Genomic DNA, 72089 nt, shown 5'->3' on the forward strand with positions numbered 1-72089 from the left:
TCTTTTAAGAAAGCCCAAAACCCTAATCTAAAAAAAAAAACACACCCCAAAAAGTTTAAAAAAACCTAACACTAACCCCCGACGATCCACTTACAGTTTTTGAAGTTCAGACATCCGGGCGGCGAGAACTCTTCATCCAGGTGGTGATGTCTTCATCCATAGAGACGGCAAGGTCTTCATCCATCCAGGTGGCATCTTCTATCTTCATCCAGGCGGCATCTTCTATCCTCATCCCAGTGGTGTAATTTATTTATTTTAAAGTTATTTTAATTTTAGTATAAAAGTAATGTTAGTTTAATATATAGTTTATTCTTAGTTTTTTTATTTTCACAGGTAAGTTTTTATTTATTTTAAGATAGGGATCTTGTAATTTTAATTTAAAGCTAGGGGGTTGTTAGGTTTAGGGGTTAATAGTTTAATTTAGTGTTTTGCAATGTAGGGGCTGGCGGTTTAGAGGTTAATAGGTTTATTTAGTGGCAGTGATGTGGGAGACCAGTGGTTTAGGGGTTAATAACTATATTTAGTGGTGGTGATGTCGGGGAGCGGCAGATTAGGGGTGTTTAGACGTGGGGTTTAAACGTAATTTCCCCCCCCCATAAATATGAATGGGACTGTGTTACTGAGCTTTTCATTCCGCGATCACAGGTGTTAGTTTTTTTTCTAACACTCTCTCCCCATTGATTTCTATAGGGGAAAGCGTGCACGAGCACGTCAAAGCAGCGCTTGTATTTTGTGTGTTAATGAGCTTAACGCAACCATATTGTATGCAGAACTTGTAATCTAGGTATAAATTAGCTGATCCCATTGAAAATAATGGTAATGAATCCGAATTTAATATTCATCTGAACTGAATATCTGCATGTACAAAATTCTGATAAACCAAAGGTTTTCAAAAATCTTAAACAAATCTTTTAGACAAAATGATTTTATTTTTTTTGCCCATGCACATCTAGTGCTCACTTACCACAATATAAAATAATATAAAAATGAGGAGATTAACCAAAATAATACCCATAAACAAGAAAGAACAAAGAAGACTAGACAAAAAGAGCCCAAAAAGGGAACAAGAGTGATGACCCAGACTGTTCCTCCAATCAGGTTAAGCAACTGTCTGCCAGGTAGCTTTGCATTGATAAGAGCAAAAAGGTGCTGCATGGTGGGGTATCTTTTTCTTCTTTATGCATCAAAGAAATAAGGATCAAAACAACTCACAAGTGTGAATTGACTATAGGATTTAAAACTCATGTGCTGGACTCTCACAGTCCCACCAGCTAAAGAGAACCTCCAGTAAACAACTTGCTCATCAGATGCAAAGGAACACAAGAAAGTGATATGTTTCTATGCTGTATATTTAAGCTGTTTAGACTTATTGCTGTGCATAGAAACCTGATATATATATATATATATATATATATATATATATATATATATATATATATATATATATATATATATATATATATATACAAATTCATCAATCAAATCTCATCACATGTGCAAAAGTAAAAACTGTGTTCTTACTACTGAAATATGTTAAAAATATTTTTGCACCAATAAGCTAAAATTGTAAGGCACCTAACAGCATTTTCTGTATACTTTATGGGACAGGGAGGTGATGGGGGGCTTGCAAGCAATGACACACCTCTGTTTTTCAGCTTGAATGTGGCAGGAGAACAGGATGTGGGTATGTCATGAGCAGGGTTGGATGTAGTATGGACAGGGTTGGGTAGTGTTTGGGTGGATCCAAACAAGTCCCTGATTTTGAAGCTAACAGGAAGTGTTTATTTCCATTGTGGGTAAGTAACAGATTTAAACACTTGCATCAATGCAGTATCAGTGGTACAGCAGCAGGGGGCAGAATCCCCCTGATTACCGATCACCATTGAACGACATTATTTATTGATCTTTATATAGTGCACTGTTACTACAGTTTGATCAGGTTTCTAAATTGCAGCTGCTATATTAAAAAAAAAAATCTGCTGTCATTTGACTTTTCAATAACTCCTTACGTTGGATCTAAATCCTGGCTCCCTTGAATTCTCAATATCGTAGACAAAATGCTGTGGCCATTTCCACTACAGAGCTTTATAAACAAGAAAGTGCCAGGCAAATAAGAGTTTCAATGTATAAATATGTCTCTTTTATGATTTGTTTAAAATTAAATGTATCTAAATGATGTTATTTAAAGGTAAACTGCTTTGCTTTCTTTAAATCAACGTCATATTTAGCCCTTATGCATCACTCAGTGCCCTAGCTCTCAGAATGCACTTAACTTCTATATGCCAACATGAGGGTCTTAGTCTGCAAGTAGTTTAATCCCTAAATTCATTCATTATTGCTGCTAATTCAGTGAATGGAATACAAATACATTGCACAACTACATTAGATCAAAAGTATAAAATGCATTATAGCTTTTTGAGCTTATTTTTGCATTACTTCCTGTCCTTTTGATAAACTGAACAAACAAATAAAACACATAAAATATTAAATAAAATATAGTACAAATGTAGTGTACTTGTACTTGGTTTTCCTCTATCTAAACAAATTCTTCATTTTCTATACTACCCAGAAAGGCTGCATACTTAAGAATGCTGTATTTCTTAACCATGTAACTTGCTACAAAGTTATTGTTTAGAGCAGTGCATAAGCTCATACATAGGACCAGACTACAAAAGGCGCACAATTTTTTTTCCGCTCAAGTCCTAACTGCGTTCAATGTAAAAAATTAGAGCAGGCGGGTTAGCGCACGTACGTACGTAAGTTGAAATGAAAAATTTTGCTGTCAGCGTTTATCGATGTGTGGTGGACATGATACGCTTCATCATATCATGTTCCTCCGCAATTTAATAAATCAGCCCCTGGATCTCTGGTTAATATTATACATACGTATATATTTATGTGTTAATATGTGTATATACATCACTATATAAACATATAGCCCATCGCTGCGATACTTACCCTCTGTGCAGTGCGAGTTCTCATGCCGTGTATCCCGACTTATGAATGAGGCTCCCATTTGCTCTCATGAGCTTGCGTTCCCATTGCTTTCAACTTGTAATACCAGTGCACATTAGCGTGCGCTGGAATTACTAAGTGGAGCTCTAATATCGCTATCAAGAAAGCGATATTTAGCACTCCATATTTAATCGGGCCCATTATTAAATATTATATATTGTCATATACAGTCAGTCGATACTGCTAATTGTGCTAGTGGTAATCTGGCCCATGTTTTGCCTCAGATTTTCATCAGTAAATGACACTAGCTAAACATAATCATTTTACAAACAAATAAACATTTTTTTGTGCAGTACCACTTGTATGCTGATAATACCCAAATCTATCATTCCTCTCCTAATATCTCTCCTTCTTTATTAAACCAGATTTCTGACTGCCTCTCTGCAATTTACTCTTGGATGTCTTCACACTACCTCTAACTCAATCTGTCCAAAATTGAGCTTCTTATTCCCCCCTCTTCAAGACATCCAACACCTGACATTTCTCTGATGGTTGGAGACTCTATTCTCAACACCTCACCCCAGGTCCGCTGACTTGGGGTCACACTAGACTCAGAACTCACATTCAACCCACATATACAAGCACTTACCAAATCCAGATGTTCACACCTACACAACATTTCCAGAATTAGTCCCTTCCTTTTTAAAAAAAACCTACAAAAATACTTATTCATTCCCTCATTTTGTCATGGATTAATTATTGCAATCTACTCCTAAACGGCCTTCCAAAACACCACCTCTCCTCCCTCCAATCTATTATGAATGCTTCTGCTAGACTCATCCACCTAAGTCGCCAATCTACATCAGCTGCTCCGCTCTGCCAGTCTTTACACTGGCTCCCCATACACTCCAGAAAACAATTTAAAGTATTAACCCTAACTTACAAAGCACTCAACAGTTTAACTCCCAACTATATTTCCTCTCTCATCGTGAAATATTCCCCATCCCGTCCTCTTTGATCAACCTCTGACCTATGTCTCTCCACTCCTGTTATCTCTATGTCCCACTCCCGCCTCCAAGACTTCGCACGTGCTGCTACTGTCCTCTGGAACTCTCTACCCGCTCCATAAAACTGTCTCCAACCTTGTATAGCTTCAGACGCTCCTTGAAAACCCACCTATTCAGAGAGGCGTACCATCTCTCCTCCATCCCTCATCCGAACCAAACTAATACATGAACTGCCTGACTCACTGCTGCAACTACAACGGATGTAACAAGCTACCCCAACCTTATGTCTCTGCACCCTAAACCTGTAGACTGTGAGCTCTCCAGAGCAGGGCCCTCTTCCTCCTGTACTAGATCTGTATAGTTGTGTTATTTGTATTCTATCACAAATCTTTGTCATTGCATACACCTATCATTGTACCCAGTGCTACGGAATTTCACGCTATACAAATAAATGATAATAATAATAATAATAATCTTGAGCAGTGCACTGTTTTATTGTTGCTCTATATACCATGCATATGTACGGCAATGCCCCTTCTAAAAGAGCATCCATATCCTAAACATACATTTTAAAATGTTCTCTTTAGATGTAACTTTGTTAAACTGTAATGTCTCAGAAACAAAGGTTTCCTGATGGAAATGCAAACAAAAATGTAAAATAAAATCTATCTATCTATCTATCTATCTATCTATCTATCTATCTATCTATCTATCTGTCTGTCTGTCTGTCTGTCTGTCTGTCTGTCTGTCTGTCTGTCTGTCTGTCTGTCTGTCTGTCTGTCTGTCTGTATATCTATCTATATCTATATATTATTATTATTATTATTATTATTATTCTTTATTTCTAAAGTGCCGACAGATTCCGCAGCTCTGTCCATGGGTACCAGGTTAACAGTACAATGGAGAAACAATACGATAAAAGACAACATTTTACAGAAAAATACAGGGGGAAGTGAGGGCCCTATTCCTATGGGAACTTACAATCTAGATGGGTAGGTGGATGGCAAACAGGAGGTGGGGACTGCAGAGGTGAGAATGATATTAGTGAGGAGATAGAGGGCAATAAGCTTCCCTGAACAGAAAGGTCTTTAGGGAACGTTTAAAGGAGGAGAGGTTAGGGGCAAGTCTGAAAGCTTGAGGAAGTGCGTTCCAGAGGGTTGGTGCCGCACGAGAGAAGTCCTGTAATCTAGCATGAGAGGAGGTGATGGTAGAGGACGCAAGAAGCAGGTCGTTGTTGGATCTTAGGGGACAGGCAGGAGTATATTTGTTGATGAGTGAGGACAGGTATGGTGGGGCAGCATTGGCGAGGGCTTTGTAGGTCAGGGTGAGAATTTTGAAGTTAACTCTTTTTTGAATGGGGAGCCAGTGAAGGGACTCACAGAAAGGCGCACCCGAAACAGAGCGTCGAGAGAGGTGGATGAGCCTAGCAGATGCATTTAGGGTGGATTGGAGGGGAGAGAGGCGGGAGAGAGGGAGGCCAGTTAGTAAGTTGTTACAGTAGTCAAGTCGGGAAATTACCAGGGAGTGGATTAGCTGTTTAGTAGTTTCAGCACTCAGAAATTGACAAATTTTGTAGATATTGCGTAGGTGGTTGCGGCAGGATGAAGAGAGCAGTTGGATGTGGGGAATGAAGGACAGATTTGAGTCAAGCGTGACTCTGAGGCAGCGGAGTTGGGGTGATGGGGAGATAGTGGTGCCGCCAACACTGATAGAAGAATTAGAAACTGGAGTGGAGTAAGAGGGGGGAATTAGAAGTAGTTCGGTCTTGGACATATTTATTTTTAGGTGGTGAGAGGCCATCCAGGAGAAAATGACAGCTAAGCAGTCGCTGATGTGAGAGTTGACAGAAGGGGAGAGTGCAGGGGTGGAAAGGTAGATCTGGGTATCATCAGCATAGAGGTGATAGCTGAGGTCAAAGCTGTTAATAAGTTTACCCAGTGAAGAAGTGTAAATAGAGAAGAGTAGAGGACCCAGGACGGAGCCTGGAGGTACTCCAACAGACAGGGGCAATAGAGAGGAGGAGTCACCAGAAAAAGAGATGGAGAAAGATCTGTTAGAGAGATAAGAGTGAATCCAGGAGAGGGCAGTGTCACAGAGACCAAGAGAGCTGAGAGACCATAGGAGAAGGCGATGGTCAACAGTGTCAAAGGCATCAGATAGGTCAAGTAAGATGAGTATAGAGTAGTAGCCTTTGTTTTTAGAAGAAAGGAGATCGTTAGTAACCTTGGTGAGGGCAGTCTCAGTTGAGTGTTGGGGACGGAAGCCAGATTGCAGGGGGTCGAGCAATGAGTTGGAGGACAGGAAGTGGGTTAGGCGATTGAAAACTAGTTTTTCAAGGCGATTGAAAACTAGTTTTTCAAGGAATTTTGAAGCTAGCGGGAGCAGTGATATGGGGCAGTAGTTTGCAGGGGAGTTAGGGTCAAGGGAGGGTTTTTTGAGTTTGGGGGTGACCTCTGCATGTTTGAAGGAGGCAGGGAATGAGCCAGTGGAAAGGGATAGGTTAAATATGTGAGTAAGAGCCGGAGTGAGGGTGGAAGACAGAGAAGGTATACAATGTGAAGGAATAGGGTCAAGTGGGCAGGTAGTGATGTGTGAGGAAGACAAAAGGGAAGCCACTTCACTCTCAGTGGTTGGTAAAGGGTGCAGAGAGTGGCAGAGGGGGTGACTGGGAGCAAAGTTAGGAGATTGCAGGTTTGTGTTGGGATGTTTCCTTGGATTGCAAGTGTTTTATTGAAAAAGAAAAATAGATATTTAGATAGGTATCTATCTGCCTACCTGTCTGTCTGTCTGTCTATCATCTATCTATCTATCTATCTATCTATCTATCTATCTATCTATCTATCTATATATCTATCATCTATCTATCTATCTATCTCTCTATCTCTCTATCTATCTATCTATCTATCTATCTATCTATCTATCTATCTATCTATCTATCTCTCTATCTCTCTATCTCTCTATCTATCTATCTATCTATCTATCTATCTATCTATCTATCATCTATCTATCTATCTATCTATCTGTCTATCATCTATATCTGTCTATCTATCTATCTATCTATCTATCTATCTATCTATCATCTATCTGTCTGTCTGTCTGTCTGTCTATCTATATCTATCTATATATCTTTCTGTCTTTCTATCTATCATTTATATATATCTATCTATCATCTATCTACCTGTCTGTCTATCTATCATCTATCTATCTATCTATCTATCTATCTATCTATCTATCTATCTATCTATCTATCTATCTATCTATCTATCTATCCATCATCTATCTATCTATTATCTATAATCTATCTATCTATCTATCTATCTATCTATCTATCTATCTATCTATCTATCTATCTATCTATCTATCTATCTATCTATCTATCTATCTATCTTTCTGTCTGTCTGTCTGTCTGTCTGTCTGTCTGTCTGTCTGTCTGTCTGTCTTTCTATCTATCTATCTATCTATCTATCTATCTATCTATCTATCTATCTATCTATCTATCTATCTATCTATCTATCTATCTATCTATCTCTATCATCTATCTATCTATCTATCTATCTATCTATCTACCTGTCTGTCTATCATTTATCTATCTAACCATCATATCTCTCTCTCTCTCTCTCTCTCTCTCTCTCTCTAGCTGTCTATCATCTATCTGTATCTATATCTATCTATCTATCTATCTATCTATCTATCTATCTACCTGTCTGTCTATGTATCATCTATCTATCCATCATCTATCTATCTATTTGTCTATCATGTATCTATATATATAATAGAAATTAATATATCTATTTATCTATCCATCTACTGTACTGTGTGTATATATATATATATATATATATATATATATATATATATATATATATATATATATATATATATATATATATATAGTATATACTTTATATATCTGATTAGCTCAATCTGTTATTAGCTCCAAGATAAATAAATTAATCTGATAATAAAATTAGCTTTTTTAGTTTAAAAAACATGTCAGCCATAATATTATTACTTGTAATTACAAGATTTTTCTGCGGTCTTGCAATAACATACTAGGTAGATTTAAAAAAGTTTTGAAAGCCTTATTTGGAGGAGCAAATTCAGATCTATTACTGGAGTAGAGAAAGTCAGCCACATTCATTGGGGCCGATTTATCATGGCACGAATTGGGCCAGATACATCTGTTTCCGTGTGAGCCTTCAGGGTCGCTGGAAACAAGAGTTAAGATGCAACGGTCTTAAGACCCTGCTCCTTAACTTGTACGCCACTTCTGAGGCAGCGGACAGCAATCAACCCGATCGCATATGATCGGGTTGATTGACTCCCCCTGCTAGCGGCCGATTGGCCGCAAATCTGCAGGGGGCGGCATTGCACAAGCAGTTCACCAGAACTGCTTGTGCAATGTTAAATGCAGACAGCATATGCTGTCAGCATTCAGCAATGTCGGCGGTCATGATCGCTACAGCGGTCATGTCCGTCCGACTCTTAATAAATCGGCCCCATTATGTTAACAAATTATGCATTGTATCGCCTTTCTTATTTTTATATCAGCTGAAACCAATTAGGGACAGATATGTGCAAAGTATTTTAACTACACATAATTAAACAATTTATATTACAAACCTAAGTGTTTACAGTGACATATTTAAACATTAACAATTAAGTTGCATTGATATGTATGTGTTCCATAGTGTACTGTGCTACCCTTTAAAAACTATGTCTCACGCTTCAAATTGCCATCTAATTTGTCACCTGGTTCAGCAATAAATGACTGCAGCATCCATTTGACATGTGCCTTGACAGCCCATCTTAGCATCATTGTTATATACTATGAATTTATAGTACTATTTAGAAAAAATATATATATTTGAAGTTACAGGCAAGCTCTATCCTAAGCATGATGCTTACACAGTTTCCCTACTTGCAAAACATAAGGACAAATAGTAAAAAAAATAAGACAGTAACTTATTTATCAAGAAGAGAAAAAATGCCATGGTTCTCAGGGGAAGCATTATTGATGTTAAATCTCCTAAGGTTCACTGCACAACTGATTGCGTTCAGACATCCTGAATAATTTACCACCCTAGTGTGTTCCTTGATAAAATTGTTCCTTGTATGTTGGAGTCAAGCAAACTAAAAGCAAAACAGTTTCATGCTAGAGGGGCCTGCAATTAAATGCGGAGAATATGTTGCTAGCTCATCTCATAGAAGATGGGTTACAAGTCTTATAATTGCTGTTTAAAATAACATTGTAGGAAAGTTGTAGATTAGATGGTTATGCAAAAAACTGCAGACATGAAAAAATAATGGTACATTATATGGGAGAGTTTATTTAGCTATAAAATGCTATAGGTGCATAAAATATAGACGGCACTTAATATCCTTATACAGTCAGGGATTTCTGCTTTAAAATGGATCATAAAAAAACAATAGTTTTACAGTTTGTGGGAACTGAAAGTATTTTTCACTAAAAGAACAATTCTAGAACAAGGGGTCATAATCTCAAGTTGAAGGGTGGTAGATTCAGGAATAATTTGTGGAAGCACTTCTTTACAGAAAGGGTTGTTGATTCAAGGGGCTCCATTTATGAAAGGTAGGGCGGGCATTATTCGCCTGACCTCGCTGCAAGTGGACAGCATACGCTGTCCAAATTTAACATTGAACAAATATTGCACAAGCATTGCCGTCCCCTAATCACTGGCAGCTAATTGTCGGCTAACAGGGATCGTCAATAAACCTGATCGGATGGGGATGACTTAAATCCACCCCATTTTAGGTGGTCTTAAGACGGTTGCTACTTAACTATTGTTTCAGATGAGCCCAAAATGCTGGGGCCCTGAAGCTGCTTTCACAGCTTTATAAATGGAGCCCATGAAATAAACTTTCATTAGATACACAATGTGGAGGAGTTCATGTGTGCCTGGGATAAGCATAAGACTTTCCTACAAAAAAAAATAAGCTGATATATTAAAGGAATGGATCTATAGTTTCAATCTCCCCTCAAAATCTATGTTTATAAGTTTGTAAGGCACTTGTGTCCAAAGAAAAAGAGAAAATATGTCAAAATAATGGAAAAATGTCACCCCTACCCCAAAAATATCGCCATTTTCTTTCCTCTTAGTATTTTTGCTTATCAATGTATTTAAAGACATAGGATTTGGGAACGCACATTGCTGGCTGGAATAGGTATTATGCTCAGTTTGTCATCTAGAATACTATTCCTTATCCCTTTTTTGTGTTGTATTCAAATATTGAGTGGCCGGCAAGATAAGCACTGTAAACTGAATGTTTGTAAATCTATGTGCAGAAACATTATAGGGTACCTTTAATATATATGATAGAAGTTAGGCATTAGTCATTATTAAAAATTAGGAAACAGCAAACACTTGAAGCCGCAGAAGGTGCTTAAAGTGAAGGTAAATTTTGATGAATTAGTGCCCGCTTTTTAATAATCCTATTAAAAACAAGGGCACTTTAATTCATCAAAATTGACATTTCACTTGTTTTCTTCAAAAACTTACCTTTTAATTCTGACAGCCGCTGCAGCGCTTCCTCCGCCCCTTGGCAAGCCCTCTTCGTGGGTCCAAAATGATGAATCCGGCTTCTTCGAATCACGGCGTTGCCTCAGGCCATGATTCCCCCGGGGGGGGGGAAGCCGTGATTGGAGGAAGCCAGATTCGTCATTTCTGACATATGAAGAGGCTTCCAACGGCCGGGGGAATCGATGGAGTGGCTGTCAGGATTAAAAGGTAAGTTTTTGAAGAAAACAAGTGAAATGTCAATTTTGATGAATTAAAGTGCCCTTGTTTTTAGTAGGATTATTAAAAACTGGACACTAATTCATCGTAATTGACCTTTTTCTTTAAGTCCACAAAAATATTTGATACAACATAAATAAAATGCAGTAAAAAATTATACAATACCAACAAAATTGATACACTGTGGACCAAATGTATTCAATACTAAAGTCCCAGATAGATTTAAGTCAACTTAAGGAATTTCCTTTTCATACAATATGGGATCACCAGTAGTTAGTCTAGAAATTATAAACAAAAGGGCACCTCATAGTTTAAATTACCAGAAATACCTGTTGTAATAGTTCAATCCTAATTGGGTAACTCACATTTAGATGAACACTATCGCCTAGATTTAGAGTTCTGCGTTAGCCGTCAAAGCCAGCGTTAAGGGGTCCTAACGCTGGTTTTGGCCGCCCGCTGGTATTTAGAGTCAGTCAGGAAAGGGTCTAACGCTCACTTTCCAGCCGCGACTTTTCAATACCGCAGATCCCCTTACGCCAATTGCGTATCCTATCTTTTCAATGGGATCTTTCTAACACTGGTATTTAGAGTCTTGGCTGAAGTGAGCGTTAGAACTCTAACGACAAAACTCCAGCCGCAGAAAAAAGTCAGGAGTTAAGAGCTTTATGGGCTAACGCCGGTTCATAAAGCTCTTAACTACTGTGCTCTAAAGTACACTAACACCCATAAACTACCTATGTACCCCTAAACCGAGGTCCCCCCACATCGCCGCCACTATAATAAAAAAATTTAACCCCTAACCTGCCGACCGCACACCGCCGCCACCTACATTATCCCTATGTACCCCTATTCTGCTGCCCCTAATATCGCCGACACCTACATAAAATTTATTAACCCCTAATCTGCCCCCCAACGTCGCCGCTACCTTACCTACACTTATTAACCCCTAATCTGCCGACCGGACCTCGCCGCTACTATAATAAATGTATTAACCCCTAAAGCTAAGTCTAACCCTAACACTAACACCCCCCTAAGTTAAATATAATTTTTATCTAACGAAATAAATTAACTCTTATTAAATAAATTATTCCTATTTAAAGCTAAATACTTACCTGTAAAATAAACCCTAATATAGCTACAATATAACGAATAATTATATTGTAGCTATTTTAGGATTTATATTTATTTTACAGGCAATTTTGTATTTATTTTAACTAGGTACAATAGCTATTAAATAGTTATTAACTATTTAATAGCTACCTAGTTAAAATAATTACAAAATTACCTGTAAAATAAATCCTAACCTAATTTACAATTAAACCTAACACTACACTATCAATAAATAAATTAACTAAACTACCTACAATTACCTACAATTAAATCAACTAAACTAAATTACAAAAAAACAAACACTAAATTACAAAAAATAAAAAAAGAATACAAGAATTTTAAACTTATTACACCTACTCTAAGCCCCCTAAAAAAATAACAAAGCCCCCAAAATAAAAAAATGCCCGACACTATTCTAAAATAAAAAGTTACCAGCTCTATTACCTTACCAGCCCTTAAAAGGGCCTTTTGCGGGGCATGCCCCAAAGAAAATAGATCTTTTGCCTGTAAAAAAAACATACAATACCCCTCCCAACATTACAACCCACCACCCACATACCCCTAACCCACCCAAACCCCCCTTAAAAAACCTAACACTAAGCCCCTGAAGATCTTCCTACCTTATCTTCACCCAGCCGGGTATCACCGATCCGTCCAGAAGAGGGTCCGAAGTCTTCATCCTATCCGGGCAGAAGAGCTCCTCCAGAGGGTCCAAAGTCTTCATCCTATCCGGACAGAAGAGGACATCCGGACCGGCAGACATCTTCATCCAGGCGGCATCTTCTATCTTCATCCATCCGGTGCGGAGTGGGACCATCTTGAAGCAGCCGACGCGGAGCCATCTTTCTTCACCGATGTCCTAAGCCCGAATTAAGGTTCCTTTAAATTACGTCATCTAAGATGGCGTCCCTCGAATTCCGACTGGCTGATAGGATTCTATCAGCCAATCGGAATTAAGGTAGTGAAAATCTGATTGGCTGATTGAATCAGCGAATCAGATTGAGCTCGCATTCTATTGGCTGATCGGAACAGCCAATAGAATGCAAGCTCAATCTGATTGGCTGATTGGATCAGCCAATCGGATTGAACTTGAATCTGATTTTTTGATTCAATCAGCCAATCAGATTTTTCCTACCTTAATTCCGATTGGCTGATAGAATCCTATCAGCCAATCGGAATTTGAGGGACGCCATCTTGGATGACGTCATTTAAAGGAACCTTCATTCGGATTTAGGACATCGGTGAAGAAGGATGGCTCCACGTCGGCTGCTTCAAGATGGTCCCTCTCCGCGCCGGATGGAAGAAGATAGAAGATGCCGCCTGGATGAAGATGTCTGCCAGTCCGGATGTCCTCTTCTGCCCGGAAAGGATGAAGACTTCGGACCCTCTTCTTGATGGATCGGTGATACCCGGCTGGGTGAAAATAAGGTAGGAAGATCTTCAGGGGCTTAGTGTTAGGTTTTTTTAAGGGGGGTTTGGGTGGGTTAGATTAGGGGTATGTGGGTGGTGGGTTGTAATGTTGGGGGGGTATTGTATGTTTTTTTTACAGGCAAAAGAGCTGTTTTCTTTGGGGCATCCCCCTGCAAAAGGCCCTTTTAAGGGCTGGTAAGGTAATAGAGCTGGTAACTTTTTATTTTAGAATAGGGTAGGGCATTTTTTTATTTTGGGGGGCTTTGATATTTTTTTAGGGGGCTTAGAGTAGGTGTAATTAGTTTAAAATTCTTGTATTCTTTTTTTATTTTTTGTAATTTAGTGTTTGTTTTTTTTTGTAATTTAGTTTAGTTGATTTAATTGTAGGTAGTTTAGTTAATTTATTTATTGATAGTGTAGTGTTAGGTTTAATTGTAACTTAGGTTAGGATTTATTTTACAGGTAATTTTGTAATTATTTTAACTAGGTAGCTATTAAATAGTTAATAACTATTTAATAGCTATTGTACCTGGTTAAAATAAATACAAAGTTGCCTGTAAAATAAATATAAATCCTAAAATAGCTACAATATAATTATTCGTTATATTGTAGCTATATTAGGGTTTATTTTACAGGTAAGTATTTAGCTTTAAATAGGAATAATTTATTTAATAAGAGTTAATTTATTTTGTTAGATAAAAATTATATTTAACTTAGGGGGGTGTTAGTGTTAGGGTTAGACTTAGCTTTAGAGGTTAATACATTTATTATAGTAGCGGTGAGGTCCGGTCGGCAGAATAGGGGTTAATAAGTGTAGGTAAGGTAGCGGCGACATTGGGGGGGGGCAGATTAGGGGTTAATAAATATAATGTAGGTGTCGGCGACGTTGGGGGCAGCAGATTAGGGGTTCATAGGGATAATGCAGGTTGCGGCGGTGTACGGAGCGGAAGATTAGGGGTTAATAATATAATGCAGGGGTCAGCGATAGCGGGGGCGGCAGATTAGGGGTTAATAAGTGTAAGGTTAGGGGTGTTTAGACTCGGGGTTCATGTTAGGGTGTTAGGTGCAGACTTAGGAAGTGTTTCCCCATAGGAAACAATGGGGCTGCGTTAGGAGCTGAACGCTGCATTTTTGGAGGTGTTAGGTTTTTTTTCAGCTCAAACTGCCCCATTGTTTCCTATGGGGAAATCGTGCATGAGCATGTTTTTGAAGCTGGCCACGTCCGTAAGCAACGCTGGTATTTAGAGTTCAAGTGGCGGTAAATTATGCTCTATGCTCCCTTTTTGGAGCCTAACACAGCCCTTCAGAGAACTCTAAATACCAGCGTTGTTTAAAAGGTGCGGGGGGGAAAAACCATGAGTAGCTAATGCACCCCTTTGGCCGCAGAACTCTAAATCTAGCCGTATGTAAGTAATAGTGCTAAACAGTCAAGCTAGATGTCAACAGTCACCAGCTAACTGATACCTCCAGTATGTTTCCTCAAGTCTCTGTAGGGTCTAGTCAATCTCAACTTTCTCAGAATTCACCAGAATGTCTGTACAAAATACTGTAGACTGAGCACGAGTGGTTAAAGTACCAGGCCATAACCATTTAAAATAAAATAATCTAACTTTAAAAACTTGCTATCAAGCAACAGTTACAACTTAAAAGTATAAAAACAGAAAGGGAATGTCTGTACAAAATACTGTAGACTGAGCACGAGTGGTTAAAGTACCAGGCCATAACCATTTAAAATAAAATAATCTAACTTTAAAAACTTGCCATCAAGCAACGGTTTCAACTTAAAAGTATAAAAACAGAAAGTGTATTTTCTTATACTTTTATGTTGTAACTGTTTGGGAGGATGCATCTCTCTCTCTCTCTCGCTCTCTCTGTCACAGCCAATAGGATTTTAGCAGCTCGAATCCTATTGGCTGATTGAATTCTTTCAGCCAATAGGAATGCAGGGGACGCCATTTTGAATGACATAACTTGCATTGAAGTTCCAGTTTGCGGCGGCGACCGTATTGAAGAGGATGCTCCGTGCCAGATGTCTTCAGGATAGACCCACTCTGCACCAGATGGATGAAGATAGAAGATGCCGTCTGGATGAAGACTTCTTGCCGACTTGATGAGGACTTCTCCGGCTGGATGAAGATGGAAGAGGCCGTCCGGATGAAGACTTCTTGCCGCCTGGATGAGGACTTCTCCGGCTCCGGATGCATCCTTCAAGCGGGACTTCAATAACTCTAAGTGGAACGTCGGGGGTTAGTTTTAAGTTTATTTAAGGGTTTTTTGGGTGGGTTTTATTTGTAGATTAGGGTCTGGGCATGTAAAAGAGCGAAATGCCCTTTTAAGGGCAATGCCCATACAAATTCCCTTTTCAGGGCAATTAGGAGCTTTGGTTACTTTAGATAGGTTTTTTATTTTGGGGGGTTGGTTGGTCGAGTGGTGGGTTTTACTGTTTGGGGGGTGTTTGTATTTTTTTACAGGTAAAAGAGCTGATTTCTTTGGGCAATGCCCCATAAAAGGCCCTTTTAAGGGCCATTGGTAGTTTATTGTAGGCTAGGGTTTTTTTATTTTGTGAGGGTTTTTTTATTTTGATAGGGCTATCAGATTAGGTGAAATTCTTTTTTATTTTTGATAATGTGGTTTTTTATTTTTCGTAATTTAGTGGGGGTTTTTTTTGGTAATTTATGGCTAGATTACGAATTTTGCGTTATGAGCGGCGCAGTACTAACTTGCATGTTATTGTCACCGCTCACTTACCTACAGCACTGGTATTAAAGGTTTTCCTAAACCCGGCATTATTAGGCAAGAAGTGAGCGTAGAGAAAAATTGAGTTCCATACCGCACTCCAATACCAGTGCTGTTTAAGTCAGCGGTGAGCACGATTTCCCCATAGACATCAATGGGGAGAGCCAGCTGAAAAAAAGCCTAACACCTGCAATAAAGCAGCGTAAAGCTCCGTAACGCAGCCCCATTGATTCCTATGGGGGAATTAACTTTATGTTTACACCTAACACCCTAACATGAACCCCGAGTCTAAGCACCCCTAATCTTACACTTATTAACCCCAAATCTGCCACCCCCGACATCGCAGACAACTACATTATATTTATTAACCCCTAATCTGCTGCTCCGGACATCGCCGACACCTACATTATACTTATTAACCACTAATCTGCTGCCCCCAACATCGCCGACACCTACATTATATTTATTAACCCCTAATCTACCGCCCCCAATGTCGCCGCCACTATACTAAATTTTTTAACCCCTAAACCTAAGTCTAACCATAACCCTAACACCCTCTAACTTAAATATAATTAAAAGAAATCAAAATCAAACCTACTATCATTACCTAAAAAATTCATATTTAAAACTAAATACTTAACTGCAAAATAAACCCTAAGCTAGCTACAATATAACTTATAGTTACATTGTATCTAGCTTAGGGTTTATTTTTATTTTACAGGCAAGTAGGTATTTATTTTAACTAGGTACAATAGTTACTAAATAGTTATTAACTATTTACTAACTACCTATTATTATTATTATTATCTGGTATTTGTAGAGCGCCAACAGATTCTGCAGCACTGTAAACATAGTCGATGTACAGGATAGCTTTTGTAGGGGTCAAGTGGGTAGAGGGCCCTGCCGAGAGTTTCACTGTTGTAGTCGGCTCTTATGAAGCGATCTGTAAACAGCTGGGCCCATAGGCTTACACTCTAAGGGGTTCAAGGGGAAAGCAGTGGAGTTAGGAAAGGTTAGTGTTGGTTGTATGCATCCCTGAATAGTAGAGTTTTTAGAGAGCGCTTGAAGCTGTTAAAACTAGGGGAGAGTCTTATGGAGCGAGGCAGGGAATTCCACAAGATGGGGGCCAGTCTGGAGAAGTCATGTAAACGGGAATGTGAGGAAGTAACAAGAGAGGAGGAGAGGAGGAGATCCTGAGCTGATTGAAGGGGACGGGAGGGAGAGTATCTAGAGACAAGTTCTGAGATGTAGGGGGGAGCAGTGCAGTTGAGAGCTTTATATGTCAGGGTGAGGATTTTATGTTTAATCCTAGAGGCAAGAGGAAGCCAGTGAAGGGATTGGCAGAGAGGTGCAGCAGATGAAGAGGGACGAGTAAGGAAGATGAGCCTGGCAGAGGCATTCATAATGGATTTTAAAGGAGCTATGCGGCAGCTAGGTAGACCAGAGAGGACGGAGTTGCAGTAGTCGAGGCGGGAGAGGATGAGAGAGTGGATTAATATCTTGGTTGTATCTTGTGTAAGGAAATGTCTAATTTTAGCGATGTTTTTAAGGTGGAAGCGGCAGGCTTTAGCCAAGGACTGAATGTGAGGAGTGAAGGAAAGATCTGAGTCAAGTGAAGTGTACCTAGCTAAAATAAATACAAAGTTACCTGTAAAATAAAACCTAACCTGAGTTACACTAACACCTTACATTACACAACAATTAAATAAATTACATAAATGAAATGCAAATACCTAAATTACAAACCCCCTCCCACTAAATTACACAAAATAAAAAACAAATTATCAGATATTTAAATAATTACACCTAATCTAATAGCCCTAGCAAAATAAAAAAGCCCCCCAAAATAAAAAAAACCCTAGCCTAAACTAAACTACCAATAGCCCATAAAAGGGCCTTTTGCTGGGCATTGCCCCAAAGAAATCAGCTCTTTTACCTGTAAAACAACCCCCCAACAGTAAAACCCACCACCCACACAACCAGCCCTCCAAATAAAATCCTAACTAAAAAAACCTAAGCTCCCCATTGCCCTGAAAAGGGCATTTGGATGGGCATTGCCCTTTAAAGGGCATTTAGCTCTATTGCTTCCCAAACCCTAACCTAAAAATAAAACCCACCCAATAAAACCTTAAAAAAAAAACTAACACTAACCCCCGAAGATCCACTTACAGTTTTGAAGACCGGACATCCATCCTCAACGAAGCCGGGAGAAGTCCTCAACGAAGTGGCAAAAAGTCTTCAACGAGGCCGGGAGAAGTCTTCATCCAAGCCGGCAGAAGTGGTCCTCCATACGGGCAGAAGTCTTCATCCAGACGGCATCTTCTATCTTCATCCATCCAGCGCGGAGCGGGTCCATCTTCAAGACATCCGGCGCTGAGCATCCTCTTCAAACGAAGTCTTCTTCCCGAATGAAGGTTTTCTTTAAGTGACGTCATCCAAGATTGGCGTCCCTTGAATTCCGCTTGGCTGATAGAATTCTATCAGCCAATCGGAATTAAAGGTGAAAAAATCCTATTGGCTGATGCAATCAGCCAATAGGATTGAAGTTCAATCCTATTGACTGATCCAATCAGCCAATAGGATTGAGCTCGGATTCTATTGGCTGATTGGAAAAGCCTATTTCCTATTTTTTCACCTTTAATTCAGATTGGCTGTTAGAATTTTATCAGCCAATCAGAATTCAAGGGACACCATCTTGGATGATGTCACTTAAAGAAACATTCAATCGGGAAGAAGACTTCGTTTGAAGAGGATGCTCCGCGCCGGATGTCTTGAAGATAGACCCGCGCCGGATGGATGAAGATAGAAGATGCCGTCTGAATGAAGACTTCTGCCCATCTGGAGGACCACTTCTGCCGGCTTGGATGAAGACTTCTCCTGGCTTCATTGAGGACTTCTTGCCGCTTCGCTGAGGACTTCTCCCGGCTTCATTGAGGATGGATGTCCGGTCTTCAAAACTGTAAGTGGATCTTCGGGGGTTAGTGTTAGGTTTTTTTAAGGGTTTATTGGGTGGGTTTTATTTTTAGGTTAGGATTTGGGCACTGAAAAAGAGCAAAATGCCCTTTTAAGGGCAATGCCCATCCAAATGCCCTTTTCAGGACAATGGGGAGCTTAGGTTTTTTTAGTTAGGATTTTATTTGGGGGGTTGGTTGTGTGGGTGGTGGGTTTTACTGTTGGGGGGTGTTTGTATTTTTTTTTACAGGTAAAAGAGCTGATTTCTTTGGGGCAATGCCCAGCAAAAGGCCCTTTTAAGGGCTATTGGTAGTTTAGGCTAGGGTTTTTTTTATTTTGTGGGGGCCTTTTTTATTTTGATAGGGCTATTAGATTAGGTGTAATTAGTTTAAATATCTGATAATGTCTTTTTTTATTTTGTGTAATTTAGTGGGGGGGTTTGTAATTTAGGTAATTTTATTTTATCTAGGTAATTTATTTAATTGTAGTGTAAGGTTAGGTGTTAGTGTAACTCAGGTTAGGTTTTATTTTACAGGTAAATTTGTATTAATTTTAGCTAGGTAGTTAGTAAATAGTTAATAACTATTTAGTAATTATTCTACCTAGTTAAAATAAATACAAACTTGCCTGTAAAATAAAAATAAACCCTAAGCTAGATACAATGCAACTATTAGTTATATTGTAGCTAGCTTAGGGTTTATTTTATAGGTAAGTATTTAGTTTTAAATAGGAATAATTTAGGTAATGATAGTAATTTTTATTTAAATTTATTTTAATTATATTGAAGTTAGTGGGTGTTAGGGTTAGGGATAGACTTAGGTTTAGGGGTTAATAAATTTAGTATAGTGGTGGCGACGTTGGGGGCAGCAGATTAGGGGTTAATAACTGTAGGTAGGTGGCGGCGATGTTAGGGGTGGCAGATCAGGGGTTAATAATATTTAACTAGTGTTTGCGATGCGGGAGTGCGGCGGTTTAGGGGTTAATATGTTTATTATAGTGGCGGCGATGTCCGGAGCGGCAGATTAGGGGTAATAAGTATAATGTAGGTGTCGTGATGTCGGGGACGGCAGATTAGGGGTTAATAATATTTAACTAGTGTTTGCGATGCGGGAGTGCGGCGGTTTAGGGGTTAATATGTTTATTCTAGTGGCGGCGATGTCGGGAGCGGCAGATTAGGGGTTAATAATTTTATTATAGTGTTTGCGATGCGGAGGACCTCTGTTTAGGGGTCAATAGGTAGTTTTTGGGTGTTAGTGTACTTTTTAACACTTTAGTTATGAATTTTATGCTACAGCTTTGTAGTGTAAAACTCATAACTACTGACTTTAGAATGCATTACGTTTTGGCCTCCCAGATAAAGCTTGTAATATCGGCGCTATGGAAGTCCCATTGAAAAAAGACTTTACGCAAATTGCGTAAGTGAATTTGCGGTACGGCCAAAAAAGTGTGCGGTGCCCCTAAACCTGCAATGCTCGTAATACTAGCGGTAGTGAAAAAGCAGCGTTATGAGCCTTAAAGCTGCTTTTTTACTCATAACGCAAATACTAGCCGTTAGTTATTTTTCTTTTTGTAATGTAGTACTTTTAATAAGGTTTAATAGTATATTTAAATAATTTGAGTAGGGTTTTAAATATGTAATTTAGTTAATTTAATTGGTAGTTTAATTTAATTGTACTATAATAGTTAGGGTAGGTTAATTAATATTTTAAAATAGTTTGTTTTAATTCTACAGGTAAGTTTAAATTTATTTGAAGGGTTGTTAGGTTTAGGGGATAATAGCTTAATTTAGTTTATAGCGATGTGGGGGGCTGGCGGTGTAGGGGTTAATAGGTTTAGTTAGTGGCGGTGATGTGGGAGGCCAGATGTTTACGGGTTAATACGTTTATTTAGTGGGGGCGGTGTAGGGAAGCGCAGGAATAGGGGTTAATAACTTTATGTTGAGGCGGGGTCGGGGAGCGGCGGGATAGGGGTTAATACATTTTATGTAAGTGGGGGCGATGTCGGAGGCGGCAGATTATGGGTGTTTAGGCTCAGGGTTCATGTTTAGGTGTAAACATCACTTGTTTTCTACCATATAAATCAATGGGATATCTGGCAGCATCGAACATGAGCTTTTGCTGCTTTCAGACTCCCATTGATTTCTATGGCATCCGCGGCCTCCAGGGTGGCGGATTAAAAACCAGGTACACTGAACCGGAATAGCCGCAAGAGTACCTGTTAACTATTTGGTAAATGGGAAAAAGTGTCAGATAGAGCAGAATGTGTATTCAGAACATCTGTAATGACGTAAGCATCGATCTGCGTCGGATTGAGACTGGCGGATTGTATGTTACGTCACAAATTTCAACACTTGCCGGCCTGTAGGCTTTGATAACTAAGTCGGATTAAGCTTGCAACAATTACGCTGTGTAATTCCGGCATATTTGTGGTTGACGGCTTGATAGATAGGCCCCAAGCAATCATATACCAAAATTCTGTTAATAGCCAGAAATGTATCTAAGTTATTTTTAAATGTATCTAAGATATTGGTATTTACTACCTCCTTAGGTAATAAGTTCCAAAATTTTATTGCTCTTACAGTTAAAAAAAAGTTTACATTGCTGGAGATTAAATCTAATTTCCTCCAGCCTTAAATTGCTACCTCTTGTCACAAACAATTTTCTTGGAAGATTATAAAGTAATCATGTCACCTCTCAAGCACCTATTTTCTAGAGAAAACTGATCAAGTTTCGCTAACCTCTCCACATAGCTTAAATTCTCCATTCCCCTTATTAACTTTGTGGCCCTTCTTGTCTTTTTTTGAGATTGGTCCCAAGAACGGCACTCAATACTCAAGGTGAGGTCTTACCAGGGATTTAAATAGTGAGAGAATTATGCTTTCCTCCCTTGCATCAATGCCATTTTAAATACACGCTGGTATCTTATCAGCCTTAGAAACCGCTGTCCTGCATTGTGCACCCATCTTTAGCTTGTTATCTATAAGTACACCCAAATCCCTTTCCTCCTCTGTTTGGCTAAGTCTAGTCTCATTTACTTTTTCCTTTATATTCAAATTTTGTTAACTATCGGCTAGATTACGAGTTTTGCGGTATGAGTGAAAAAGCAGCGTTATGGCTCTTTTTTACTACCGCTGGTATTACGAGTCTTGCAGGTATAGCTGCACCGCACACTTTTTTGGCCATAATGCAACGTAACTACCGCAGCTTTCCAAAAGTCCTTTTTCAATGGGACTTCCATTGTGCCAGTATTACGAGTTTGCCTGGGAGGCTAAAAAGTGAGCAGTACACCCTATACCGTCAAGATCCATACCATAAACTGAAAGTTAATAGTTATGGGTTTTATGCTACAACGCCGTAACATAAAACTCGTAACTAAAGTTCTAAAAAGTACACTAACACCCATAAACTACCTATTAACCCCTAAACTGAGGCTCTCCCGCATCGCAAACACTAAAATAAAATTATTAACCCCTAATATGCCTCTCCGGACATCGCCGCCACTATAATAAACAATCGCCGCAACCTACATTACTGTTATTAACCCCTAATCTGCTTTCCCTAACATCGCCGCCACTATACTAAAGTTATTAACCCTTAAACCTAACCCTAAGTCTAACCCTAACACCCCTAACTTTAATATAATTAAAATAAATCTAAATACAAATTACTATCATTAACTAAATAATTCCTATTTAAAACTAAATACTTACCTATAAAATAAACCCTAAGCTAGCTACAATATAACTAATAGTTACATTGTATCTATCTTAGGTTTTATTTTTATTTCACAGGCAAGTTTGTATTTATTTTAACTAGGTACTATTTACTAACTACCTAGCTAAAATAAATACAAATTTTCCTGTAAAATAAAAACTAACTTGTCTTACACTTACACCTAACCTTACACTAAAATTAAATCAATTACATGATTTAAATACAATTAACTAAATTACAAAAAACAAGCAAACACTAAATTACACAAAATAAAAAAGAAATTATCAAATATTTAAACTAATTACATCTAATCTAATAGCCCTATCAAAATAAAAAAGACCCCCAAAATAAAAAAACCCTAGCCTACAATAAACTACCAATAGCCCTTAAAAGGGCCTTTTGCGCGGCATTTCCCCAAAGAAATCAGCTCTTTTACCTGTAAAAAAAAATACAAACAACCCCCCCAAAAAAACCCATTCTATCAGCCAATCGGAAGTAAAGGGTAAAAAATCCTATTGGCTGATGCAATCAGCCAAAAGGATTGAGCATCAATCCTATTGGCTGATCCAATCAGCCAATAGGATTGAGCTTGCTTTCTATTGGCTGTTCCAATCAGCCAATAGAATGCAAGCTCAATCCTATTGGTTGATTGCATCAGCAAATAAGAATTTTTACCCTTTAATTCCAATTGGCTGATAGAATTCTATCAGCCAATAGGAATTCAAGGGACGCCATCTTGAATGACATCCCTTAAAGGAACCTTTATTCTAGAAGAGCCGTTGATTGAAGAGGATGCTCCTCGCCGGATGTCTTGAAGATGGAGCCGCTCCGCACCTGATGGATGAAGATAGAAGATGCCGTCTGAATGAAGACTTCTGCCGGCTTGGATGAAGACTTCGGCCCGCTTGGATGAAGACTTCTGCCAGCTTCGATCAGGACTTCTGCCGCTTCGTTGAGGATGGATGTCGGGTCTTCAAAAACGGTAAGTGGATCTTCGGGGGTTAGTGTTAGGTTTTTTTAAGGGTTTATTGGGGGGGGTTTATTTTTAGATTAGGGTTTTGGCGGAAAAAAAGCTAAATGCCCTTTTAAGGGCAATGTCCATCCAAATGCCCTTTTCAGGGCAATGGGGAGCTTAGGTTTTTTAGATAGGTTTTTATTTGGGGGGGTTGGTTGTGTGGGAGGTGGGTTTTACTGTTGGGGGGTTGTTTGTATTTTTTTTTACAGGTAAAAGAGCTGATTTCTTTGGGAAAATGCCCTGCAAAAGGGCTATTGGTAGTTTATTGTAGGCTAGGTTTTTTTTTATTTTTGGGGGGGGCTTTTTATTTTTATGGGGCTATTAGATTAGGTGTAATTAGTTTAAATATTTGATCATTTCTTTTTTATTTTGTGTAATTTAGTGTTTTTTTTTGGTAATTTAGTTAATTGTATTTAATTAATGTAATTTATTTAATTGTAGTGTAAGGTTAGGTGTTAGTGTAAGACAGGTTCAGTTTTATTTTACAGGTAAATTTGTATTTATTTTAGCTAGGTAGTAGTTAGTAAATAGTTAATAACTATTTAGTAACTATTCTACCTAGTTAAAATAAATACAAACTTACCTGTGAAATAAAAATAAAACCTAAGATAGATACAATGGCTTGCATTTATCAAGCCGTCAACTGCAAATACACTGGAATTCTGCAGCGTATTTGTGGCGAGCCTGATTCGCCTTAGTTATCAAACCCTACAAACTGGCAAAAGAAGAATTTGGTGACGTAACATACGATCTGCCGGACTCAGTCCGACACAGATCGATGCTTACGTCACTATAGATGTTCCAAACACAAGTATTATGGTATTATGTGTAACATCTCATGGCTTCCCCTCACCTGACAATTGTCTACACACTGCAAAACTTCAATATAATAGTAGACAACAAATAAGACTACAGAACAAAGTAAACAATGAGACAATAAAGTAAAATGTAAAGCCACATTGACCTCTGTGATGGGAGTACTGCACCGCACACAATATTATTAAACTAAATACAGTCTAAATTGAAAAAGGGGCAGAGTTAAAATACAAGGACAGGAAAACAAAAACATAACAGTCCTTGGAAAAAACATGTCTAAAGGTGTTAGCTCACCATAGTGCTAACATTTTTGTGCTCCACTTGTAATCTATGTCAATTTAGGAAATTATTTGCATTGTGAGTTTCTATGGAGCATCCAGCTTACAGTCTTGAAATTAACCAATTAAAGCAACATTCATGATACCTATGACACCCAATTAATCGTATTTTGTAGCTAGACATACTATATATCCATTATCATAAGTTGACAACTGATAATTATATGTTCCACCTAAAGCATAATGATACATTATAGTTATTCTCAAGTAAAGCTTTTTTTCAGTATGAATTATGAATAATATCTATATTACAGATTAATTCAAAATCCTATAAGCAACATAAAAAATGTACAAGTATTTGTCTTCTGTAAAAAAATATACAATAAAAATTGTAGTAATTGTATGAGCATTAAACAAATACACTGATAGGAAATGCAAATCAAATGACGCTGTTATCAGTGAATTTTACCTTGCATATGCTTCTAGTTCTTCTGCATCACATTCAGGGGTCCATTTAACAAGCTCCGTAGGGAGCTTGTGGGCCCGTGTTTCTGGCGAGTCTTCAGACTCGCCAGAAACAGCAGTTATGAAGCAGCGGTCTAAAGACCGCTGCTCCATAACCTGTCCACCTGCTCTGAGCAGGCGGACAAGAATCGCCAGAAATCAACCCGATCGAGTATGATTAGGTTGATTGACACCCCCCTGCTGGCGGCCAATCAGGGGGCAGAGTTGCACCAGCAGCTCTTGTGAGCTGCTGGTGCAATGCTGAATACGGAGAGCATATTGCTCTCAGCATTCAGCGAGATCTTGCGGACCTGATCCGCACTGTGTAAATCAGTTTCCAAATTTTCAGATCCATTCTTATTCATTCTAACTAATCTATTCTAAACCATCGTCCCCCCACATTGCCAACACTAACTAAACCTATAAACCTCTAAAATGCTGTCCACCCACATTGCCAACACTAAATAAAACACTAACTAAACCTATTAACCCCTAAATCGCTGTCCCCCCACATCGCCAACACTAACTAAACATATTAACCTCTAAACCGCTGTGCCCCACATCGCCAACACTAAATAAAGCTACTAACTGCTAAACCGCCGTCCCCCCACATCGTCAACACTAACTAAACCTATTAACCTCTAAATCGCCATCCCCCTACATCGTCAACACAAAATAAACCTATTAACCTCTAAACCGCCGTCCCCCACACCACCAACACTAAACAAAGCTATTAACTCCTAAACTGCCTTCCCCCAACATCGCCAACACTAAATAAACCTATTAACCCCTAAACCCCCCGCCCCCCCCCACCGCCAACACTTAATAAACCTATTAACCCCTAAACAGCCGTCCCCACACATCGCCAACACTAAAAAAATTATTAACCCTTAAACCGCCACCCCCCACATCGCAACTCCCTAAATAAAAATATTAACCCCTAAATGAAATGAATCCGAATTTCCTAATCTGCACCATAACTAAAATCCCCAAAAATTCAGAAAATGAATAAATCAGTTTCCAAATTTTCAGATCCATTCTTATTTATTCTAACTAATCTATTCTAAACTGCCGTCCCCTTACATCGTCAACACTAAATAAACCTATTAACGTCAAACCACTGTCCCCTCACATCGCCAACACTAACTAAACCTATAAACCTCTAAAATGCCGTCCACCCACATTGACAACACTAAATAACACACTAACTAAACCTATTAACCTCTAAATCGCTGTCCCCCCACATCGCCAACACTAACTAAACATATTAACCTAACTAATAAAGCTACTAACCACTAAACTGCCATCCCACCACATCGTCAACACTAACTAAACCTATTAACCTCTAAATCACCGTCCCCCTACATCGCCAACAATAAATAAACCTATTAACCTCTAAACCGCCATCCCCCACATTGCCAACACTAAATAAAGCTATTAACTCCTAAACTGCCTTCCCCCAACATCGCCAACACTAAATAAACCTATTAACCCCTAAACCCTCACCCCCCATCGCCAACACTTAATAAACCTATTAACCCCTAAACCTCTGTCCCCCCATATCGCCAACACTAAAAAAACTATTAACCCTTAAACCGCCACCCCCACATCGCAACTCCCTAAATAAAAATATTAACCCCTAAATGAAATTAATCCGAATTTCCAAATCTGCACCATAACTAAAATCCCGAAAAATTATGAAAACTAATAAATCAGTTTTCGAAACCATTCTTATTCATTCTAACTAATCTATTCTAAACCGCCGTCCCCCCACATCGCCAACACTAAATAAAACACTAAATAAAGCTATTAACCCCTAAACCACCGTCCCCCTCATTTCACCAACACTAACTAAACCTATTAACCTCTAAACCGCCGTCCCCCACATCGCCAACACTAAATAAACTTATCTGTTAAATAAAAATAAAACTTAAGCTAGTTACAATATTACTATTTATTAACTACCTAGTTAAAATAAATACAAACTGACCTGTGAAATAAAAATAAAACCTAAGCTTAAACTAAAAACGTTACTTGTTTAAAAAAACAAAAACAACCCCTAACTTTACTAAATATAATAAAACCTAACATTACTAAAAAATTAAAACCTACAATTAAAAAAATAATAAACACTAAAATTACACAAAAAAAACTACCATTACAAAAAATAACTAATGAAAGTATCCAAAATAATAAAAAAGTAATCCTATTCTAATACCCCCGTTTAAAAGAAAAACACCCCAAAATAAAAAAACCTAATCTATAATAAACTACCAATAGTCCTTAAAAGGGCCTTTTGTAGGGCTTTGCCCTAAAGTTAGCTCTTTTGCCAATAAATTAAACCGAATACCCGCTAACATTACAACCCCCCACCCAATCCACCAACACCCCCAAATTAAAAAAACTGACTAAAAAAACCTTAATCTACTCATTTCCCTGAAAAGGGCATTTGTATAGGCATTGCCCTTAAAAGAACATTCAGCTTTTTTTCAGCCCATTAAAAATAAAAAAAACTCTAATCTTAAAAAAAAAAAAAAACACCCTAAAAATAAAAAAATACCTAACACTAACCCCATAATGATTTATGAAGTCTGGACATCCATCTTCTTCCCAGCAGTGAAACATCATCATCAAGGCTGCTCCATCATCATCCATTGCGGGTCCGGCATCTTCTAGTCTTCTATCTTCATGGCGGAGGCGGATCGGTCGGTGGAAGCACGTAGGCGGAGGTCCATCAGTCCGAAGTGGACGTACTTGTCATGCGATCATCCACCGCACACTGAAGATTGAATGCAAGGTACCCCTTTTATATTTGGGTACCCTTGCATTCCTTTTGGCTGAAAATTTCAAATCAGTCAATAGGATGAGAGCTGCTTAAATCCTATTGGCTGTTCAAAAAAGCCAATAGGATTTGAGCATCTCTCATTCTATTGACTGATTTAAATTTTTCAGCCAATAGGAATGAAAGGGTACCCCAATATAAAATCCCTAATCTTCAGTGTGCGGCAGAGGATCACATGAAGAGGACCTCCATGTCGGACCGATGGACCTCTGCTTCCGCACATCCACCGACCGCTCCGCCTCCCCCATGAAGATAGAAGATGCCGGACCCGCGATGGATGAAGATGGAGCCGCCTAGATGAAGATGTTTTGCCTCTGGGAAGAAGATAGATATTCGGACTTCATCAATCATAAGTACCAATTTTCTGATTAGTGTTAGGTTTTTTTTTTAGATTAGGGCTTTTTTTATTTGTAATGGGATGAAAAAGAGCTGAATGACCTCTTTAAGGGCAATACCCATACACATGCCCTTTTCAGGGCAATGGGTAGATTAGTTTTTTTTTTTAGTTAGTTTTATTTTGGGAGGTGGGGGGTTGTAATGTTAGGGGGGATTTGGTTTAATTTATTGGCAAAAGAGCGGTTAACTTAAGGGCAATGCCCTACAGAAGGCCCTTTTAAGGTCTATTGGTAGTTTATTATAGATTAGTTTTTTGGGGGGGGTTTAACAGAGGTATTAGAATAGGAATATTTTTTTTATTTTGATCAATTTATTTTGTTATTTTTTGCAATGGTAGTTTTTTTATTTTTTGTAATTTTAGTGTTTATTATTTTTGTAATTGTTGTCAAGGTATAGCTGAGTGACATTAGATTATATATATATATATATATATATATATATATATATATATATATATATATATATATATATATATATATATATATACCTATATATGATAAGATAAAATAATTAATTTATATATTAAATATTAAACTTGGACATGCTCTGACCATTGCTAGATACATTCCTTTATATTGCAAGTCTGATGTCAGAAATTGGGTGACACCACCCCCCTTGCTGATTATACATCAGAGTTCAAAGCAGACAAATGTCCTCACTCACTATGCAGATTTCACTTTGATGTATATCTAAATAACTCAATTAAAACAATTGCCCTGATACTTACCTAATTCAAGATTCCCCTGTGGATCGCAGCCTAGATGTTTGCAGTGTGGGAGAGATCTCAGGATGGACAGCGAATTTAAATATCTATCATCTAAGTGTTATTTATTCCAGACTGAGATAAATATACAAAACCCTAGACTCCTCGTCTGAGTTAAAGGTATCTAAGGAAGAAAAATCTTAACCTGTGTAATTTGAAAGCATAACTGCCAGATTACGAGTTTTGCGTTAGCCTTAAAAAGCAGCGTTGAGAGGTCTCAACGCTGCTTTTTTTCTAACTCTGGTATTACAAGTTTGGCAGGTAGAGGCTCGCCACTCACTTTTCTTCCGTGACTCGAGGCTACTGCAAATCCCCTTACATCAATTGCGTATCCTATCTTTTCTATGGGATTTGCCTAACGCCGGTATTACGAGTCTTGGAAGAAGTGAGCGGTAGACCCTCTCCTGTCCAGATTCCTACTGCATATAAAATTCAGTAGTTAAGAGTTTTATGGGCTAACGCCGGAACATAAAGCTCTTAACTAAAGTGCTACAAAGTACACTAACACCCATAAACTATCTATTAACCCCTAAACCGAGGCCCCCCCCACATCGCAAACACTATAATAAAAATTATTAACCCCTAATCTGCCGACCGGACATCGCCGCCACCTACATTATACCTATGAACCCCTAATCTGCTGCCCCTAACATCGCCAACACCTACATTATATTTATTAACCCCTAATCTGCCGCCCCCAACGTCGCCGCCACCTAACTTCAATTATTAACCCCTAATCTGCCAACTGGACATCGCCACCACTATAATAAATGCATTAACCCCTAAACCGCCATACTTCTGCCTCGCAAACACTATAAAATGTGTTATTAACCCCTAATCTGCCGTCCCTAACATTTCCGCCACCTACCTACAATTATTAACCCCTAATCTGCCGCCCCCAACGTCGCTGCTACTATATTAGATGTATTAAGCCCTAAACCTAACTCTAACCCTAACACCCCCCTAACTTAAATCTATTTTTAATAAATCTAAATGAAATTACAATAATTAAATAAATTATTCCTATTTAAAACTAAATACTTACCTATAAAATAAACCCTAAACTAGCTACAATATAACTAATAGTTACATTGTAGCTATTTTAGGATTTATTTTTATTTTACAGGCAACTTTGTATTTATTTTAACTAGGCACAATAGTTATTAAATAGTTATTAACTATTTAATAGCTACCTAGCTAAAATAAATACAAAAGTACCTGTAAAATAAATCCTAACCTAAGTTACAATTACACCTAACACTACACTATCATTAAAAAAATTACCTAAACTACCTACAATTAATTACAATTAAATACAATAAACTAAATTACGGAAACCCCCCCCCCCACTAAATTACGAACCCCCCCCCACTAAATTTCAGAATGGGGTCATCTGATGGGGCAGAAGAGGACATCCGGACCGGCATAAGTCTTCATCCTATCCGGGCAAAAGAGGACATCCGGACCGGAAGACATCTTCATCCAAGCGGCATCTTCTATCTTCATCCATCCGACGAAGATCGGCTCCATCTTCAAGACCTCCGGCGCGGAACATCTATCTCGGCCAACCACTACCCGACGAATAGCTGGTCAGCCAATAGAATGCGAGGTCAATTCTATTGGCTGATCCAATCAGCCAATCGGATTGAACTTCAATCCGATTGGCTGATTAAATCAACCAATCGGATTTTTCCTACCTTAATTCCGATTGGCTGATAGAATCCTGTATTGACATACACATGCTCATTTGAGTTAAGGTTAATTTATAGAAATATTGTGTCCATACATCTATTGAATTGCAATTAATCTAAATATATCTATAGCCTGCATTATATTTTAATATTGTATTGATAAATTTATCATAGGTGATATTCAGCTACTACATAAATATAATCAATGTGTATATAAAGATTAACTGATCAGAATTTAGGAATATTTTATATTTTTAATAATAATATTGTTTTCAAATTCATAGATATCTCAATAGTGATATTTTGGGGTACACTACAGAGATTTAACATCTTACTGGAGTATATTGACAAAATTCTGCTATATTAATTGTAGATATCGCTGACAATGATTTTATACTGCTATTAATTATTAAAATTCATAATTACAATAGGTAACACGTTGGTGGCAACTGCTGCTAATAAATACACCAACATTACTGGAGGACACTCCTGAGATGTATCAACATTGTAGTTTTTATTTTTTTGTAATGTTAGGTTTTATTATTTTTAGTAATGTTAGATATTTATTTTTTGTATTTTTTTTTAAACAAGTAATGTTCGTTTTTTTATAGTTTAGCTTAGGTTTTATTTCACAGGTAAGTTTGTATTTATTTTAACTAGGTAGTTAGTAAATAGTAATATTTAGGATTTAGGGGTTAATAGTTTTATTTATGTAGTCGCGATGTGGTGGAATGGCGGTTTAGGGGTTAATAGGTTTATTTAGTGTTGGCAATGTGGGGGGCTGGCGGTTTAGGGGTTTATAGGTTTATTTAGTGTTGGCGATGTGGGGGGATGTCGGTTTAGGGGTTAATAGGGTTAGTTAGTGTTGGCAATGTGGGGGTGGTTGTTTAGGGGTTAATAGGTTTATTTAGTGTTGGCAATGTGGGGGACGGTGGTTTAGAGATTAATAGGTTTATTTAGTGTTGATGATGTGGGGGGTGGCGGTTTAGAGGTTAAAAGGTTTTTATTTTGTTTTGGCGTGGGGGGGGACGGCAGTTTAGGGGATGATAGGTTTATTTAGTGTTGGCGATGTGGGGGTGCGGCGGTTTAGGGGTTAATAGGTTTATTTAGTGTTTTGGTGATGTGGGGGGACGACGGTTTAGAGATTAATAGGTTTATTTAGTGTTGACGATGTGTGGGCATAGCAGTTTAGAGGTTAAAACAAAGGGAAAAACCCAATAGGGGGCGCTACCAAGAAATATATGTTTCAAACCATCAATACACAGATAACAAATATGACAAAATATGGTATTGGTGTGTGTATGCACACTACTAGATACCAGAGTCCTAGGTCCTGGATGAAAGACAAGATCAAAGTCCTAGGTGCTCAAATAAGGTAGAAATATCCGTCTTCTCAAAACCAGAGGCAGCACTCGATCTTCACCCTCCAAAGGTTAATATATCTAGAATCAAACACAAGGAAAGAGGCGCCGTATGTGTGAATCTGAAACAGCCAACATCAGATAGAAAACATGTGCAGGGTACTCACAATATGAAAAGGCACTCCAATGTGCCAATAGGAGCAGGCTGGTATTCACAGCAAACCAGCTGGCTGAACACTGATAAATTCACAATCTGTACAGGGTACTCACATTCGCTACAGAATGTGAGTACCCTGTACAGATTGTGAATTTATCAGTGTACTCCTACAGATTCACACAGTGGTGTGCCTTTGTTTGCACCTAGCTCCTGTCTCCATATCGTGGGATCCAGATTCTGAGTCTCTCACTTTGGTTATCCTGGGTTGCCTGTTCAGCCAGCTGGTTTGCTGTGAATACCAGCCTGCTCCTATTGGCACATTGGAGTGCCTTTTCATATTGTGAGTACCCTGCACATGTTTTCTATCTGATGTTGGCTGTTTCAGATTCACACATACGGCGCCTCTTTCCTTGTGTTTGATTCCAGTTTAGAGGTTAATAGCTTTATTTAGTGTTGGCGATGTGGAGGACAGTGGTTTAGAGGTTAATAGATTTAGTTAATGTTGGCGATGTGGGGGACTGCGGTTTAGAGGTTAATAGGTTTTTATTTAGTTTTGGCGTGGGGGGACGGCAGTTTATGGTTTAATAGGTTTATTAAGTGTTGGCGATGTGGGGGTGGAGGTTTAGGGGTTAATAGGTTTATTTAGTGTTTTAGTGATGTGGGGGACGGCGGTTTAGAGGTTAATAGGTTTATTTAGTGTTGACAGTGTGTGAGGATGGTAGTTTGGAGGTTAATAGGTTTTTATTTAGTGTTAGCGATGAGGGGGAACAGCGGTTTAGATTATTTGGTTTCGGCATATTCATTATGTTAAGTTAAATCGCTATTTTGGATCCATTCTTTATTCATATTCATTATTCTATTCTAAACTTTAGAACAGAATAATGAATATAAATAAAGAATGGATCCGAACTAACGAATGGATCCAAAATAATGAATAGATCTGAAAAACTATTTAACTTTACATAACTAATATGCCGAAATGAAATTATTTATCTAATGAAAATGAAATAAAACAAATGTTTTCGCTGTGCACATGTCTAGTGTTTATGTTGTATTTAAAAAATAAATAAATAAAAAAACAGGTTTCATTTGTGGGATAATACAGTGAGACCTGCAAGCGTAGCTTGTTTAGAGATTATGGGCTCCATTTATTAAATTGTGCCTACAGTTTTGTAGCCTTACTGATGCAGACTTGCAGGGGAATCTCAGTTTTTCAGGTAGAGTTAAAGCATTCTGGGTGGTCTGACCAGGATGAATGACAAGCACAGCTCTCATGTGATTGGTTAATTGATAACGTGGGCATCAGATGCTCTCTGCTGCAATTCTAGACGGACAGCTATAAGGCAGCAAACCTCCTCTGCCCAGAGTTTGATAATGGGGATCTAAGATGAGACCTGTCAGAGAAACTTTATACATGTACAAGGAATTCCCTTGTCCAGCTCACTTGCAAAGGCTGCAAAACTCATTTTATAATAAAACAATAACATTTTGTATTTTTTTAATAGCAGAGCCTGAAGGTTATTACAAAAGATTTACACTTTGCTGCAATTGTATTTCAGTGGTGAAACTTGTCTTTTATAAAGGTTTAGGGAAGATCTTACGGTTTGTGATTGAGGTTGTGGTGTGTAGGGGGTTAATAGTGAAGGTGTTTATGGGATTATGGGTTTAATGGTTGATAATAAAGGATTTACTTTGTTTTTTATGGTGGTTAGGAGGTTTCTAGCAGGGAGTTTGAGATGGGGCTATATAATTTCCGGTGTATGACATTTTAGGGGTTAATAGGCTTCCAGTGAGGATCATGAGGTTTAAGGTATTAATCGGAGTGAGTTTCTGATATGGGTTGTGGTCGTTTTGAAGTTAATAGAAGAGGCTTGTGATGGTTGTGGCATTTTTTGGGTTAATAGCAGGGGGTTGTGGCAATGGGGTTTTGGATTTTAGATGGTTAATAGCAGTTGGGGAAGTTTAGTAGCAGGGTTGTAATGGGGGTCTGGTAGTTAGAGGTTAATAGTGGAGCGGGTCTGATGGTCTAGGGGTTGATTACAGTGGGGTTGAAGATTGGCTAGGAGTTTATTTCTGGAGTTAGAGAGAGTAGTGCTGGTGGGGACAGTAACTGCTTGTACAAGTAATATTAAACTTGTCACATCATCGTAAATGTTACTGTCACTCTAATGAGCATGGTCCATTATAAGTATGGGACAAAACCGTAACTTGTCATACTACCATAGATTGCACAATGCCAACAGCAAAGTAACTAGGACACCACATGCAATCAATATAACACAACTTGTAATCTAGCTCTATGGTTTTAATGGTGGCAGGAGTTTGTCATTTAATATATATTGAAAACTAAAATAATCTTCTGAAAAATATGGTGTCCGCTGATGAAACGATATATGTCTTGTGTGGATAGCACACAAAAATACATTTAATAATAACTATAAAAAGCAAAGATTTCTAAACGAAAATGTTAGCAGCTATATAAAAGGTAATGTCATATCACATCAACTTTACCATTTATTTTAATGAAAATATTGTAGTTATACAGAAAATTATACATTCCAAGACTCATATTCTAATTTGATTCACATTCATTTTTGTTGTTGTGATAAAGTACAACAAATTTGATTTCCTCAGTTAGATTTAGTTACCCAAATTATCAGTCTACTAATGTTTTCTTTTTGATGTGAATAAAAAAAATTGAGAAAGAAAAATAATCAGTAGGTAAAGAGACAGCCAAATGTGTACCGGTTATGGATACTAATTCTAGGCGCTGCGAGTGAGAAGATCATTTTTATTTTGTTCCTCTTGTATATGAGGAACATTCAGTGCTATCGGCATGGTGTATTGCATTGTAAACTAATTAAACATGCAGTGAATACGTATACCTACCAGATTACAAATATATGTATACGTGCAGAAAACACTGACAAATGTGCTGACATTAATACAAACAGATTGAAACAATCACCAATAAAAGAAGTAGACTTTTAGCAGAGCTGTTAAATTTGTATTTAAACATTTCATATAACATGGTATTTAATAGGTTTTGTGTTTGTTTTTGTTTGTTTTTTAATTTGTAGCCTTTCCAGCCCATCAGAAAATTTTATTTTCATGTGGTTTTCAGATGTCTTTATTTCAGTTTTGCCTTATGGATATTAACCCCTGTAAGGGCCAATGTTATTCCCAGTTTCCGTGCTTAAATGACACAAGCAAGCAATGTTGACAGTTTTGCTCTATATTGGTATCAATAGTCTTATTGCTCTCTTGTTAAAGGGATAGGAGAGTCAAAATGAAACTTGCATGATTCAGATAGTGCATGTAGTTTTAAGAAACACTTTTAAAATCACTTAAATTTTCAAATTTGCTTTGTTTTCTTGGTATCCCTTGTTGAAAATGAATATGCATATATTCTACACTAGTGGGAGCTAGCTGCTGATTGGTGCCTGCACACATTTGTCTCTTGTGATTGGCTAACTAGATGTGTTCAGCTAGTTGCCAGTAGTGCAATGCTGTTCTTTCAGCAAAGGATAACAAGAGAACAAAGCAAATAGAAGTAAATTGGAAAGTTGTTGGAAATGGTATGTTCTATCTGAATCATGAAATAAAATGTTGGGGTTTCCTGTCCCTTTAAGTACCCCCATGCATATTATACACATTTGTTTAACAGACAACCAGGTATTTCTATTGATACCCTACATGGGTAAACAAAACAACAAGAAATAGGAATTTAATACTGAAAAATGGGGGGAAATGGAGAAATGCATTGGTTTGCAGTTTTCTTCATAACCATTTCTGCAAAACTAATGTAGCTACAGAAAAATACCACCAAATAGATTCATAGGGGTAGAATTAACAAACAGCGGATGCTGCTTTCTACGCCCAAAGTTTAAGAAATGTAACAAAGAAGCAGCGGTCATAAAAGAGCCTTTTAGGTGGCGGACTGCAATCATCCCGATCCGATCTGAATGATTGACACCCCTGCTAGTGGCTGATTGGCTGCGAATGTGCAGGGCACATCATTGCACAAGCATTTCACAAGAAATGCTTGTGCAATATTAAAATGTTGACAGCGTATGCTCTCTGCATTTAGCGATGTCGGGCAGACATGATTCGATAAAGCACTTGTTAAATTTACCCCATTATGTTGTCCTGATTTTAGGAATATACTATGGCCCATATTTATCAAGCTCCGTACGGAGCTTGAAGGGCCATGTTTCTGGCGAGTCTTCAGACTCGCCAGAAACACAAGTTATGAAGCAGCGGTCTAAAGACCGCTGCTCCATAACCCTGTTCGCCTGCTCTGAGCAGGCGGACAGGAATCGCCGGAAATCAACCCGATTGAATACGATCGGGTTGATTGGCACCTCCCTGCTGGCGGACGATTGGCCGTGAGTCAGCAGGGGGCGGGGTTGCACCAGCAGCTCTTGTCAGCTGCTGTTGCAATGTTAAATGCTGAGAGCTCTCCGCATTAAGTGAGGTCTTGCGGACCTGATCCGCACTGTCGGATCAGGTCTGCAAGACCTATGATAAATAGGGGCCTATATGTCTATGTTTCCAAGAAATTTATAGCAAATATAGGTTAAATACTACAAAGATGTAATAATTGGTTTAACACCAAGACAAGTCATTGTTAACAAACAATGTAATTTTTGACATGTGATCACTGTGACTGGCTGTTACAGTGATCACATGACCATGGACCACTTTTTGTGCATTACTGGATTGCCTTACTTTTGAGGCATCCAAAATTAGCTGCTGAACCTCATACCAGCCTGCGCCAGGGCATGCTTTTATCTAGGCTCCATTTTCAGTATACAATTACTGTGACTGCCTGTAGCAGTGATTGAATATACAGTATCTCTCATTTTTGACAGTTACTGTACTTGGCTTCCACCAGCAGCATGACATACACACTAACAACAGCACCATCTCACGAATGAAAGCACCCTACTGACTGGCATGGGATCATAGGGAAACCTTGTCCCTGTGATCATTAGCCTAGGGTGTTCTCCATTATACTATTTGTTCTCTGCCTCACTCCTGAGTCATGCAGTACACCAACAGCACTGAGAATAGAGTGCAAACAATACAGGACACAGCCGCTGTACACGGTATGGCACTGGTCCTTAAGAGCTTAATATTAAGGTATTAAACATATGCTCTCAAATTAAAACCCATCAACAATGGTGTTCTAGTAATGAATTTGGTAAGTCTGGGTTCCAGTTTTTAGGTAGCAGCCCACACGGTACACATACTTTATCTGGTGAGATCTGAAGCAGTACAGGTATTCTGAATAAAGCAATAGAGTCAGGAAGCGCAATAACCACAAGTAACGGAGTAACAGTTATGAAGATTTTCATGTGGCTTCTGAATTCTTCTTTGATCTCCTAAAAACCCTTTAGAGCAGTTTTAAATGGTGTATCTTATGTTTTTTTCCAGGTTTTTTTAAGTTATAAGTTTTCACAAAGGCAAATTTCATTTATAAATAGCCACAATCACAGTATGATCTAATAAAAAGCTTGAAAAATTGTTTAAATTACACTTTAAACTATAAAATCTACACAACAACAATACAATCATTTTTGCAGTACATTTATGATTTAGAATATGTGCCTAAAGCTTATGAAAATGTTAATTATAAAATTACTCAAAATGAAATAAAATTGTTATTTGCGCACTCCTTGATTGTTCTAATTGGTTATAATTATAAATAAATAAAAAACAGTCAAACATACAAGGTAGCCATTATCATGAATGAATCAATTAGTAGTCAATTAGTTTGTCTCGGTTTCCATTGGCCACATACGTTTTTGCTTTTGTGGAGGTCTAACACAACCCAAGTCATTATAAAACCTAATGAAATCCTAAAAAGTAAACACTTTCAAGTTTTCATATGAAGGAAAAGCAGATTTTGCTAAAGTAAGAGGAGCATTACCCTACAACACGTAGTCAAGTCTGGCCAGTCTTGTTGTATTGTTGTGGGCTCTCGCGGCTAAATTTATTTTCTTTTCAATTGTACACTCTATAGAATGTTTTTTATGCCCTTTTGATCTTAACTGCAAAATAACTAATCAGCTATCTGGTCATGTCCTGTAAACAGATCTCATATGTAAGTTCTTCTGTAATGAGTTTGCCTTTGTAGGATTTCCTCATTCACACAAGTTCTTTAGGATATTTCTTGCTTTTGTCCCTATCACTTATATTTAAAGAAACATGGATGATTCTGATAGAACAGGACATTTTAAACAACTTTCCAGTTTATTTCTATGATCGGATTTGTTTTGTTATTTTTTTAACCTTTGTTGAAAATCATATGTACATATCCTCAGCAGCAGCAATGCACTACTGGGAACTACAGAAAAGACAGAGAGTAAACGATGGCACTACCAGTGTTGTTGCCTATAACTTAGTTATTAGTTAGTCCAGTACTACAGTATAGTGGACTATATTGTACAGATATAGACAGGCGGGTGCTGTACACAGGGAAAGACTAATTTGTGCAAGAAACCAGTGGATAACTGGAAAGTGTGTACACTGAGTGCTGCTCATGTACACACTTTCCAGTTATCCACTGGTTTCTTGCACTACTGGGAACTAGCTGCTGATTGGTGGCTACATACATTTGTCTCTTTTTCATTGAATCACCTGTGTTCAGCTAGCTCCCACTAGTGCATTGAAATAAATTTGATAATAGAAGTAAATTGGAAAGATGTTTAAAATTATTTGCTCTGTCTGAATTATGAAAAAATATGTGGGTTTCTTGTCACTTGCAGAATAAAGGCTTGAAATGAAATTTCTTCATTCCATTGATTGAAAAGCTCTGAAGAGGAGGAGAATTATTCATTTATGATGTGGAAATACATTTAATACCACTACATAGGGCTCCATTTATCATTGTTTTGTGAAATCTGACTTTTAGTTCTCCTATAAGTTCTCCGCAGCTCACCCTCGGCGAGGCGCACCTGTGCGCCAATATTTATCATAAAACAGGTCGTATTATCACGCTAATTTCCAAAATCGAGATGCGGCGCATTAAAGATAAATCTCACCGTTATTATAATTTATCATTACATCGTCACTAAAATGCACCTATTTTTGGTCTGATTATTTTTTTTATTGAAATTATGTTTTAAAATATAGATGAACGTGTTTTAGCATATTTGATTTTTTTTTTTTATATTAATGTAATAAAATGTAATTTCTTTTAATTGACCATTATTATAAACCAGGTTATCTAATGCATGGTAATGAAATCTCCAAAAACATTTTTATATTTCAAGTTAAAGAAATTAAAATATGATTTCACCAATGCTACACAATACAAAGTCAACTTTCGTTTATCTCCATTTGACTCCTATTCTAAAAACTCTAAATGGTGACACGTCTTACATTGAGCTCTAATCTTGTTAGCTTTTGACTGATAAGATTGTATAAATGTATTAAAGATAGTAATGAATAGGATGACAAATGGTTATATTCAAATCATATATTCATTTTTATTAATAACAAAAATAAATAAAATATGTTATCCTTACATTCATAAAGGTTTTAATAATATACAAAAATACGTTTACATTTTTACTCACTGCAGTGTAATAACTTATGAGTCCAGTTTCTGCTTTAAGCAGGACTTCTAAAAGTTATCTTTTGTTAAATTGTATCATCCTCAGGAACTATAACAAAGAAATAAATAAAAAAATATAATTATTGAAATGATACATGTAAATCTTTTATTGCAGTTCTAAAAGGAAACACTAACACATCGGTCTTTCAAGTATAAGCAAGAACATTACAAAAGTTCCCAAAATGCGATCAATATATACACTGATTCAAATAATTACAGTTGTGATCACGTACTCCAGTCATAATATTGTGGGGAAGCAGAGTCCTCGCCTCGTCCTGCACTTTGTCTGTGCTTCTTTTTTCATGTATAGCTGTAAATGAAAATATACTTTTAGAACCTTATATTGATTTTGTAACTCCTGAATTTCTCTCTCTCTCTCTCTCTCTCTCTCTCTCTCTCTCTCTCTCTCTCTCTCTCTCTCTCTCTTTCTCTCTCTCTCTATATATATTTAAAATATTGATGTTATTTTTTATCTCTCTCTCTCTCTCTCTCTCTATATATATATATATATATATATATATATACTGTACATAGCTATATATAATTACATATTAATATATATTAATATATAGGTATATATTATCATTAAAAAAACATATATATTATATATACTGTATGTATATATATATATATATATATATATATATATATATATATATATATATATATATATATATATATATATATATATTAAAAGATATAGAGAAACAGAGATTTAATGATATAGAATGATATAGAAATGAAAAATAATACATTATTATTTAGGTCATCTTCTATTCCCTCTTAGTTACTTTACTTAAGTTTAACACATTAATAAAATCATGAATTTTGTTTTTGATTTTTGTTTGGAATGATAATAGGTTGTATTTTCAACTGTGTTTCACCTTCTGTTCCTGATTGCACTTGCTCTTTCTTTTGTCCCTCCTCTTCATCTTGCTCCACCTCTTCCTCTTGCTCCAAATCTTCATCCTCTTGAACGACTTGTTCAATATCAATATTACTATTGTGCACTTCCGCCTCATCGGACTCATCACATGGAATTTCTTCATTGTTTATATTCTCTTCTTCTACTTAGATGAATAGTTATATAATTTTCAATTCATTTTAAATATAATATATATTTAAACCAAATTTAAATTATATAAAATATTAAAAAAATACCTGGAATGTATGGAATTTCCGGTTCTACAACATCATTAGAGTCATTATAGTTTAATGGCCTCGCCCGACAAATTGGCCTCCTATGTCTTCCTATAATAAAAAAAAAATAAAAAAATATATAAATTGATTTTATTTTATTTAGGATTGAAATTTTGATTTATTTATTTCATACCTGTTCTATCAGTCCCATCATTGTCCATGCATACCGTGGGCAGTGGGTCTGATTCCCCCCCAGAACTGGAAGAAGTGATCTCAATGGGGCAAATGTACCTGGGCGCTCTTCTTGTTTTGACTTTAAATAAAAGAAAATAGAAACACAATTTAAATTATAAATGTTATGATTTGTACTATTAAAAAATATTTCAAACATTTTCATTTAAATTCATTAACTAAATGACTTGTCTTCAAATAGAGCAAATACTTTATTGATTCAATCTTACAAGACTAATCTGTTAATCCTATTACTGTCTAAGTTTTTGGTCACATTTAGACAATTACACAATAGATTGGTTAATATGTATACGTAGTTTAATGGATACATTTTGAAGAGTGATAATAAAAATTACAAGACACAGACAGACTTAATTTTGTTATATAGTGATGTAAGGCATGTATTCTTCAATAGTAATGAAGAAATTCACTACTTTGAATATCTAAAAAGCATCAATTGAATTGATAATAACAATAACCAAAAATTGAAAAAAATGATATGTTCTTTTTATAAGAAACATCATTAATTTAGTATAATGCTTACATTTTTTCAGGTAACTCCTGATCAGAGTCTGCCGTTTAGATTGTCTCCTGTACAAATTGTTTTACCTTTTCAGGCATTGCTTTCTTGTACAATTTTGGCCAGAGACTCTCCTCACTCGACGCACCATCTCACAAATAATTCTATTTCTTCTGTCCTGCTCCAAAGTGAAAATACCCTTCCTTTTTTTAGGGAAATATTTCTCCATTGAGATTATTAATAATTCTCCTATTGAGAATTTTTTTGAACGGGGCATTTTCAATGAATCTATCTGTGCTTCCAAACTGAACTAACTAATGGATCTCATTTTTTTTTAAAACTGCACAATTTTGAGAATTAACTCATATTGTTAAATATATATTTATTCTTATTGGTTTTCACATTGACTTTACAATAAATATACATTGTTTTGTACTTCTGCTATTTCCTAAAGTGCAATGTATCTTTTTTTAGATAAAATTTAAATAAAAAGATACATTTTATAGAAATGTGCAACATTAAGGACTTTTTTTTCTAAACAATATCAAATGTAATATGTATAACTGTTACTAATGTCCAATCAAACTTTATTGATTATTCATACATTTCATAAACTTTAAAATGCACGATTATTACATATAATTAAGATTCTGTTTCTTTACAGTTACAAATGTATTTCAAAATTAATGATTTAAAAAAATAAAAAAAATATAAATCACATGACCCAAATAAAATGGAAAACACTGTTTTCTATGTTATATTAAATGAGACATAGGGATCTTTCAAGAACAAAATAAAACTGTGTACGCCCCTTTTTAACAACTAAATAGATACATTGATTTGAAAAGGTTATAAAGGAAACTTTATTTTGTGTCAAACATTAGATCTTTTTTTGCGCACTTTAATAGCTCAATTTTACAATGGCATCTGTCCAAGCTGGAAAGACCAAAAGTGGGAAAAGTATAATGTTCACGCATCGGCAGAATTGTATTTTGGTTGAATTGGTTATCGAACATTACGATTAAATTAATGGGTACCAAGCAAGAGCGTTAAACCCACGGAGAAAAAGAGCTATTTGGTCCCAAATAAGTTGATCGGTTTCTGCAGAAGGAAGTTTTCCGAAGGATGTAAGGGCTTGTCAGAAGAGGGTAACCAATATTAGAAAAACATTAAGAAAAAGGTATGCAGAGAAAAGCAATTTGCTAAAGGAACCAGTGGAGGCCCCGGATATAGGGCAGAATTAACAGACTTCGAACAGCTGCTTTATGCACGGATCAGTGATGCTGTTGTGGTTCGCCTGGATGTTCCCTCGGGCACTATGGATTTTAGAGGTCAGTTAATAATTTTGTTATTTTACCATTTATTTATTTTCAATATTATTCAAAAAATGTATTTTAATACATGTATATTTATCTCATTAGAGCAACATGATGAGGGACGTGAGGAAGAGGAGGGAGATGCACAGGAGGGTCAACCTTTTGACCATGAAAACACCTCTCATGAGCCCCAACCATCCACCTCACATGAAATAGCACAAAGAGAAGGCGTCAGAAAGTGAATATTCATTTATTATTATGTAGTTTAAAAAAAAAAAAAAAGAATGTATAGTTTGTAGATGATAGCAATGAAACTATTGACTATTTTAATTTATGGTTTAATAATTTTTAGTGTTAGAATAATTAGATTAACCCTTTGAAACTTTAAATGGAAGAACTGTTAAAATAATACAATGGCTGAGTAAATAAAAAAACCTTTGAATTAGAATAACTATAAAAAATAATAGTTTTTCTTTCTAAACATTTTTAATTGTTGTGTTATCAAACAATATGGATTGCAATATACATTCTTAATAATAACTGAGACGGAGACTTTGATTGGAGAACGGGGAGATGGAGTGGAGTGGGGATACCCCCTTTTTTTTCTGTCTTCGTTGTTGTAATTGTTTTTTTTTTGTTTTTTTTTCTCTTTTTCTTTTTTTAGGATATATGTATGAAAAAATGTGTCAGCAATGCATTAAGAATCTATAAATATACATATGCTTATCATTATTGTTAATTCTGAAGGTATATACAACCTCTTCTCTTTATTTTGTATATTCTTTGTAAGCTTGTACTTTGTTTTTCATTGCTGACTCCAAAATAAATGATTTAAAAAAAAAAATAAAAAAAAATAATAACTGATTTAATGTTTGGAATATGTACTAATTGAAAGTACATATTTAAAATACATTTTACTTACATTTGTATTGTAATGTATATTTTTTGATAACAAACTGTAGATAACTTTTTTTTATGTAAACTATAACGTTATTTTAAAATACCAGATTTATTTATATTATTTTATTATTATTTCTTTGAAATTATAGTGACTACTTTGATATTGAATGTAATATGTATGAACTGAAGTTGCAGGCCTAGAGCAGCGATGTTGAAATTTAGAATAAACAATCTTTATAAGGTACATTATATATGTACATTTAATAAACTACATTTGTGCATAATCATCATGTTCAATTTTTTGGTTAAAACATCATTTATTAAAAAATTCAACATCAGAGCTTTAGAGGCTGTTAAAGGGACATAAAAAGCCATTATGTTTCTATATTTTTTCAGATCAGATATCATTTTCAGAAAGAATATAATTACATGTTATCCATATTTTAGATTAAGGTTGTTATATTTGTTTAAAAATCAGTAAAGTCTGCATTTAATTCTAGTCTGCAAGTTTCTGCTGCTATATTACATATGTGGCAGTAGTTCAGCAACAATGTTATACCTTAGCAAGACAACAACATGTCATTACTATTTCCTGTCATGTAGTGCTTCCGGCATCTTCACGATACCCACCTGATTATACCTTCAACAACAAATAACTTCTGAAGAAAGCAGATTTGATAGTTAATTTTTTTCAAGATTTTAATCAAAGGTATCCACTTTATGAATTTATTTAGAAGATGATTGTGTTTTTGGTCCCTTTCACAGAATTTGAATTTGTAATCTAAACACAGATCAAAAGGGTGTCGATAGCCACAATATTAAACATTTTTATTTCACTGTTATTTTTAGTTATTATTCGCAAAAATCATATTCTAATTTTGTATGTATTTTCATTGTTATAGGTGTTTGTGCATTGCTACAGACTATGCAGGACAGTTCAATGTCATTATTCGATGGTATGTAATAATTTAAATGTAATCTACGGTTTCTTAAAATATTACTGTATGCTATATGGTAATAATACATCTATTACATGTATTATACAGAAGAACAGGTTGAAATCACTTAGGAACCTCTGGTTGAGGATACTACATGTCAAGAAGTTGAGGATGAGACACAGATAGAGGGACCAACTCCATCTGATTTTGAAACACATTTTGAAACACCTCAAAATCGAATGGTGAATGAATCAGATGAAGATGAAAGACCTGAAGAATTGAGAAACCAACAAGATGTACCAGGCAGGGGCAATGACATTCAAAACCTTACCGACATGGCTTTGTCATTTCGGAATGAGCAAAGTGAATTTTTTAAAGAAATGTTAGGATTGCAAAAAGAAAGAAATGCAATACTAAAAGCTGATTCTGAATTTAAGAGGGATTATTACACCAAAAAATTAGAAATTATGAATAGAAGATATTCAAATCAATGATAAATAATTTTTATTTTGTCATATTTTTGCACTTTATCTTGTTTAAAAGAAAATTTTGTTTGGGTTGTTTTGTAAAAAGTTGTTCACTCTAATTTATTCTATGTTGCAGTTTATATAGAAAAATAGATAAATGTTCTAAAATGTTGAATATAAATAAATATTGTTTAAATAATATTAGTAATAATAAATATGATGAAAAAATACAATGTGTAGATTTTGTAAAACTTTATTAATAGAATACAATTGAATTTCTTTTATTAACAAAAACAAAAATTAAAAAAAAAAGGATTTTCTCTCTCTCTCACATTACATAACGAAATAAACTGATGATTATTCTTGTCCAATTTTAAAAAATTCCTGTGTTATCCAAATGATTTCTGGAATAAATTAAAACAGAATAAAAATTAGTATACAATACTCAAAATATATTCAAAAATGCAATTGATAAAAAAAAAACTTACATGAAAAATATCTTTCTATTATTTACATACGGTTTTGTCCTTGTGGGACATAAAGATCATCTATAGGATCCTCTGGACACACCGCCTCTAGGTTTCCTTGTGAAACAGCAATATTATGCAACATGCAGTAGACAAGAATAATGTCATTGTACTTCTCAGGTGAGTATTGCAGGTCTCCTCCTGAACGGCCCAACACCCTAAATCTCATCTTTAACACACTGAAAGTTCTCTCTATAGCACTTCTAGTGGTACGATGTGACTCATTAAATTTTAATTCTGCACGTGTATGAGGCGATGGTACTGGGGTCAAAAGCCATGGCTACACAGATAACCACTGTCACCTAAATCTTTTTTAAAATATTACTTGTAAAAAAAGTTTAAAAAAAAAAGGAATTGATAAATCTCTATGAAATTTATAAAATAAAAATGTGAAAGAAAATTATACAAAAAACAAAATTGTTACATAAAAAAAGAGATTTCAAAATGAAAATTATTTTTATTAATTAATATTTATCTGATGGATATTCATTGATGTAAGGTATATACATTGGAAAAAAGTTAATCTACATAAAACTGTCAAATTGAAATTAAAAATAAATGGATATTATATTATCCATTTTGATTTCATACATATATTAATTTGAACAGAAAATAGAATCAACTGTTACAATAACACAAAAGAAAATAATGTTATATTCACCCAATAGCCAACCATATGGCATGTCTCCACGTTTAAATGATGTAAACAATGCAGAGTGTTTGAGAATGTGGAAATCATGGCATGAACCTGGAAATCCTGACCGCACAGCCCAAATTTTAAGGTTGGCATCACACACGGCCTGAACATTCAGTGAATTGAAGTTTTTTTGATTCCTGTATTGCTCCTCCCTTAAAGGAGACCTTTACTGTGTGCCATTCGTGCACATTCCTGGGCACAAAAATAAACTTATTAAGATGTTTCAAAATAGATTTTAAAACAATCCTTAGATGTCTGCAAAATGAAGGCTGGCTCATGCCCACCACAGCACTAGAGAATGCCTGAAATGACCCAGTTGCCAGGAAATGCAAAACATCTAATAATTTTAACAATTGAGGGATTGCGCTTGTTCTTCTTGTTCTAGGATCAATGCAGTTTTGTATAAGGTAGTAACGATTGATTATACTCTCCCTATTAATCCTAAATCTTTGCGTAATCTCCTTATCTGACAATGCTTGTAGTCCACACTGCAGTAGAAACACTCTTGGCATTCTTTGGCGTCTCCTTAAGGGCATATTACTATCAGCAAGATGATTTTCATGGCCCCTTGCCAAAGAAATAGCAGCCAACAGTAAAAAATATTCCATCTTCTCTCATGAAAAAATAAGTAAATGCAATGTTCTCCACATTGGATATGGAGAACTTTTGAGGTCGTAATTGTAGGAGAATATTAGGTTCTCCTATGGCGCAACATAATGATAAATATGACATTTGGTGATCATTCAGTCAATTTGCTAAAATACAACCAAAAAAGCGATTTTTTTAAGCTTCATTTGGCGCACATTTGCGCCTTGGCGAGATATAATAGAGTGGAAGAATTTTTCGGTCATATTTAGTGTTTTTTAGTCTTATTTTAGTTTCTTAAATAGGAGATAATTTACGGCAGCATATTTATAGGCGCAAATGTAGGAGAATTGCAATGATAAATGGAGGCCATAGAATAAATATGATCTCAGCACATAGGACTTCCAGTACCTATGATGGCAGACATAGTTAGAGCGGGAGGGTTAGAGAGCTGCTTGGGAGGGATCAGGGAGGTTTGAGGGGAAGGGGGTATCCTACACTGCAGAAAATATATAAAGCATTTTTATAAATAAAATAATTAAAAAAAAAACCTTCAATTTTCATATGGGCAGACTGTCTGCCAGTACCTAAAATGGTGGTGACCAGTGGGGAGGGAGGGAAGAGAGCTGTTTGGGAGGGATCAGGGGGTGGGACGGTAAACTCTACACTAAAGCTAAAATTAACCTTACAAGCTAACTAATTAACCCCTTCACTGCTGGGAATAATAAAAGTGTAGTGCACAGTTGCAGTTAGCGGCCTTCTAATTACCAAACAGCAAATACAAAACAATATATGTCTGCTATTTCTGAACAAAGGGGATCCCAGAGACGTTTTTCCAATATTTTGTGTCATAATGTGGTATGTAAATAATTACAGTGACATAACCAAAGTTTGTGAAAAAGTTAATGATTTTTTTATATATGATCACATTTGGTAGTAAAATGGTGGCATAAAACTTAACAAAATGGGCCAAGATCATTACCTTGGTTGTCTACTTTAAAAAATATATATAGTTTTGACAGGTAAATAAAAAACAAGGATCTTTTTCTGTTAAAATGGAGTAGTAGTAAAAATGCTAAAAATTCTCCTGTATTTTGGGCAAGTTCTTCTCTGAAAGTCCCGGTAGTGAAGAGGTTTAGATACAAGGTAATCACAGAGGTAAATCGTATATTAATATAACTGTGTTGGTTATGCAAAACTAGGGAATGGGAAATAAAGGGATTATCTATCTTTTTAAACGATAACATTTCTGGAGTAGACTGTCCCTTTAAATCAGGAACATTAGATTTATTTATGATATACAGATAAAGCCAAAATTTATGGTATATTTCAAGAAATAAAATAAAAATGCTGAAAAGATATTTAGTAGAAATAAGTGATTAGTTTGACATTTTGACTAAAATGAAGCCGACCAGGATAATATTAAATCTTTATTTTCTACTAAGTAAAAGGGTGAATGATTCTCAGCTTTGAAATATCAACCTATAATTCAGCACATGCAATAAATTTAAAATAAAACTCCTCATTTCACAGAACTGATTCCATATGCATATTCTCAGCACTACTTAAAGGGACACTGAACCCAAATTTTTTCTTTCGTGATTCAGATAGAGCATGCAATTTTAAGCAACTTTCTAATTTACTCCTATTATCAAATTATCTTCATTCTCTTGGTATCTTTATTTGAAATGCAATAAAGTAAGTTTAGATGCCGGCCCATTTTTGGTGAACACACTGTATTGTTCTTGCTGATTGGTGGATAAATTCACCCACCAATAAACAAGTGCTTTCCATGGTCTGAACCAAAAAAATAGCTTAGATGCCTTCTTTTTCAAATAAAGAAAGCAAGAGAACGAAGATAAATTGATAATAGGAGTAAATTAGAAAGTTGCTTAAATTTGCATTCTCTATCTGAATCACAAAAGAAAAAATTGGGTTCAGTGTCCCTTTAAGCTTGCTAGGACATGTGTGCAGTAAAGCAGTATATGATTTGTGTATAACCATATATTTCCCCTGCCTGTTATCCTTCACTGGACACTGTCTGTCTCCTAAACCCCCCTCATGATTTTTACGACACCCCCTCCTCCCCCTGCATTCAGACCTCTGTAACACTTTCTGTCTTTTTAGCCTGTGTTTTTAGATATAATCTGTATATTGCATCAAATTGGTCAGTATTGCTTCAGACTTGAAAAAGGAAGACATTCTTCAAAAGCTTGTCATCTTATAAATGTATAGTTAGTCCAATAAAAAAGTATCATTGCTCAATGCAATACTCTCGTTATTTTGATATATTATATACATATAAACACATAAATATATATGTATATGTTTATATACACATATAAAGACATACATATATATATGTATATATTCATGTATTTAAATTTGCTTCCCATCACTGCGCGACTTACCCCCTTCGCTGCAATAGTTCTAATGCCGTAACTCACAGCATGAGACCGAGGCTCCCATTGAGACTATGGAAGTGCATTCTCGTGAGCGCAATGCTTCCATGCAATCCAAATGCAAGGTCACGTTCGCATTGCACCTCACTTGTAAAAACAGCACACATTTGTGTGCACTTACATTACTGAGTGGAGCTCAAATATCACCCTTGTGAAAGCGATATTTTTCCCTCCACTCATAATCTAGCCCCAAAATAATTTCAAATCAATAATAATAAAAAAAAAATACTTTTAATGTCCCTTTAAACTTGCAAACCCTGGTGCAGTTTATTGATAAGGACATAGCTGGTAAACCAATCATAAGCAGCATACCAGTGTATCTACCAAACACCCGAGACCTCATATCTTTGAGCCCTAAAGACTTTTTTGTTCAAAATTGTAATCATTTTTATTAGATGTTGTTATTGTGAGTGTAACTGTACCAAAGCTCGGAGGATGCGCTATCCCAACGCACGTTAACTTCAATTGCGCTCAAGCGATCAGATAATTGTAATGCACGTAGACAAGCGTGATAATCCCCTTTTCGCTTGCATGTAATGGTTAGAAAGGGTTTCCACTTTACATTGCTATAGTGTATTTGTGTTAGTAATGGAACATTTTCTGTTTATCATATTCTTGTTTGTATCTCTTTTTGCTTTAATGTTTATTTAACTTATATCATAAAGCAAAACAATGAGACATGGTCCTCTCTTACAGATCTATTTCATTTGTTCTGATAACTGATTGTCACAGTCAGGCTGGAGAAAATCAATTAAAAGAGAATGATAAAAAAAAATCCTTAGAAAATGGAGCTTTTTGTCTGCAAAGAGTTCAACCTATGTGCTACCTCCAAATACTGAAGATTATTATGACTAAATAGCTTGTGGCTATTGGAGCGTGCACATTTAATGCTGACAAAACAGTTTAATATACTAGGATACCATTCAGAAGAACAGTTATTTGTCAATTTAGGACATCCATAATATCTCCACCACTTCATAGATGTGAGTTTACAAAGCATTAAAGGGACAGTCAAATCAAAATTAAACTTTCATGATTCAATAGGGCATGACATTTTTAACTTTCCAGTTTACTTTTATCATCACATTTGTTTTGTACTTTGTTATTCTTTGTTGAAAGCTAAACCTGGGTAGGCTCGTGTACTAATGTCTAAGACCTTGAAGGCCACTTATTATCTCAGTGTATTTTGACAGTTTTTCACAGTTGGACAGAGCTAGTTCATGTGTGTCATATATATATATATATAACATTGTGCTCACTCCTGTGGAGTTATTTATGAGTCAGCATGGTTAGCTAAATGCAAGTCTCTCAAAAGAACTGAGGTAAGGGGCAGTCTGCAGAGGCTTAGATACAAGGTAAACACAGAGGTAAAAAGTGTATTAATATAACAGTGTAGGTTATGCAAAACTTGAGAATTGGTAAAAAATGATCTATCTTTAACCCCTTAATGACCGGACCATTTTTCAATTTTCTTACCCTTAATGACAATGGCTATTTTTACATTTCTGCACTGTTTGCGTTTAGCTGTAATTTTCCTCTTACTCTTTTACTGTACCCACACATATTATATACTGTTTTTCTCATCATTAAATGAACTTTCTAAAGATACCATTATTTTCATCATATCTTATAATTTACTAAAAAAAAAATGATAAATTATGAGGAAAAAATGGAAAAAAACACACTTTTTCTAACTTTGACCCCCAAAATCTGTTACACATCTACAATCACCAAAAAACACCCATGCTAAATAGTTTCTAAATTTTGTCCTGAGTTTAGAAATACCCAATGTTTACATATTCTTAGCTTTTTTTGCAATTTATAGGGCAATAAATACAAGTAGCACTTTGCTATTTCCAAACCACTTTTTTTCAAAATTAGCGCTAGTTACATTGGGACACTGATATCTGTCAGGAATATCTGAATATCCCTTGACATGTATATATTTTGTTTTAGAAGACATCCCAAAGTATTGATCTAGGCCCATTTTGGTATAATTCATGCCACCATTTCACCGCCAAATGCGATAAAAAAAAAAAAATGTTCACTTTTTCACAAATTTTTTCACAAACTTTAGGTTTCCCACTGAAATTATTTACAAACAGCTTCTGCAATTATGGCACAAATGGTTGTAAATGCTTCTCTGGGATCCCCTTTTTCAGAAATAACAGACTTATATGGCTTTGTGGTTGCTTTTTGGTAATTAGAAGGCCGCTAAATGCCACTGCGCACCCCACGTGTTTTATGCCCAGGAGTGAAGGGGTTAATTAGGGAGCTTGTAGGGAGCTTGTAGGGTTAATTTTAGCTTTAGTGTAGTGTAGTAGACAACCCCAAGTATTGATCTAGGCCCATTTTGGTATATTTTATGCCACCATTTCACCGCTAAATGCGAGCAAATAAAAAAAAAACTTTACATTTTTCACAATTTTAGGTTTCTCACTGAAATTATTTACAAACAGCTTGTGCAATTATGGCAGAAATTGTTGTAAAAGCTTCTCTGGGATCCCCTTTGTTCAGAAATAGCAGATTTATATGGCTTTGGCGTTGCTTTTTGGTAATTAGAAGGCCGATAAATGATGCTGCGCACCACACTTGAATTATGCCCAGCAGTGAAGGGTTTAAATTAGGTAGCTTGTAGGGAGCTTGCAGGGTTAATTTTAGAGATCAGCCTCCCACCTGACACATCCCACCCCCTGATCCCTCCCAAACAGCTCTCTTCCCTCCCCCACCCCACAATTGTTACCGCCATCTTAAGTACTGGCAGAAAGTCTGCCAGTACTAAATAAAAGAGTTTTTTTTTTTTTTTTAAATAAAAATTATAAAATATTTTAGTTGTGATGGACCCCTGCCTTAGCACCAACCTCCCTGATCCCCCCTCCAGCTCTCTAACCCTCTCCCCTACCTAATTACCGCCATCTTGGGTACTGGCAGCTGTCTGCCAGTACCCAGTTTGGCCCCACAAACGAAACTTATTTTAATTGTATTTATAACTGTTATTTGTGCTTAATTATTTCTGTAGTGTAGCAGCCCCCCCACAATACCCCCACCCCCTCCCCCTCACAGATCCTTTTAAATATAAAAAAAATAAAATAACTTTTTTTCCCCTTACTTTTTCATTGGTGTCAGTGTGGCTAATGTGCGCATGTGCACGTGCACACGCGCCCACATGCACGCGCACACCCGTGATCGTGCACGCGCACATCGTGCACGCGCGCGCACACGCTCCCTCCTCCCACTGGTCAGAGGCACCATCGGCACCATCACTACCGGTGCAGAGAGGGCCACAGAGTGGCTCTCTCTGCATCGGAGTCTTGTAAAGGGGTATTGCAGGATGCCTCCATATCGAGGCATCACTGCAATACCCTCAGAGCTGCTGGAAGTGATTGTGATCACTTCCAGCACTCTGTTAGACAACTGACGTACCAGGTACGTCCATTGTCATTAACTGCTTGTTAATGCATGACGTACCTGGTACGTCAGTTGTCATTAAGGGGTTAAACAATAAAAACATTTCAGAAGTCTGTCCCTTTAAGTTTGGTAAAAAGTCCACAAAACCACCATGAAGGTTAATGCAAAGCTTGTGAAAAGGACAGAAATGCAAATCTAACTGTAAAAAAATACATTTATGGTCTGGAAATATCACATTAGTATTTTTGTTGATTTTGTTCATTTGAATTGCTGCTCTTCTAATAGATTTAAATGCAGCTTTTATTCAGCTTCTATCCCATAGATCAGCTGTGCAAAATAAATATATTTCATTGTGTATAAATATAAATAGTGCTCTTTCATTTCACCTATACAGTTGTGCACAAACATGCATTTCCTGCTAGTTTCAGTTTAAGGGGCCAAATTATAGCCCCTTTTTCCGCGCGAGCCTTCAGGCTGATTGACACCCCCGGCCAATTGGCCATGAATCTGCAGGGGGCGGCATTGCACAAGCAGTTCACCAGCATTGCTGTCAGCATTTATCAATGTGCGGCAGACATGATACGCTACATCATATCATGTCCGTCTGCACTTTAGTAAATCGGCCCCTAAATGTAAACAGCTTTTATTTCATTCCTTTTAATGCAAACTTATTCTAGTCTGTTTCATTGCTGCTATTCACATGCTGATCAGCAAAGTACAAAGTCCCTTTAAATCACTCCATGCTAACATATAAAAAAGTGAGAAAAGATAATTCATGTATAAATTAATGACACTCATGTTAAGGCTATCACATCTACATATGCAAATATCTGGATAACACTGATTTGAATATTAAAATGTCACAAAGGTGCTAAGTATGACCGTAGGCAAATCAAGGTTTATAACACTACATTAAAAGCATAACAGCTGAAGGAATTTATGAGGACGTACAACAGATTTTTGAAGGACAATGAACTGTTATATTCTCTGCATAAAAACCCTCAGCAGCTCGTTTCAGTAAAAGGAAATATTTTTGAATCATTGCAGTAAGACTGAAAAAAATATGAATAAATGAAAAGGAATAAAAAATGTTTACGGCCTGACAAGTGGTTTGTATCAGACCACTAGATTATTCTTTTTTCTTTGTCTGAAATGGTGCTGCACTACACTCTGGTAGGGTAAACTGGCAAACTGCTCAAAGGTTATTTGTTGTTTACTCCAGAGTTACAGCCATTTTGTAGAATTGTCAAAATTTAGGAAACTGGGGACATCCAAACTACACCCATGTACAAGCTGCAATGAAAAACAGATGCTGCCCATCAGCTGTCTGGCCACACCCATAGGATCTCAAACTTCTCCCTGAACCTCCCAATAACCCCCTCACCCATCTATCACCCTGGCACCAACCCCTAATGGATTAGCCAAACCTGTGATGTAGGTATATGTGATGACCTTGATGTAGAACATTGTATTGGACATGAAGTATTTCTCTGAAACTAGTTGACTGGTTGGTAGGGATGGGCGAATGTGTTTATATCCGAATTTGAATGTTAGAACGAATGTTATTGTAGAAATTCGATTTACATAATAGAATGTTGATAAGAACGAATATTCTTAAAAATTCAATTTACAAATGTTATTTACAGTTTTCGAATGTCACATTCTAATTCGAATGTCACATTCGAATTCGAATGTTACATTTGAATATCACATTCAAATTCGAATATTACATTTATAAAACACAATTGTAGACTAGAAACACTATTTCAAATGTCACATTTGAATCGAATATCACATTCGAATCGAATGTCACATTCGAATTCGAATATTACATTTATAAAACAGTATTAGACTAGAAATACTATTTCAAATTCGAATGTCACATTCGAATCGAATATCACATTCGAATCGAATGTCACATTTAAAACACAGTATTAGACTAGAAATACTATTTCAAATTCGAAAGTGATATTCAAATTTGAATGTAGCATTCAAATTCGAATATTACATTCATTAAACACAGTTGTAGACTAGAAATACTATTTCAAATTTGAATGTCACATTCAAATTCAAATGTCACATTCGAATTACAATATTACATTTCAAAATTGAATGAATACATAGCTAAACATTCTATTATTCGAACAAATATTTTCGAATTTTATTGAAAAATTCGAAAACGAAAATTCAAAAATAGAATGTTAGAATGTTATATAAAAATTCGAAATTCGATTCGAACGAACGAATGTATCAAAATTCATTTTAAATTTCGAATTTTTAGAAACATTCGCCCATCCCTACTGGTTGACTATATATTTATTTGCAGAAAGATAATGTCACTGGTGTGCAGTGAGTCATAGTTAGGATTTAGGGCCCTCATATGGCTACAAAATATATAATCTGTATTTCTGTTCTGGTAAGTGAAAATTATTTTTTTGCTACTTATTCCTTTTTTATGTAAATTCATTGTTTGCCCTATAAACTTATCCTTGTGTCTTGGGTAAAACAAAACAAGTAGTATAGATATTGAGCTATTTGAGCAAGAACAAAATACACTCATAAATGTATAATGTCAAGTGTTGCAAAGCATTGAGAGTTTATTGGCATTTCCCTGCTAACTAGATTTCTCTTATATGATTCAGTCCTGTCAGATTATTACAGAATTATAACTAAATAATGTCAAAGGAAATGGAATCACTGGTTAAAACAAATAATAAAAAAGTGAATAAGGGTGGAGCAACTATATCCATCTGTCTGTTAATCTATCATCTATCTATCTATCTATCTATCTATCTATCATCTATCTATCTATCATCTATCTATCTATCTATCTATCTATCTATCTATCTATCTATCATCTATCTATCTATCTATCATCTATCATCTATCTGTCTGTCTACCTATCTATCTCTATCTGTCTTCCTATCGATCTCTATCTATGTATAATATATATGTGTCCCTGAATATTCATCTTCTGCACTATTCTGTATTTATTTTAAACAAAATGTATACTGAATATTCGTGGAACATTTACATTTGTTTTTGTGTATGTAAATGTTCCTTTGCTAAAGGTGTGTAGCATTACATTCTTACCTCTAGCGTGCTGGGGAGCAACGCCAATTCCAATTCAGAACTTTTTACTTAGTGCCCTGGGCTGCTCTAATAGAAACCTTAGCACGGCGGATCCCAGGGCCTGCGCTAAAAGAACTTCTCCTTTAGGGATCCGCTGCTCTGAACCTCCTATTTGTGCAGAGTTCTAAGAAGAAAGGTTGGGATTAGCGTTACTCTCCAGCGTTTTAGAGGTAAGTATTTTAACCCCTACAGTATTTCATTTTCTTTCAAATGAAATTAATATCTGTTTTGAGTTTTGAAATTGTATTCATAAAAAAAAAGTCTTAGTCAACTATATGCAGTTTATAAAGAACCACATTATGAGTGGAGTGCAAATGAACACTCCCGCTTGAGCGTCAATTGTTCTTGAATTAAGATTTTTGCATTCGTCGGGTTGCACTCGTATTATGAGTTGAAAGTAAACTGTTTTCTCTCTACGTTTAACCCGACAAGGGCAAAAATCCAAAGTTAGAATATTGTGTCAGCGTTCACGTATTTCCCCATAGAAGTCAATGGAGAAAAAAAGTGGAAAAAAAACCCTAACACCTTATTCTTCTGCAAACTTGCTTGCATATTCTCATTTGCACTAACCTGACATGAAAATATGAATATTTCATATTCCAATGTTCTTTATATAACAGAATATGTTCTATTTATTCATAAACACATATTTATATATATACAGTGGGGCAAAAAAGTATTTAGTCAGCCACCAATTGTGCAAGTTCTCCCACTTAAGAAGATGAGAGAGGCCTGTATACCTCAACTATGAGAGACAAAATGTGGAAACAAATCCAGACAATCACATTGTCTGATTTGGAAAGAATTTATTTGCATATTATGGTGGAAAATAAGTATTTGGTCACCTACAAACAAGCAAGATTTCTGCCTCTCTCAGACCTGTATCTTCTTCTTTAAGAGGCTCCTCTGTCCTCCACTCATTACCTGTATTAATGGCACCTGTTTGAACTTGTTATCAGTATAAAAGACACCTGTCCACAACCTCAAACAGTCACACTCCAAACTCCACTATGGTGAAGACCAAAGAACTGTCGGAGGACACCAGAAACAAAATTGTAGACCTGCACCAGGCTGGGAAGACTGAATCTGCAATAGGCAAGCAGCTTGGTGTGAAGAAATCAACTTTGGGAGCAATAATTTTAAAATGGAAGACATACAAGACCACTGATAATCTCCCTTGATCTGGGGCTCCACGCAAGATCTCACCCCGTGGGGTCAAAATGATCACAAGAAGCAAACATCCCAGAACCACACGGGGGGGACCTAGTGAATGACCTGCAGAGAGCTGGGACCAACGTAACAAAGGCTACCATCAGTAACACACTACGCCGCCAGGGACTCAGATCCTGCAGTGCCAGATGTGTCCCCCTGCTTAAGCCAGTACATGTCCGGGCCCATCTGAAGTATGCTAGAGAGCATTTGGATGATCCAGAAGCAGATTGGGAGAATGTCATATGGTCAGATGAAACCAAAGTATAACTGTTTGGTAGAAACACAACTTGTCGTGTTTGGAGGAGAGAGAATGCTGAGTTGCAACCAAAGAAGAAGGAGTGGCTTCGTAAGAAGCATTTCAAGGTCCTGTAGGGGCCTAGCCAGTCTCCAGATCTCAACCCCATAGAAAACCTTTGGACGGAGTTGAAAGTCCGTGTTGCCCAACGACAGCCCCAAAACATCACTGCTCTAGAGGAGATCCGTATGCAGGAATGGGCCAACATACCAGCAACAGTGTGTGACAACCTTGTGAAGACTTACAGAAAACGTTTGACCTCTGTCATTGCCAACAAAGGATATATAACAAAGTATTGAGAAGAACTTTTGATATTGACCAAATACTTATTTTCCACCATAATTTGCAAATAAATTATTTCCAAATCAGACAATGTGATTGTCTGGATTTGTTTCCACATTTTGCCTCTCATAGTTGAGGTATACCTATGATGGAAATTACAGGCCTCTCTTATCTTCTTAAGTGGGTGAACTTGCACTATTGGTGGTTGACTAAATACTTTTTTGCCCCACTGTGTGTATATATATATATATATATATATATATATAATTATATTTTGGCAACATATATCTATATCTATACCTATACATTTACATGATTATATATAGGTATAGATATATACACACACACACACATATATATATATATATATATATATATATATATATATATATATATATATATATATATATGAATATCTATTAATAAATACATAGAACATATTCTGCTATGTGCGGAACATTGGAATGTGAAATAGTCACACTAAATACATAGTTAAAGCCTTTATTAAAAATGAATATTGCATAAATATGCTTTTAAATGCTTTCATCTACTTAATGGAAAAGGGCTCCAATGCATATATATATATATATATATATATATATATATATATATATATATATATATATATATATTTATATACAGTTGTATGCAAACTTTTATACACCCCTGACAATTTCCATGATTTTCATTTATAAATAATTGGATGTTTGGATAAGCAATTTCATTTTGATCTATTAAATAACTGAAGGACACAGTAATATTTCAGTAGTGAAATGAGGTTTATTGGATTAACAGAAAATGTGCAATATGCATCAAAACTAAATTAGAGAGGTGCATAAATTTGTGCACCCTTGTCATTGTGTTGATTTGAATACCTGTAACTACCTAGCACTGATTAATTGGAACACACAATTGGTTTGGTGAGCCCATTAAGCCTTGAACTTTATAGACAGGTGCATCCAATCATAAGAAAATGTATTTAAGGTGGCCAATTGCAAGTTGTTGTTCTCTTTGACTCTCCTCTGAAGAGTGGCAACATGGGGGACTCATAACAACTCTCAAATGACCTGAAAACAAAGATTGTTCAACATTATTTTATAGGGGAATGCTACAAAAAGCTATCACAGAGATTTAAGCTGTCAGTGTCCACTGTGAGGAAATGGAAGACCACAGGCACAGTTCTTGTTAAGGCCAGAAGTGGCAGGCCAAGTAAAATATCGGAGAGGCAAAGGCAACGGATGGTGAGAATGGTCAAAAACAGCCCACAGACCACCTCCAAAGACCTACAACATCATCTTTCTGCAGATGGTGTCACTGTGCATCGTTCAACAATTCAGCACACTTTGCACAAGGAGAAGCTGTATGGGAGAGTGATGCGGAAGAAGCCTTTGCTGCACACACGCCACAAACAGAGTCACTTGAAGACAAGCCAGCTTAATTTTGGAAGAAGCTGCTGTGGACTGATGAAACTAAGATTGAGTTATTTGGTCATAACAAGGGGCGTTATGCATGGTGGCAAAAGAACACAGCGTTCCAAGACAAACACTTGCTACCCACAGTAAAATTTGGTGGATGTTCCATCATTCTGTGGGGCTGTGTGGCCAGTGCCGGTACTGGGAATTGTGTTAAAGTTGAGGGTCACATGGATTCCACTCAATATCAGCAGATACTTGAGAATAATGTTGAGGAATCAGTCACAAAGTTGAAGTTATGCCGGGGCTGGATATTTGTAACAAGAGAACGACCCAAAACACTGCTCAAAATCTACTCTGGAATTTATGCAGAGGAACAAGTACAATGTTCTGGAATGACCATTCCAGTCCCCAGACCTGAATATCATTGAAAATATGTGGGGTGATTTGAAGCGGGCTGTGCATGCTCGGCAACCATCAAACCTAACTGAACTGGAGATGTTTTGCAAGGAGGAATGGTCCAAAATACCTTCATCCAGAATCCAGACACTCATTGCAGGCTATATGAAGCATCTAGAGGCTGTTATTTCTGCTAAAGGAGGCTCTACTAAATATTGATGTAATATTTCTGTTGGGGTGCCCAAATGTATGCACCTGTCTAATTTCGTTTTGATGCATATTGCATATTTTCTGTTAATCCAATAAACCTAATATTATTGTGTCCTTCAGTTATTTGATAGATCAAAATGATATTGCTGATCCAAACACCCAATTATTTATAAATGAAAATCATGGAAATTGTCAGGGGTGCCTAAACTTTTGCATACAACTGTATGTGTATATATATATATATATATATATATATATATATATATATATATATATATATATATATATATATATATATATATATATATATATATTATATATGTTTCTATTTATGTCTATATATGGATACTGTACATATGTATGTATGTGTTTATATGTGTATATATTTGTCTGTAAATACATATTTACACATATAAATACATAGATACAGATGTAAACATATATAGACATATATTCAGGGCTCAAAATTTCCACTAGCCCACTAGCCATTAGCGAGTGGAAATTTAACAGTGGTGAGTGAAAGTTAGTGATTGAATGTCTACAAATATTTCCTAAAGGGATATTATAAATCCATGAAAGGGCAAGGATATGTTATTCATTTAGGGCTATACGGACCCCATTAGTGCTTAGACTGTTACTTCTGAGAGGGTAAACAGGGGCAGAGAGAGATTGAAGAGGAAAAGTGAAAATGGAGAAAAAGATAGTGTTAAGAAAGATTGGAGAGAAAAAAAGTGTGAAGAGATTTGAGAGAGAAGAGAGTGTAAAGAGAAGGGAGGGGTAAAAAGAGAGCTTGAAAAAAGGAGGAGGGAGTGGAGAAAGATAGATGATAGTTATAAAACAATTTTTTCGAGGTCTGCTATGACCTCACATTGTCAACACTCTCTGCTTTCTCTCAGTTCAACAACTTCCTTTTTCTGTCCAGCTGTTGGCTTCTCCAGAACCCTAGTTGATGTTGCTAATTATTTTTGTTCATTAATTACTGTATGTAGAATTATTTAATTTATGGTATGAAACAAAAATAATATTAAAAAATTACTGCACAATAAAGGTGTTTCACATTGGCTAAACATATGCAAAGAATGGGGGGGGTAGTGGATGTGGGGCTTGTGAGTGGGGGGTAGAGGGTGTGGTGTGGCGGGGTAGTGGGTGGGATCACATGTGGCGAGTAACATTTTTGGCTAGCTAGTAGCTTAGGGCTTGAAATTTGTAGTCCTGTATGTATATATAATTAGCTTTTAGCTTTTAACAAAGAATACCAAAAGAACAAAGCAAATTTGATCATAGAAGTAAATTGGAAACTTTTTTTTAAATTGTATTTTCTGTCAGAATAAAAAAAAATGTTTTTTCATATCTCTAGATCAAGATGATTTGGTTAAAGTATTTAGCCCCTTAATGACCAAGGATGTACCTTGTACGTCCTTCAAAAAAATGGTTGTTAATGACCATGGACGTACCTTGTACGTCCTCTGTGAATATGAGTGTTGCAAGCGATCATGATCACTTCCAGCTGCTCTAACAGTATTGTATGGGGTCGAATTATCATTGTGCGAGCAGACATGATCCAATATTGCGGATCATGTCTGCTGCACATTGATAAATGCCGACAGCATACGCTCTCCGCATTTATCATTGCACCAGCAGTTATGGCGAACTGCTGTTGCAGTACCGCCCCCTGCAGATTTGCGGCCAATCGTCTGCTAGCAGGGGGTTTCAATCAACCCGATCGTATTCTGACAATTTCTGTTCGCCGCCTCAGAGCAGGCGGACAGGTTATGGAGCAGCGGTCTTTAGACCGCTGCTCCATAACTTGTGTTTCTGGCGAGCCTGAGGGCTAAATATGCCCCTATGTCTACTTTGATAACTTGTGTTTCCGGCGAGCCTGAAGGCTAAATATGCCCCTATATCTACTTTTCAAAAATATATGGTTTTATGGGGGTAAATTACATTGGCTGGCTTCAAAAATGCTAAACAGGACATGGGTGCATAATGACCTGATGTGAAAATTCCAAGTTGGAAAACTGGAATGCACCCCCTAAAAATAAGGCCTTTAGCCCCCAGAGAATCTGACACACCTATACATGGCTAGGAGATGTTGCTGAATACATATTTAGGTGTTTTTTGGCAGTAACACATAACAGTAACTGAGAATCCATGCCTAAAGTACAATGTGTGTGAAAAATAACTAAAACAAATGACTACCCAAAAGTTTGACAAAGACTAGTGGTTAAATTAGTGCATGGAAAGTTTTAAATATCAGTTTTTCAAATAGCCTAGAGTGTTTACTTTTGGAAAATATATGGTTTGATTGGGTAAATTACATTGGCCAGCTTCAAAAATGTCCCAAATAGGACATGGGTGCATGATGACCAGATGTGAAAATTCCAAGTTGGAAAACTGGAATGTGCCCCCTAAAAATAAGGCCTTTAGCCCCCAGAGAACCTGACACACCTATACATGGGTGGTATCACTGTACTCATGAGAAGTTGCTAAACACATATTGGGGTGTTCTTTCACAGTAACTCTTAAAGTTCTCAGTACATGTATTAAATTGCTATGTGTGTCAAAAAATGACCACCTTTTTTTTTTCAAAATTTGGCATAGTTTGGTGGTAAAATGGTTGCATGAAAAGATTCAAAATACCCCAAGTTTAATACCTAACGGCTAGATTTAGAGTTTTGTCGGTAACAACCCACGTATCTAACGCTGGCTTTTTTCTGGCCGCACCTTTAAAATAACTCTGGTATTGAGAGTCCACAGAATGGCTGCGTTAGGCTCCAAAAAAGGAGCGTAGAGCATATTTAAAGCAACTTCAACTCTTGATACGAGAGTTGCTTACGGACGCGGCCAGCCTCAAAAACGTGCTCATGCACGATTCCCCCATAGGAAACAATGGGGCTGTTTGAGCTGAAAAAAAACCTAACACCTGCAAAAAAGCCGCGTCCAGCTCCTAACGCAGCCCCATTGTTTCCTATGGGGAAACACTTCCTACGTCTGCACCTAACACTCTAACATGTACCCCGAGTCTAAACACCCCTAACCTTATACTTATTAACCCCTATTCTGCCACCCCCGCTATCGCTGACCCCTGCATATTATTATTAACCCCTAATCTGCCGCTCCGTAAACCGCCCCTACTTACATTATCCGAATGTACCCCTAATCTGCTGTCCCTAACACCGCCGACCCCTATATTATATTTATTAACCCCTAATATGCTGCCCACAACGTCGCCTCCACCTGCCTACACTTATTAACCCCTAATCTGCCAACCGGACCGCACCGCTATTATAATAAAGATATTAACCCTTAAACCGCCTCACTAACCCTATAATAAATAGTATTAACCCCTAATCTGCCCTCCCTAACATCACCGACACCTAACTTCAAACATTAACCCCTAATCTGCCGACTGGAGCTCACCGCTATTCTAATAAATGTATTAACCCCTAAAGCTAAGTGTAACCTGTGTAACACTAACACCCCCTAAGTTAAATATAATTTAAATCTAACGAAATTAATTAACTCTTATTAAATAAATTATTCCTATTTAAAGCTAAATACTTACCTGTAAAATAAATTCTAATATAGCTACAATATAAATTATAATTATATTATAGCTATTTTAGGATTTATATTTATTTTACAGGTAACTTTGTATTTATTTTAACCAGCTACAATAGCTATTTTTTTATTTTTTGTAACTTAGTTCTTTTTTATTTTTTGTACTTTAGTTAGTTTATTTCATTGTATTTATTTGTAGATATTGTATTTAAATAATTTATTGATAGTGTAGTGTTAGGTTTAATTGTAGGTAATTGTTGGTATTTTATTTAATTAATTTATTGATAGTGTGGTGTTAGGTTTAATTGTAATTTATATTAGGATTTATTTTACAGGTAATTTTGTAATTATTTTAACTATTTTAGCTATTAAATAGTTCTTAACTATTTAATAGCTATTGTAGCTGGTTAAAATAAATACAAAGTTACCTGTAAAATAAATATAAATCCTAAAATAGCTATAATATAATTATGATTTATATTGTAGCTATAATAGGGTTTATTTTACAGGTAAGTATTTAGTTTTAAATAGGAATAGTTTATTTAATAAGAGTTAATTAATTTTGTTAGATTTAAATTATATTTAATTTAGGGTGGTGTTAGTGTTAGGGTTAGACTTAGCTTTAGGGGTTAATACATTTATTAGAATAGCGGCGAGATTCGGTCGGCAGATTAGGGGTTAATAATTGAAGTTAGGTGTCGGCGATGTTAGGGAGGGCAGATTAGGGGTTAATAAATATAATATAGGGGTCGGCGGTGTTAGGGGCAGCAGATTAGGGGTACATAGCTATAATGTAGGTGGCGGCTCTTTGCGGTCGGCAGATTAGGGGTTAATAAGTGTAGGCAGGTGGAGGCGACATTGAGGGGGGCAGATTAGGGGTTAATAAATATAATATAGGGGTCGGCGATGTTAGGGCAGCAGATTAGGGGTACATAGCTATTAGACATGTGCACGGCTAAAAAATTCGGTTCGTTTTCGGTTCGGATCGATTCGGACTTTTCGAATTTCGTTTCGGATCGAATCGGATTCGGCAAAATTTGAATAAATTCGTTTCGGATTTATTCGGATCCGAATAAATTCGTTTCGGATTTATTCGGATTCGGCTGAATTCGGTTCTATTCCGTTCCGAAATTCGGTATGTTTTTAGTACACTAACACCCATTTAGTACACTAAGTCACTAACACCCATAAACTACCTATGAACCACTAAACCGTGGCCCCCCCACATCGCAAACCCTATAATAACATTATTTAACCCCTAATCTGCCGATCGGATATCGCCGCAACCTACATTATAGCTATTAACCCCTAATCTGCTGTCCCTAACACCGCCGACCCCTACATTATAGTTATTAACCCCTAATCTGCCTCCCCCAACGTCGCCGCAATCTAACTACAAGTATTAACCCCTAATCTGCCGACCCGATATCGCCGCCGCCTACATTATAGCTATTAACCCCTAATCTGCTGTCCCTAACACCGCCGACCCCTACATTATAGTTATTAACCCCTAATCTGCCTCCCCCAACGTCGCCGCAATCTAACTACAAGTATTAACCCCTAATCTGCCGACCCGATATCGCCGCCGCCTACATTATAGCTATTAACCCCTAATCTGCTGTCCCTAACACCGCCGACCCCTACATTATAGTTATTAACCCCTAATCTGCCTCCCCCAACGTCGCCGCAATCTAACTACAAGTATTAACCCCTAATCTGCCGACCCGATATCGCCGCCTACATTATAACTATTAACCCCTAATCTGCTGTCCCTAACACCGCCGACCCCTACATTATAGTTATTAACCCCTAATCTGCCCCCCCCCCAACGTCGCCGCAATCTAACTACAAGTATTAACCCCTAATCTGCCGACCCGATATCGCCGCCGCCTACATTATAACTATTAACCCCTAATCTGCTGTCCCTAACACCGCCGACCCCTACATTATAGTTATTAACCCCTAATCTGCCTCCCCCCAACGTCTCCACAATCTAACTACAAGTATTAACCCCTAATCTGCCGACCGCAAATCGCCGCCACTATAATAAATGTATTAACCCCTAAACCGCCGCACTCCCGCCTCGCAAACACTATAATACATTTTATTAACCCCTAATCTGCCCTCCCTAACATCGCCGCCACCTACCTACAATTATTAACTCCTAATCTCCCGCCCCCAACGTCGCCGCTACTATAATAAGGTTATTAACCCCTAAACCTAAGTCTAACCCTAACACTAACACCCCCTAACTTAAATATAATTTAAATAAAACGAAATAAATTTACTATAGTTAAATAAATGAATCCTATTTAAATCTAAAGACTTACCTGTAAAATAAACCCTAAAATAGCTGCAATATAACTAATAGTTACATTGTAGCTATTTTAGGATTTATATTTATTTTACAGGCAACTTTGTATTTATTTTAACTAGGTACAATAGTTATTAAATAGTTAATAACTATTTAATAACTACCTAGCTAAAATAAATACAAATTTACCTGTAAAATAAATCCTAACCTAAGTTACAATTACACCTAACACTACACTATCATTAAATTAACTAAATAAATGAATCCTATATAAAACTAAAGACTTACCTGTAAAATAAACCCTAATATAGCTGCAATATAACTAATAGTTACATTGCAGATATTTTAGCATTTATATTTATTTTACAGGCAACTTTGTATTTATTTTAACTAGGTACAATAGCTATTAAATAGTTATTGACTAATTAATAGCTACCTAGTTAAAATAATTACAAAATTACCTGTAAAATAAATCCTAACCTAAGTTACAATAAAACCTAACACTACACTATCATTAAATAAATTAACTACAAGTACCTACAATTATCTACAATTAAATAAACTAAAGTACAAAACCCCCACTAAATTACAAAAAATAAAAAACCACTAAATTACAAAAAATAAAAAAATATTACAAGAATTTTAAACTAATTACACCTAATCTAAGCCCCCTAATAAAATAACAAAGCCCCCCAAAATAAAAAAAAATGCCCTACCCTATACTAAATTACAAAAGTTAACAGCTCTATTACCTTACCAGCCCTGAACAGGGCCCTTTGCGGGGCATGCCCCAAAGAAAACAGCTCTTTTGCCTGTAAAAAAAAAAACACAATCCCCCCCCCCACATTACAACCCACCACCCACATACCCCTACTCTAACCCAAACCCCCCTTAAATAAACCTAACACTACTCCCCTGAAGATCTCCCTACCTTGAGTTGTGTTCACCCAGCCCGGCCGAAGTCTTCATCCGATGGGGCAGAAGAGGACATCCAGACCGGCAGAAGTCTTCATCCAAGCGGGGCAAGAAGAGGTCTTCCATCCATCATACAAGTACCAAAATACAAACAAACACTAAATTACCAAAAATAATAAAATATTACAATAATTTTAAACTAATTACACCTAATCTAAGCCCCCTACTAGCTATTAATATAGCTTCAATATAACTAATAGTTACATTGTAGCTATTTTAGGATTTATATGTATTTTACAGGCAACTTTGTATTTATTTTAACTAGGTACAATAGTTATTAAATAGTTAATAACTATTTAATAACTACCTAGCTAAAATAAATACAAATTTACCTGTAAAATAAATCATAACCTAAGTTACAATTACACCTAACACTACACTATCATTAATTTAACTAAATAAATGAATCCTATATAAAACTAAAGACTTACCTGTAAAATAAACCCTAATATAGCTGCAATATAACTAATAGTTACATTGTAGCTATGTTAGCATTTATATTTATTGTACAGGCAACTTTGTATTCATTTTAACTAGGTTCAATAGCTATTAAATAGATATTGACTATTTAATAGCTACCTAGTTAAAATAATTACAAAATTACCTGTAAAATAAATCCTAACCTAAGTTACAATTAAACCTAACACTACACTATCATTAAATAAATTAACTACAAGTACCTACAATTAAATACAATTAAAAAAACTAAACTAAAGTACAACCCCCCCCCCCCCCACTAAATTACAAAAAATAAAAAAATATTACAAGAATTTTAAACTAATTACACCTAATCTAAGCCCCCTAATAAAATAACAAAGCCCCCCAAAATAAAAAAAATGCCCTAACCTATACTAAATTACAAAAGTTAACAGCTCTATTACCTTACCAGCCCTGAACAGGGCCCTTTGCGGGGCATGCCCCAAATAAAACAGCTCTTTTGCCTGTAAAAAAAAACCACAATCCCCCCCCCCCCCACATTACAACCCACCACCCACATACCCCTACTCTAACCCAAACCCCCCTTAAATAAACCTAACACTACCCCCCTGAAGATCTCCCTACCTTGAGTCGTGTTCACCCAGTAGGGCTGAAGTCTTCATCCGATGGGGCAGAAGAGGACATCCAGACCGGCAGAAGTCTTCATCCAAGCGGGGCAAGAAGAGGTCTTCCATCCATCAGAAAAGTACAAAAAAACAAACAAACACTAAATTAGCAAGAATAATAAAATATTACAATAATTTTAAACTAATTACACCTAATCTAAGCCCCCTACTAGCTATTAATATAGCTACAATATAACTAATAGTTACATTGTAGCTATTTTAGGATTTATATGTATTTTACAGGCAACTTTGTATTTATTTTAACTAGGTACAATAGCTATTAAATAGTTAATAACTACCTAGCTAAAATAAATACAAATTTACCTGTAAAATAAACCCTAACCTAAGTTACAATTACACCTAACACTACACTGTCATTAAATTAACTAAATAAATTAATCCTATATAAAACTAAATACTTACCGGGGGGGCGGAGCCGACCAGCGCCAAAGATGGTCGTGTGAGTGAGGAGCTCCGTGTAGATAACAACTATTACATCTACAGTTAGCGATATCGATGCCTATAACCCACTGAAACTACCCCATACCGGTAAGCTGCACACGGCAGAGTTTGGAAAGGAGACCGGAGGTTTAAAGGAGGAAGGTGCCGTCACTATTTTGGGCAATATAATAGAGCGACATATGCGGCCTGCCCTCCCCACCTCCGCTACGCTACTAAACTCCCGCAACCTTCACGAACGGGCACTGATACGATCGGTGGCCTTACTACTACAATCAGAGAGCTGGAAGTTTGCGGTCGGACCCAGTGAAGATCAAAAGACTAGCCGCAGAAGCAGGTATACATTAACAATATGGGACTTTGACATCAAAACAAAGGGCGCGAAAGACGCCATATTGCCTTGTTTACTGACACAGCCGTGACCGACAGTCAGAGCATATTACACAGGATGCCTGCATGAGTGAACGCGCAAGGTGCTTACAGTATGTGAATATCTTATAACATGTTTTTAAACACACTGTGGGTTACAACACTGGGACTTTATATTCCACATTGAGTTCAAAGAGCTTAAGCTTTCACATATTTCCTTCAGGGAACTGCCACTATAACTCAGAGAAATCACGCCTTTTAGCAGCAAAGTCCGGTGTTTACACTCAGCAACAAAAGACATTTTACTTATATGATAAACATGTCATCAAAACGCCTTCCAAGAACAGACAAATCTTCTAAAGGTGGGAGTACTCCTAACCCTAGATTACATAACTTTTTCAAGCCAAATGACACGGCTTCCACAGAGCCTAAAGAAGGGGAGGAGAATACCACTGATACCACAGAATCTGAGGTGGACATGGAGACGCAGGCTCCGCTAACAAGAGCGGACCTGCAATCTTTGCCGACTAAAGATGACTTTACAGCTCTAATTTCCCACGTCACCCAGATTATGAAGTCAAGTATAGCAGAGGTCAAAAAAGAAGTCAATGAGATTGGGAACCGCATAATGGTATTAGAAGAAGATGCAGAGCAGACTAACTCACTCCTTGACCTGCATGCTAGGCAGTCCTCTCACCAACAATCTCTAATAGCACAGCTTCAAGACCAGGTAGAGGACCTGGATAATAGAGGGCGCCGCCAGAATGTTAGGTTAAGGGGTATACCAGAAATGGTCAAATCAGAAGCACTTCTCCCCTACTTGCAGAGACTGTTTAACTCTATCACCAACAATAAGGAAGAAGTTGACTACCCCCTGGATAGATACCATAGGGCACTGAGACCGGTCCCCAAGGAAAACGCACCGCCCAGGGATGTTATTATTAAGTTTACTAGCTTTAGGGATAAAGAAAATATCCTTTCTGCCGCCAGACAAAGACACCCTATCTCATTTGAGGGCCACACCATCCTTTTCTTTGCGGATCTCAGCCCCATGACACTCTCTAGACGAAGAGAAACAAGATACCTTACGCTGCATCTAAGAGATCTAGGGATACCATACAGGTGGGGCTTCCCCTTTTGCTTGAAAGTAGTCAAAGGAAACACTACAGCAATATACAGAACACAGGAGGACATTGATCACTTCTGCTCGCAGCTGAGCATACCAAAACCCACTTCTGAGGACTGGGACTGATAACAAAATGAACACTAATGAGGCATTACCGAAGTCCCCACTCACCGGATGGAGTAAAGTGGTCAAGAAGACAAAGAGTAAAAACCAGGAGAGAGGACACTCCCTTTCTCCCACACATGCAGATCCCACTTGACAATATAATGCTTATTGGGTGTTACATTATATTTAAAGGAAGTAACCCTAGTTGGTAAGATCACTGTAAAGGTATATTCTGGACATGTTTAGGTCTATCCTATGAATTGCCGATAGTAGTTTTTTTTTTTTTTTTTTTTTTCAGCTAGACACTGCTGCAATATAGGCCAGGTTAAAGTTTGTTAGTTGCAAAACTGTTTAAACAATGCGATTTTAAATATGCAGGTTGTTATTTCACGTCACAAAGTGACTTGAACCCCCCCCCCCGTGTTAACATTCAGTTTGAGACCTTTAGTTGGAAGAGATCTCTTATTGTTTATTGTTCAATGTATCAGAGTATTTTTTTGATTGCAATTTTTTTGTTGTTTCAACACAGACCCTACAGGACCTTCAGATGCTTTGCTCTTTCCCTTCCCTTCTCTCTTCTATTCTATCCTGCTTCTCTCTCCCCCTCTAGGTTGCTACACATGCTAAAGACTGGGGTACACAGACCATCTGTCCGGATGATAACCTGTGAGTATGACTTTGTTCAGCTTCACTGTATGGATACACTGTTGACATTTAGCTACACTTTCCACAGCACAAATGGTAGATAACAAAATTAAACTAATTTCCCAGAATGTTAAGGGGTTAAACTCGCCCACTAAAAGATCGGTAGCTTTATCGAGTTTTAAAAAGATGACAGGGGGAATAATATTCGTCCAAGAGACGCACTTTGCTAGAGATAAAATACCCCACTTTCACAACAAAGAATTTCCCGTAGGCTATTTTGCATCTAACATACAGAAAAAAAATGGAGTGGGCATATTATTTAAAAAAAAAATACCCTTCCAATTACTACATAAAGCGGAGGACGTAGAAGGTAGATGGATCATTCTAGTAGGCAAATTATACCATAAGACTATTACCCTAGTTAACGTATACGCCCCAAATCATAAGCAGGGAAAGTTTTTTCAAAAATTGACTAATATAATATTGGCAAAATATAAAGGGGCATTGATTCTCGCAGGAGATCTCAATGTAGCTATTGAACCTGACATAGACTGCTCAACTGGTCGCAGCCCGATTGCCCCAGCATCAATCCGCAAAATCTGCACGAATCTTAGGAAGCTGACTCTGTTAGACTCCTGGCGAACAAGCCACCCAGGACAAAGAAACTTTACCTTTTATTCCCACCCTCATAAGAGTTACTCCCGTATCGATTACGTGTTTACAGACCAAACAACATACAGCTTAGTTTCAGACTCCAATATAGAGACTATCAGCTGGTCTGATCATGCGGCGGTTAGCATAGACCTTAGATGGTCGGAGAAGCCTCTTACACCTTATATCTGGAGGTTAGACGAAACACTCTTACATAAGCCCATAATAGTGGACAAAATCACAACCTCTATGAAAGAATTCTTTAGCTTCAACCCACATCAACACACTTCTTGCCTAACAACATGGGAAGCCCACAAAGCGGTAATGAGGGGAGAGTTTATTAAACAGAGGGCCATACTCACTAAACAATACCGCACAGCATATATGGAAGCTGTGACCACCTTGCAATCGACTGAAAGCTTACATAAGACCAACCCCATGGACCCTTCCCTAAGTCAGCAGCTTCGGTTAGCTAGAAGAAATCTTAATCACATATTATACAGGGAGGCTCAGGATAAGGCTTTTTACATCAAAAAAGTATATTATGCGGAATCAAATAA

This window comes from Bombina bombina, chromosome 8 (assembly GCF_027579735.1).
Source record: "Bombina bombina isolate aBomBom1 chromosome 8, aBomBom1.pri, whole genome shotgun sequence".
Classification (NCBI taxonomy): Eukaryota; Metazoa; Chordata; class Amphibia; order Anura; family Bombinatoridae; genus Bombina; species Bombina bombina.